The 72,089-nt window shown below is 38.2% G+C and overlaps 2 protein-coding genes across 7 annotated transcripts; both read right to left on the bottom strand.

Moving 5' to 3' along the window:
* Positions 1 to 10,964: 10,964 nt before the first annotated feature.
* LOC145634029 (protein FAR1-RELATED SEQUENCE 5-like) lies at positions 10,965 to 12,696 on the bottom strand. Its single transcript, XM_081685552.1, has 2 exons — positions 12,573 to 12,696; positions 10,965 to 11,977 (listed from the first exon to the last, which is right to left on the bottom strand). Exons 1-2 carry the CDS (start codon positions 12,694 to 12,696, stop codon positions 10,965 to 10,967), a joined length of 1,137 nt encoding a protein of 378 aa, XP_081541678.1.
* Positions 12,697 to 23,510: 10,814 nt separating this feature from the next.
* On the bottom strand, positions 23,511 to 55,432 carry LOC145594229 (chaperone protein dnaJ C76, chloroplastic-like). 6 transcript variants are annotated; one of them, XM_081650586.1, is made up of 7 exons: positions 55,106 to 55,432; positions 53,794 to 53,874; positions 53,198 to 53,235; positions 52,435 to 52,514; positions 51,385 to 51,465; positions 51,147 to 51,261; positions 23,511 to 23,984 (listed from the first exon to the last, which is right to left on the bottom strand). In XM_081650586.1, exons 1-7 carry the CDS (start codon positions 55,409 to 55,411, stop codon positions 23,843 to 23,845), a joined length of 843 nt encoding a protein of 280 aa, XP_081506712.1. In that variant the 5' UTR covers positions 55,412 to 55,432; the 3' UTR covers positions 23,511 to 23,842. The 6 variants fall into 6 exon arrangements, with proteins under 6 accessions (XP_081506712.1, XP_081506842.1, XP_081506760.1 ...); XM_081650716.1 differs by having other exon boundaries at positions 23,511 to 23,754; XM_081650634.1 differs by lacking the exon at positions 23,511 to 23,984 and adding an exon at positions 34,115 to 34,353.
* Positions 55,433 to 72,089: the final 16,657 nt, after the last annotated feature.

Raw genomic sequence — 72,089 nt, 5'->3', positions numbered from 1 at the left:
TTTGTTATTAGAAAGAGGTACGAGGCATCCAAGTAAATACTTTTATGGTTTTTATTGATGTTATTATATAGAGTTCATGCTTAGGTTGTTATTATGATTCCTAGTATCATGTCTAGGGTAACTTTAATATTAAGTATGATTAAAAGTATGATGCCTTCTATTTTCTTTCCTAATATTTATGATGTTAGTATCATGCTAGGCTTAAAGCTTTGATTTTTATTGCTTAGTGACATGCTAGGGTTTGTTATTAATCTTGTTAATGTCATGCCTAGGATCTTGCTATTATTATGCTTTAACATGATTATTTTAATTATTATGATTATTATTATTGTTGCTTGATATTTATTGTTATTGCTTGATCACGCCTTTTATGCATGGTTAAAGGGAATTGGTATTTGTAATCATGCTTAATAAGATAATTAATAATCTTGTTTAGGGTTAATTTGATTATAATTCAAGTGATCGCCAATAATAGATTTATTTGTGCATTAAATTCAACCAAAATAGATAAACAGGTTTAGGTTAATCCTATTGATTGCATGTTAGTCAGAAAGCGCACATGAATACGATCAGAATAAAGTAAAGGCCTATTATTAGGGCAGGTTCAATCTCTTTTAGGTTGGATTTGTACCTTCATCCCCGAACCCTATTTGGTTCAAGACCTTATGGAGTTAACGATCTCTTGGATCGTTAAGGGGTGTAACCTTCACCTCGTAAACGGTTTACAAGTTCCTAAAAAACTTGTTGGCGACTCTTTTGCTCTATCTTTCTTTCCCTTTGGATGCCACCGTACTTTAGTGTATGATCACAGTGGGGTTCAAGCTAGGGGGTTAACGCTTGAAATATTCTCTACAATTAAGCAAAAAAAAAAATAAAGAAAAAGAAAAAAAAAGTTGGGTAAGAGATTAGAACCCATTACCTTAGGTAGATAAGGTGATGTTTTAACCACCAGGCTAGTATTAAGTTTAGACACTATGATACACTTTGTATTCTATTTAAACAATTTTTTTTTATTTAAAAAAAAATCTGGTAGGGCACGTGCCCCACCAGGACCTATAGTGGCTCCGCCACTGTGTGTATTAATGGCTAGTTTACAAGCATAAAAAAGCACACGATACATGTGAAACTCTACTTACCTTTTCATGGTTGGTTCTTGTAGAGTTTGATTTTTGTTACCCTAATTTCCAGCTAACAAAAATCATGTGCACCATTTAGATAGACTTGTATTTTCAGTATTTAGGTGTTACTTTGTAATTGCGATCTCTACTTTTATAATCCTTGTAACATGTGGTTTCTGGTTTTGAGCAACTTTGATAACTCAGATCCTTGTTCATATGTGGAGCTTAATATAGAGTGCTTCTTATAACGTTGTGAAATTGGTTATTTCCAGCCAACTTGAATTATTGATGGAAGCATCACTCAACCTTTGTAGTCTTATATTAAGATAAAATGTAAAAATAAGTGATTTATTCAATTTTGTCAATTTTTAAAACTTCAAGTCTCTGAAAACAGTAAATTCACTAAATTGTGTGTGTTTTTTTTTTAAATCATTTATTTAGAAAAAGCAGTAATTGTTTGAATTTAATTATATATATATATATATATATATATATATATATATATATATATATATATATATATATATATATATGTATATATAGATTTGAGATCATGCGAGAACCAAGGTGAATAATGAGAACTAGGAACTAATCTGGATCGTCAATCGTGCTTCATCCAAAGGCTTATATTTCACCCGCCTCATTAAGGGTATTTTTGTAAATTCGCACGGAGAATGACCTCCGCCCTAACTTTGTCGCCGCTTCTTTTGTTTCTCTCTCTTCTTCTTACTTTCTCTCTCTATGTTCAAATTCTCTAAAAGGCGATTTTGCTCAGTTCGTTCATTGATTTCTTCAATTTATATTTGTAGATTTTCAAATTGTTCGATTCTTCCTATACGATCTTGTTTTTGTTGTTATTTGATCATTCTAGAGAGGTATTTTTCGAATTCTTTTGTTTTTTTTAATCTATTATTGATATTCCTATTTAATTAGGGTTTTTCCTCCATTTTTGGTTTTTTTTATAGTTTTATGATATTATAGCTTATTGTTGTTTACTCAATTTAATTACTAGTGTTTTGGTTCCGTTAGGGTTTTCGTTTTTTACTTGATTTCATTGATTTTTTAGTTGAGACGCTTAGCTTTGTATTATTGGATTTTTTTTTTTTCTGGATTATGTTTTGGTGCTTGTCTTTGAATTTTCACGAAAATTGTATTATGTGTGTCTTTTTATTATGTTTCAATTTTCTTGGTTTTTTTTTTAAATTCTTATTATTTACCTTTTATTTAATTTGCTTTACTTTTTATAATTGTTTATTTACTTTGTGGTTTGGCATTGTATGTATAAATTGTTCTGAAAGTTGGATTAAGCTATTTGCAAGCATTTCTATGTCTTTTTGTTGTATTTTGGAACTTAATGAGATTTTGATATCAATGTACTAAACATATTTAAGCGTTACTATGGTAGCTAGTATAGGTTTTATATTGCACTTTGATCCGTGCCATTTATGGCACCTTTAGGCTATGTTTTATTTATATTTCTATGCTCCTTTGTAGTCGTTTATGTCGTGTTTTTAGAGAATAATGCTCGATTCGCGTGTTTTTGTGTTAGTTTAGAGAAATGCATGCTTTTAATGGCTTTCTTATCATTTTATTCATTTCTCGGCTATTTCTCTTGCTTCTCCGTTTCTTTGTCTTGTTTTGTAGGTACGTCGCGGGATATATGCATGGGAATTGAAAATAGCACCCACTAGGATCAATATGCACTTTTCGGAATTGAATTTGAGTTTGAAACAAAGGAAAACGAAGGATTGCAAAGTATCAAATAGGACCTTTGTGCATTGTTTTAGTCATATCTCAAGTTATACAGATCGGATTAGGGTGATTCAAGTTGGGTTGGAAACTAGATTTAAAGAGCTTTCCAATGATAGGTTGCACTCCTTCATACGATTCTTAGATCGGAAGTTACAGCGTTCTGAAGTTGGCCCTGGAAAACTGCCGCAGGCGCGGGCTACAGTACCCGCGGGCGCGGGGTTGCTGCAGCTCCAAAACTGCCGTATTTGGGCAGTAAGCACCCGCGGTTGTCTCGAGGGCTCTCGAGGGCGCGGGCCTTGGCCCCGAGGGCGCGGGCTTGGGCCGCGGGCGCGGCTATCGGGGTTTCTGGGTCTTTTACGATTTTAAGCTTCTTTTCTCCTTTTGTTTATATAGTTTTTGGTTTCCTTTATTATTCATTCATGTAATTCTTTAGTTTCAGTTTTAGTTTTCTCTCTCTTAGGTTGAGAGCTTCTCTCTCTAGATTAGGCTAGATTAGGAGTAGTTTTAGAGAGAGAAAGTGAGGAATTTCAATGGTGATTGAGAGATTGAAGATGCAAGTGGGACAATTGTGTTGGAGATCTTCTTAATTATCAATGAGAATTTCTAAACTCTATCTCATTCAATTGCTTTGTTTAATTTGATGTTTGTTTGGTTTTATTTTGATATTTGATGTTTGATTAGAGTAATTGTTCTTGATATTTTGTTGATTCTTGTTCTCTATAGTTGATAGTTGATTTGATGATGTTGTTTGAGTAGTTGTTGGCTAGGAATTGGGTGAAACTTGTATGATTGATTAATTGTGATTAATTTTGGAATTGTGTTGATTAATTGTTGAGATTAAAGTGATTAGTGAAGGTTTGCATGTGTGTAATTTAATTTGGCCTTGAGAATTATGCTAGATTGCATTGTAATTGCTAATGACATGAACAATTGATTTAGGAATTGCAATTATCAATTGGTTTTGATTGTGATTCTCTTAGTTTGTTATTCATAGTGAACCCTAGCTTAACAATTAGGAGATAGCTCTTTGATTCCTATTGATTGCTCTTATCATTTAGTCCTCACAACCTTTGATTGGCATGCTCTTCCCAAGTTGTTGCAATTGACATGATTACTTGTTGATCCCCATTCCTAGTGTTTTATTTTCTTGGTTACTTGTTTTGTTAGTTGTTAGTATTCTCTCTTACCTTCGTCTTCGACCTAGCTTAGGCGCATAATTGAAAGTGCTTGAACATTACCGTTCCTTTGGGTTCGACCCTTGACTTGCCTCTATACTCGTATTTAGGTTTGTTAAGTGTTTATAAATTTAGTTTGACCGAGGGAAGATTAGATAACGACCTAGTTTTCCCCTCGTCACACTTATGGGTAGATGATGGCATACAATGTGGCGATCATTTATTTTATTTTTTATTCTGATTGTGATTTGGTGCCTGAGAATTTGTTCATTTATTCCTTGTTTCATTGAATAGACTATAAGTCTATAAAAAAATAATTTTCTAAAATTTTAGCTCTTACTAGTGTTGATAAGGCTCCTTTCCTCTCACTTCTGGTGTTTATTATTCACTTAGGTGCGGAGATGGGTGTCATCCCGCTTCACACTTCTATAAAAAGTAGACTGAGCTATACTACATACTGCTGCTCGTGTACAATATGTATTACATACTATATTACCAGCGAACTATATTGCTAGCGAGTTAAATAGTCTTATTTGATAAGACTGTATAAAGAGCAAATATAGGGAATTGCAGATTGAGCTATATTACAATAAAGTCTGCAGATACAGGGAATTGCATATGCGTAAATGAACTAAACAACTTAGCTATCTGAACAAGTAAGAACGATCTAAAACCCCCAGCGAGTGTACATACACTTTATTGATTATTGTGTTTACCTTTTAGATTATTTGGTTTACTTTTGAATAATTTTTATTTAATACATGCGGATGTTTTATTTACACACTCAATTCTTTATGTTGCCTTGATTTGCAAGACTCTTTTTTGTCACTAGCCTACTAGCTCAATTGGTAGGCTGCAGTTGCTGTTCTGGAGGCCATGCCAAGCCTGCAGCTGTTGCTCTACCAATGCTGCCAAGGTTGCTGCTACAGCTGCTACAGCTGCTGCAGCTGCTGCCCTGCCATGGCTTTCTACTACAGCTGCTACTTTTGCCCTGCCAAGGCTGCTGTTGCAACTGCTGCTTTGATTTTCATTTTTTTTATTTTATCTGCTTTTTCAATATGTCCCTTATCATTGTGGACATGGTCCATTCTGCATATATATTAGGATAGTAATTAAGCTTTTCTTATTTACTTTTGAGTATTTTTATTTACTTTTGTGATTTTTCAGTATATAGAAAATAAAGATGATCGATTGTGTCAACTAATTGTTCTTACTCTATAATAGTCTACTAGCTCAATAGGTAGAGCATTGTGCAAGTGAACAAAAGATGTGGGTTCGAATCCCACGTAGGTTCTTCTAACGCCTCGAACCATTGTAATGTAATTATTATTTTTATCTATTTTGAGTTTTTCTTATTTTCATTTGAGTAAATATTAACTACTTTAAAAGTGAAATTATTTACTTAAATGATATTTTGAGAAACTGTTTAGCATTTTTTAACTTACTTTAGAGTAATTACTATTTACTTTTGACATAATTTGCTTTAATTTTGATTTCTGACAAAATTATCTCCTAAACTAAGTACACACCAAACTCGCCTTTTTGCACAAACCAAAACTGCACCCTTTGAACCCCTCAAAACCACTCCAGCCTTGCACAAATTCTACTCACAAAATGAGCATCTGTATTCACCTTCACATACCCAACAGGAGGGCATTTCCACATGTTTATAGTCGGCTATGCTGTAGCACAAGGTGCATCACTAAATACTCTCTGCACATAGATTAAGTACGCCTCCACCATCTTTTATTTACATAACCCGCAGCCAAGGCAACAACATTAGGATTCGTATTCTCAAATTACGCCTTATTTCTACATGTCCATGCCGCCCACATCAAAGTAGCTGCTGTCCTTAACTCACCAAAGCTTAATTTCAAAGTAAGCCAAACCCATCTTTCTGTAAGAGGTAGAGGGTGTATCAGCAATCACAATAGCCGGAGGGTGATGCTGCCATATAGGAGCTGCCACCTTACAATAAAAAATGGAATGAATTATTGTCTCAGAGCTAGCACCACGAATTGGGCAGATCGCATCCCCTACTATATGACGCTTTTGAAGCCTTTCTTTGACTACCATACTGTCTTTACAGGCCCTCCACAAGAAGTGTCTTGGGTTTGGTGGACCTCGTAGCAACCAAATCCCACACCAAAGGTTCTCCTCCCCACCATTTATACCATCAGCAAACTAATCTTGATGATCCAATTTTGCAAGCCAATAACCAGATTTTATCGAGTATGCACCTTCTTTAGAGATATATTAATTTACTTTTACTGATTTTCTATTTACTTTTGAGATATTTTTTTACTTTAGTGTAATTTTTCCTTCATCATTAATCTATCACATTGAGTGACAGTAAAGAGAGCAGGTGTGTCCACTATAGGATCGAGTTAACCTCATGTTACACAGATCATAAAAAAACAACCTCTTTTGTTTGTATACCATAGAACTAATTTGATTTACTTTTGAGATGTTTTGTATTACTTTAGAGTGTCTAATATTTAGTTTTAGAGATAACCTATATAGGAATCGAGCCTACACCTCTAAGCATCCGCATAGTGCTCTACCATTTGAGCTAATAGGTTTACTTTAAAGTCTTTTTTGTGTACTTTAGATTAGATTAAATTTACTTTTAATTTAGAGATAACTGATGCAAGAATTACCTTATTCAACCTTACTCATTTTCTGTATTTTTATGTAGGATCATCTTTTAGAGCAAGATACATAGTTGTTATGTTACTACTTTTTTAGTTATTTTGAATAACTTTAGATTGTTTGATAGTATTTGATTTTAGAGATATAACCTATGTATGTAGGAATTGAACCTACATCTCTATGCATTCGCATAGTGCTCTACCACTTGAGATAATAGGTTTACTTCAAATTCATTTTTTATTTACTTTACATTCTTTTTTATCAACTTCAAATTAAAGTCTTATTCATTTAGACTTTTTTTAATTATTTAAAGGAATGATCTTGATCATAGATGAGAAAACCTCCTCCATATGATGAGGATAAATCTATACTAATGAAAATATAAATCTAAGGCCATATTTTACAAATTCAAAAGTTGAAATCAATCTCACCTCCTTCCTTTACACTATCAACCAGACAACCATTTCAGCAACTCCATACTACAATTGTTGATCCTTAAAAGATGCAACAGTAGCAATACCATCAATTATTTATTAGAGTACTACTAGTTTTATCATCTAGTTCTACATGTGCTTCATTTGGAGGCTTATTTTGCGTTGCTTCCACCCACGCTAAATTGTGAAGACCGAAAGCTAAATTGTAAAGTTTATCAATAGTCAAGATATTAACTCTATTCTTTATATATAATACACCATACCCTTCAGCATTTATCCCATTCTTTACCAATACATTATATTACTTTTAAAGAGATATATTTTACATTTGCTCAATTTTAGTTTACTAACACATTTTAGTCACCAAATTATACTAGTGTCATTCTAATTTACAAAGAACATAAACACCAGCACAATTATTTAAATATCAGTAAAAACATGAGCAAGTGGCACTCATTATGGTTGAAGATTATTGAAAAAGTCCTCACCCATAAACTATTTGATCATCTACTTTTGAAGCTATTCAGTATAATTTTAAAGACATCTAGTTTACTTTTACTAGAAATGTATTCAAGGCCACTTAAAGTAACTAGAATAAAAATTCAGCTTGCAAAACACTTAATAGTTGAAGGATTTCAGGGAAAAAAAACTTATTCTGTGATATACTTGTTTTTTTTTTTTTTTTTTTTTTAACTTTGAGAAAAATAAATTCATCATATCAATTAAAACCCTCACATCAAATCAAAAATAAACCACGTTTGATATCAAAGTCTCAAATAAGATCGCGAGGTGAACCAGCTCCAAAAGCAATTATAACATACTCTAAGCACCCATATACAACAAAAAGATTCACTAACAAAAAAGTAGAAATTAAGAGCATAAAAATCAAACACAAATAAGTTCCTAATAATAAAGTAACAACCAAAGAACCATGACATAGAAAGGAGGAAGTAATTGAGATATCATTTAGTCTTTCGATTTACTTAAAAATACTATTGATTTACTTTTACTTAGTTTCTATCTACATTTGAAATTGATAATATAATAGGATTCATTGGGGCATTTTGTCAAACATTTAGTGTGCATTCGCTTGATTTTGCTTAAATTTTGATGAAATGTAAACACAAATTATTGAATACAAATAACAAAATTTAGAAATTGAATAGAAGTGAATTCGCCAAAATTTCGAGCAAAACTTATCGGAATCGAGCCATAAATTTCCTTATAAAAAAATTGAGCCTTAGATTGACAAAATAAAAAATCCAAAGAGAATGAATTCAAAATTGTTGAATTGAAATCATACCTGTATTTGACTGAAAATTTGAGTCACAATTGGGAAACTTGGAGGTTGGATTTGTAGAGAAATTATGTTCTTGAGGAGAGAGAAAGTAGTATGAGTTTGTGAGAAGGGAAGAACGAGATTATCAATTTCCAACACAACACACGCAATTACATCTTAATCGTTAATTTTTCTCAGATCTAACGGTCTGTATTAGTTCCTATTATAGACTAGGTTCTCATTATAACCTGGTCATATATATATATATATATATATATATATATATATATATATATATATATATATATATATATATATATAGGGGGAGGTTCAAGTGAGAACCTCTCTTAAAATAAGAACTCAATTTAAAGTAGGAACTTTCAATACTAGCCATTGGATTAAAATGTACGGCCCAGATTGAAGGGTTTACCCCATATAAAAACTTAAAAAAAAATCAGCCCCTTCCCCTTCTACTTTCTCTCTCCTCTTGAGTTCTTCTTCCTGGTTTCTTCTTTCTCTCTTCTCTTGAGTTCTTCTTCCTGGTTGAGCTCTTCTTCATGTTCTTTTATTTCATGTTCAAAAACTTTGTTAAAGGTTCAATTTTTCTTTAATATACATGATTATAGATCTTCTACTCCATTTTCTCACAATATTATTCTAACCAAATGGCTCGACAATTTTAATTTCGTAGATCTAATTATAGCGAAATCGAGTAATGTGTATGAATGAAGAGCCGCAAACTCTCAGGTATTTTTAGATCTTTCAATTTCAATCTTATAATTTGGGGGTATGAATGTATGATATCATCATAACAATTTGTACAACATTGTTTTTGCGTCAACAATTTAGATGATTTTGTGCACTTTTTGTCATTATTAAAGGAGATTAGTAGAATGAGTTCTGAGTTCTTTTTGCACTTATTTCACAAACGTCAGTTTACCGCAAATGAAAATTGCTTACAAATTTAATTTGATTGTATAATCTGTATTTCAATCTCTTTAATTTATAAGCTATTAGCTCAGATGGTAGAGCAATGTGTGTTATTGTACACAAGTTGTGGGTTCAACTCCCACATAGCCTAATATTTGTGGTTATTATTATTGTATATCTTGGTTAGTTATTGATGGGTAAAGATAAAATTAGTTTAAAAGAGGTTCAAGTATTACTCAAATGATATGTAAAATCATTTAGACCATCAGACTTGTGATGATAAGTTAATAACATATGACATTAATTAATAGTTTTAAAAAAAATTATAATCATGTATTTGAATAACAAGAACAAGTCTAATACAAAGTGGACAAATGCATTAACATCTGCATAATAAGGCTCAAGAAAAAGCAGCAACATCTTCATCTTCAATGTAATGATGCGCCATTGACCAAAAACAGCAGCACAAGTCACATACTAGCACGAGCAAAATCACTAGAAACACAACATGAGCAAAAACAACAACATGAGCATATAAAACATAATAAGTAACAACATAACCAAATGAAAACAAGATAAGCAAATTTTAATACCTTACCTAAGATAATTGTTTGGTAGGGAAATTCCGACTATCATGGTAAGCTTGTTCTCCACATGTTTTGCAATGTCTTTTCTTTTTTGCTTGTTGTTCCATTGACACTTTCTTTCCTCCTCTAAATCTCTTACCACCTCCACTTCCACTTCCCTTGGTATTATCTTGTTTGGGTGGAAATATCTCTACTTCCTCCGGAGCAGACAATCCTATAAAAGACTCTAATTCATCTATCTTGCTTTCGGTTACATTACCCTTTAACTCTATTAATTGTGTCGAGATATTTTCAATTCCCTTTAACACAATAGTGAGTTGTTCTGGGTCCCTTCCTGCTATATCCATGCAATTTAAGAATTTGCACCAATTATCTGAAATTAATTTTTCTTCACTTTTTATTTGTGAATTCCCTTCTTCAACATCATCATCTAAATTAAAAATAGGCTTGCTTGCTGCCATTTTAGTCCATATGCTCAAAATATAGTAGCTTGGCACTTCGGGTAGACATTTTCCCTTTAAAACACACAAGATATGACGACATGGGATCCCTTCACATTCGAACATCTTACATGAACACTGAGCAATATGATTTAAAGGGTTATAAATTATCTTTCTTGTCTTGGAATTCTTGTAGCTTACATCTGCAATTATTATCAATTGCCCTTCATCTACATCTTTTTTTTCCTCAATTTCACAATCCATACAAGCTCCCCAAAACTCCTTTTGAAACTTGTAAAAATTTAAGAAGGTGTACATTTCCCTTGCATGCCTTTCTAAATCTCTATTTGTACTGTCCTCAACTCAGGCTTTGAAGAAGAGCATACATTTGTCCTCAATAATTAATTTCCAATACTCCTCAAATTCAATTGGAGTCTCTGAACTATACACACATGACTTGAATTGAGTATTAAAATCATCATCACTATTTAATGAACATCCCACCTTTTTAGAAAGTTTTCTCATTATATGCCAAATGCAAAATCTATGAATGGATGAGTCAAATACCTGTCTTATTGCTGCTTTCATAGCAGGATCCTAATTAGTGATGATAGAAACAGGCTTATGACCTCCCATAGCATCCAAAAACTTTTCAAACAACCATATGAATGAGTCGGTTTTTTCATCCGCAAGAAATGCAGCACCAAATGACACACAAAGTCTATGGTTATCCAACCCAGTGAAAGGAGCAAAAATCATCTTGTATCGATTAGTATCATATGTAGTATCAAATGTCACTACATCTCCATACAAAGCATAATTTTTCTTGCAAATGCCATTGGCCCAGAACACTCTTTTTAAATGCAAATCATCATCAACCTCATATGCAAAATAGAATGATGGATTAATTTTTTTCTTCCTGTTGAAATTTTGAATGAACATGTCTGAGTCCGCATCATTAATATAAACTTTCAGATCTCTTTGAAAATTTTTCAAATCTTGCTTATTACATCCTACATTCCTAAAACTACCTACTTGCTCCTTCATTAGACGATGTGCTTTACTAGCTCCAATATTAGCCCGAGTATATGACTTAAACAAGCATCTATGCACACTTGTAACTTCTCTATTTGACTTCAACATGTGACGCTTGCTAGGAGTGGCAAGGACATGGGTGTGACCTTCATAAAATTTATAAATCTCGTAGTTTCCTCTGATATTTTTTCTAAATCCCACCCAGGCATTACACCCTTCCCTGGTCAACTTTCTCTTCCTCAATTTTTTCTTCCCGTTCGTTGATGGTACTTTGAAACCCTCTTTATAGCAAACAGGCTTCTTATATTTGTTCTCACCATTATCTCCCTTTTTATTAGATGACTTACGGACGCTAAATCCAACATGATGAGCATAGTTTTTATAGAATTTCTCACCTTCCTTTAAACTTTCAAACTCCATGCCTATTTTTGGTTTCAATTCATCCTCACACATAGGCACCCATTCCTTGACAATTTCCATATGATTTTCTCCTCTGTTAGGAGTGGAATGCTCAATTTCTGTAGGCCCACTCCCAAATTCTTCACCATTGGAATATGAATGGTCCATGTTAAAATCTGAAAAATGGCATGTGGAACATAAGTTCAACTTAAACAATCAAATTAAATAAAAAGACATAATAAAACAATAAAACTAATAAACAAAGACAACTTATTAATTAATAAAAGGACCACTTTACAATTAAAAAATTGTTACAGTAGTAGGCAGACCCTACAATTCATGTTTAATTATCTAGCTAGTTTCGTAATTAATAAATTAGTGCCCATCATGTTCTATAACTTACCCAAATTCCAAATTCAAACCTGATAGGAAGATATTCAATGGAGATTGGTTGAATTGTTCATCATAAGCAGAACATTAATCAACAACGGGAAAAAGAAGAAACCATGAAGAAGAACTCAAGAGGAGAGAGAAAGTAGAAGGGGAAGGGGCTGATTTTTTATTTTTTTATATATATGGGGTCAACCCTTCAATCTGGGCCGTACAGTATTGAAAGTTCCTACTTTAAATTGAGTTCTTATATATATATATATATATATATATATATATATATATATATATATATATATATATATATATTTATGTTGTCTTACTAAGAATTAGGAATGTTTAGATCTAGGTACTCCCTCCGTGTTTTAATAAGTGTTACACCACTTCGAGAGCTCATAATCAACAACATCCCTGCAGTGTTTGATGGAGCTACTATTGATGAAGAACTCTGAGAGCCAGGGGTAGGATGGAAATGGGATAACTTTGCAAATTTACTCCCATCCATTGTCCTTAAACTTATAGCAGCTCACAAGGTAATGGAAAACTCTGATTTGGGTGATCTCCGTTAATGGAAAGGATCGAAAGCAGGGGGATTCTCGATTAAATATACTCTGACTATAATGAAAAATGATGAGCATGTTGAACAAGACCCCAAATGGGACTTGGCATGGACTGCCCCAGTTCAACAACAAATCAGAGTATTTCTTTGGCTTATCCTGCACAACAGGGTTCTCTGCAATGCTAATAAGCTTCTAAGACATCTCACTGATGATCCTAGATGCTTGAGATGTATGCATAACAAGGAGGAGATACTTCTGCACTTATTCCCTGACCGTCCTATAGCAAGAAATATCTGGAGAAGTGTTGGAGGGACTGCCTTTTATCCGTCCTTTTTCCAAGGAGACTTGCAAAGTTGGATCACTCGTAACCTCAAAGCTTATGGCTTAATTTTCTCTGAAAAATGGCCGACCACCTTTGCTGTATCTCTATGGTGGATATGGAAATGGCGAAACTTTGAAATTTTTGGTAAAAATACTGAAATTCCAATTGACACAGGTGGGTACTTAAGAGCCAAAATTGAAGAAACTTGGAAGGCATTTATGGGAGAATCTGAATCTGATGGACTTCACTCACACATGCCTACCAAAAGGGAGGTGCTTGTTTGCTGGACTGCCCCTCCTATAGGATGGATTGCTTTGAATACTGATGGTGCAGCACGGGGTTCCCCTAGCCTAGCTGGTGGAGGAGGAGAGACTGCAGAGGCCATTTCATTAAGGGATTTGCTGCAAATTTTGGTCGCGGCAATGCTTACAAAGCTGAGGTGTTAGCTTTTGAGTTGGGACTTCAACTAGCACAACAACAAGGCATTACCAAGATAATAATTCAAATGGACAACAAGGCTTGCATTGAAGCTCTCCTAAATTACCAACTTCTAGGTGGAGAATGTGTCCACTTGCTGAATGTTTGCAGAAACATCATCAGCTCCTTTGGTAGTAATATTAGTATTTTTCATTGTTATAGAGAGGGAAATAAAGTAGCCGATAGGTTGGCTAATGTAGGAATCGTCCGAATTTGGGGAACCATGTATTTCGATGCCCCCCAATCGAAATACGTGAGACTCTTAGGGAGGACTGTTTAGGAGTTATTACTCCTCGTTTTGTTATTTAATTTTGTTTGTACTAGGCTTGACCCTCCTTTGCATAAAAAAAAAACACTTTCTTTTTTGGCAAAAAGCTACATTAAAAGTATTATATATCCCTCCTCTCATGGTCCCCACCCAAACTCACTACTACTTTTTTATTATATCTTTTCTCTCACAATAATTACTTTTCAATAAACTATTAACCCCACTATCTTTCTTATACAATTTTTTAATACTCCAACTACTCTACTTACCTCTTATTTTAATTAAGTCAATTAAATTGTCTAAAACTATGTGACGGTCAAACTGTAATACTTAAAAAAACACAGAGGGAATATCTGGGTTTTCGAGTACCTGGATTTTCGGTTAGACCCGACTCGGTAAAGGGTACTTGATTTCACCGGGACGGGTCATAGGGTATCCGACTCTAGGCTAGATATCTGCTGCAAGTAAAAACCCTAATCAAAGAACTATAAGATGACTTTCTTTAAAAAAAAAATAAAAAAATAAAGCATAGCGCAACTCCAATCATGAATCAAGTTAATCAACTATAAGATGGCTTTGAGTAAAACTCACAATGAATCATCAAAAACACTTGACTAAACAAAAAAAAAAATTGAAATTATCCTGAGTAAATTAGTAATAATACTCAATGAAAAAACTCTTATCAGAGCTAAAATGTAGACAAAACTTAATATTTAATTAATTGATTAAGTTTTATGTATCATTCATCGTATTTTGAATATGATCCTGAATGTGCTTAAATACTTCGCCAATTCGGGTTTTTTTTTTTGGTAGATCTTTCCATTTTGAACCTATCAATGTAGAATGGCTCACCTTTGAGATAATGACTATCATTGGCAAGTGGCCTATGGCCCATGATGATAAATTGGTAAGTAAAGTTAGAGAAAAAAAAAACACTCACGAGTCATTGGGTACGTGTCAAGCATAAGGGATGGCCCATGACCCGACCCGATTCCAGAATGTTTAATCGGGTTGTTTATTTCTTAAAATAGCAAAATTAATACCTAGCTAAAATGAACTAAACAACAGGTCGGGTATTTTGGAACACCCCTACTAAGAATATTAGAATATAATGACAACTCATTGGAATCAAATTTGGAAATCAAATCAAGCCAAAAAAAAAAAAGAAAAAAAAAATTATTTTAACCTATCGGGTGAATTGAATATAATACAAATATTAAATAGTATAATTAACCTCTTTTCAATTCCTATTTATTAAATCTAAAGCCTACATATTTCGGTAATAACTTTGAGACTGAGATGGATACACAAGTGATTATGGTTAATAAGAAAACTTTGTATTGCTTGAGAGAGTGTTTACAAATTTGCTTATTAGATGATATTAAGAGCGAGACTTCGTATTTATAGTGCTCCATACAACTTGCAACATTACTCTCTAGAGTTTTCTTAATCTCTTTAAATGGTGGGTATTACACATATAATTTAAGTCCTAGATAATCACAGGCGACAAGTGTTTTTTTTTTTTTTTTTTTTTTTATAACCCTAGCTATCTAGCCAACAGAATTCATATGTGCACCAGTTAGACTCGTATTTCCTATAGTTATTCATTGTAATTACGATCTACACTCTGATCATTGTCATAAACATGTGATTTTAGGTGTTGAGCAACTTTGATATTTCAAATCCTTGTTCATATGTGGAGCTTAACTAGAGTGTTTTCCTATATTGTTGTTAGACTGGTAGGGTCGTCTCCGGCAATTTGGTGGGCCTGTTCTAATTATAAAAATTGGGCCCTTAAATTTTTAAAGGACTATTTATAAAAGGTTTAAAATATTATTATTATAAAATGATTTTTTTTTTTTGGTTTTTCACAACAATTTATATTTCACAGTCAATTCTTCAATTTTTTTTTGACGTTTTTCAAAACCAGAATCATATTTCCTAATTTTAGGAACCATAATTAAAAAAAACAACAATTTATATTTCAGAAATAAAAAAATTATGCATAAATTAAGATAAAAAATATATATATAGATAGATACAACCTGCTCTTTAATCAAGTAATCAACCTCTGCCCACTCCAGATCCACTGAACAAGAACAGTTCGCCAGAGTATTGAGTGCTTCCATTAACGTTTTTTCAATCTTTTGAATTGAGTTAAAATTGAAAGAAAACTGAATTGTGTGTATTGCTTGATCTAGAAATTAGTATATTTTGTGTGTATTGCTTGATCTAGAAATTAGTATAAATTAATAAAATTTTGACCGTTAATATCTATTGAATCGTCATAGATTTTGATAAGAGTATAAATTGTTCTTCAATTTTGCCAAAAAAAAAGAAAAAACTAAGTGAATTGGAGATAATTAGGCAAAATAGGTGTTTATGAGTGATAATTATGTTGGAAATAGGTTATGCAAACGGATTCTCGCGCCCGATCGGGCGGTGGTTCGCCCGACCGGGCGGAGGTGGCTAAGGAAAATAGGAGAACTCTCGCGCCCGATCGGGCGGCAGCTCGCCCGATCGGGCCCGCCTTTTTCCCTAGGTCGGTTTGCTTTGCGTGTTTCTTTTTCCGGAACTCGTATAAATACGAGTCTTGCTTTTTCATGTGATTATTTACTTTCTAGCCGAAAACACAAACCTACCTTTTGAGATCTGAACAGTTCTTGAGCAATTCCACTCTTCGAGTTCGGGTGCACAGATTACGAAGAGAGTTGCGTTAAACTTGGGGGGCGTGCGTCACTAGGAAACTTGTACCGGTGGTGGCGTATTTCGCTTCTAAGGCAGTGGATTTTGTTCCACGGCGCGACTGTGAGTTTGAGATCTTCAATCAAGTATTTTCCCTTTCATCTTCTCTATTTTGTTATTGGAATCAACAGGTATTTTACCAACAATTTAGAAGCAAAATAATATTAATTTATTATACTGTTGATTCCTGGATTATTCAATTATAACTAGTATGATCGGGATGAGAATTACGATTCGGATGATCAATATATTTTTTCGAAATTGATTTGGGATCGTTAAGTCAACGTCCATTATTATTCAATTTTCAAGAACCCTAATTTTTGGGGAAATTTATTTTATCCGTCAGTGTGCAATATTTGTGTACATTGTTGGAAGGATGAACTCAAGTTTAGAGAAAAGAAAATCCCGAAATTTCCATTGAAGTATGTCGGTGGAAGCAGTGCAATTGAGAAGTCTTTAATTTGGAATATTAATTAAAGTGGTAGATTATCAAAAGGTTGCTCCTTCTCTAGCGAAGACTCCAACAGGATTTGCAAGTAATGCAATCGGTTATGGAGTACAAGGATCGATGGGCAGCAATGGTGTCGACTGTCGAGTTATAACTCAATAAAATCTGTCTAGCGAGTGAGCCGAGATATGCAACAATAGTTGGTCAGACCATTGCTCGTAATCACATAAGTTATCCTTCTCAATTTATTTAAGTAATTTCTAACTCTACATAATATTTGTGTCTATTATTATGTGCCCCTGTTATATATGCATAATTTAATTATTATGAGCTATTGTTTAGCAATGTGGGGGTGTTATGAGTTAGATTTTTGTGACTAACTAGTAAGTTAGTTTGTACTCTTGTTGATGAGTGGTATTGAGGAGGAAGGTCTCCGAAAGTGACGTTTATCTATAGCTTTTGGCTTGTTGTTTGCAAGTAATTTATTTCTACTAATGTATGTTTCGTCCAATGGTAATTTATTTATGTTCATGGACTTTAATGTGATTTGTCCTAGTAGATTAGGGATGATATATAAATATGTTCTATCTTATGATAGTGTTTTTATTGTTATTTTTCCTAATCATGGACAATGTTTTGTTGAGCACGGAGTATGTGATAAGCTTATAAGTGTCTCTTTTTTAGATTAAAAAAAGGGGATTTAGAATTATTATTTCTTTTAATTCTTGTGATCTTAATCAGCTTTGTTCACGAACTTGAAATGTATGTAATTGGCTAGAGGTGTAGCAATTATTTTTCTTGTTGATGGTCTTGATGAGACCGGATTGTTTTCCGTGCTTATTAGCAGAGTTAAAAAAGGCTTGACTTAGAAAAGCTAGAATGGCCGTGCAAGTTTGAAGTGTAAGTGCCCCACATGAGGTAAGGATGGGAATTAACATTCTATATGTCTTTAAAAACTATTAATATTCTATGAATGTTAGTATTGTGGGGGTTGCAGATATGTATCAGTTGTTTATTTGTTTAGTAAGTATTTCACCCAAGAATTTGGTTGATACTCCCTAATTTGTTACCTGATTCATGATTATTTTCATGTGGTATATGTGATGTGGGGTTTTCCAATAATGAAGAATTGACTTCTATATATGTTTCACATAAAGCATGAAGGCTTGTGGGACTGTGGGTGATATGTATGCTGAATATCTGCTACGTTTATCATGTACGAGCTTGATATGTTAAATCCTTGAAGTGTCTCAAGTATATATTTTCCTATGACATGACATGTTAGTTTTGCTCGTTCATAGGATTTGTTCTTACTTCCTAAGCTTTTTTTCTGCCAGTAAAGTTGATGAGTTCATCATCTAAGGTGTATTGGATTAAAGCTTAAACTAGTGTTATATCATCGTGGTTTTACTTTCTTGATCGAAAGTTGTATGTAGATGTTTGTTGTCTGGTTTATATATTCATGTAGTGGTGAATGGAAAATTTCTGAACCATATGGATAAACCTAATTGACTAGTTGTGGAAAGAAGCATGTTAACGCGTGTTGTGCACTCTCTTTGAGTCTGATATGTTTGAGAAGAGTGTATCTTGCCTTGCTATTAGAAATCCATCTGTTGTAAGTATCTTTCAAGGCGAGTTGAAAGGTGGTTGATTGGAAATGGGCTAAAGGTAAGATACTATGTTGTTAGGATTTACTCTGTAAGTTTGGTGCCGACCAACTCTTATGACTCACCTGGTTTGTTCTAAGCTTGTCTGGTTTGCAGTAAGGTTGCTTAAGCTTTCTAGCATGATTGATTGTAAATCAAGGGTGTGTATTTTAAAACCGCATGCACAGGTGACAACTTAGAAGATGAGGTATTTTTCGCTCATGATGTTATATCCTTTGTGATATGTATGGTGAGTGGGGATTAGATTTGAGTACTCTAACTTGTTATGTTAAGTTTTTCTTGGCATGTGAGTTGAACTTCTTGATGCATGTGTGATGTTACTATGCTTCGAATTGATAGAGTTCATTTGCTAGAATGATCATAAGTTGTTAACTTCACATGCATGTTGTTAATTGAGATAAAGATGTATGTGTGTCTCTAAGCCAAGAGACAAGTACAAGATAATGTGATAAGCAGAATGGTTCTAGGCAGTATACCGATGAACTAACAAAGGTACGCATCAATCTCATTATTGTGATGTAGAGAAAGTGGTTTGGTAAATTATATTTATCATGTCTAAGACAGAGTTATTTTCATGATTTGGCCTTGATATTTGACTCAAATGTACTAATGATTTGCAATCTAAATGATGAACAAACTACTCTTGACGTGTAGTGGTTTTGTTGTAAACTATATTGTTCATTCTGTTTGTCAAGAGAGAATTACTCAATTATTGTTTGAGTTTCAGTTAGTACAGGGATGAAGGTTAAAGTGAGAAAGTTTCTCAAGTACCTATCCAGTAAATTATAAGAGACAATGATTGAATGAACAACGATGATTAGTTGAACCTCTTCAGTGTATGATTTTTACATGATGAAGGGTGGTGCTCTGTTTCGAGTGAGCTACAAAACAAATTGTTGTACACTATCCATTATGAAGCAAAGGTTCATTAGATTGGATGACGTGGTCAAGAAGATGATTGTTGCAAAAATCAATCTCTGGAAGTTTTTCCATTGTGGGGGTAAGTTGATCATCATGTTCTCTACATTATTTTTCACAAGTGTCTATGTATGTTGTCAGGAACTACAGATGTAGTGACAAAGTTAGACAGATCTTGTGGAGATGATACTCATGTTAGAGTACGTGAAAGCAAAGAAGAATCAAGCAGGTCCTTATACTAGGATGAAGCACAGGTAAGTGCTTGATTGTCTAAGAGAATATATTTAAGATCCTGTGGGGTATTTTAAATTATTCTAGTGACAAAGTTTAAAAAATTGAGTCTACGTCCTGAAGTGATCTGGCTTGATAACCCTCTAATTTATATGGTTATGAGATGCTTTGGTAGACTTGTTGCTTGATGTTTGCAGGTTGAGCTTTAAGTGCTCTTAATATGTCCATAACCCAGATTGGGTGGTCGATTGAGACAGCTTACATGGACACACCGAAGTATTTTAATTTATTGAACTTTTGTTCTGAATGGGTTTAGAACCTTGTTTTGGTTGACTCATTGTTGGATTTACACCACTTATGTTTATTGAATCTATAACCTTTTTCAGTGGTTTGTTGATCAGGTGGATTCAGTAAAGTTGAGCGTGGCTCTTAATGTCATTTGTCCAGTTATTCTTTGAGCAGGGATTGATAATGGTTCTTGAGTGGATTTAAGACCATTAGCCCAGTGGCTCTTAGAGTAGGATTGATAATGACACCGAAGGTGGAAGGTTGAGCATTGCTTGCTCTTAATACTACTAGTCCAGTTGCTTGAGATTAGGGAACAATAGTGATCCTTAAATGACTTAGAATCACTAGCCTAGTTACTACTCGAGTAGGGAACGATAGTGGTACCGAATGACTGAGGTTGGGAGTATCCCTTAATGCATCTAGCCTAAGAGCTCATTGAGTAGTGGATTGATAGATGCACCGTCGAGTTGATAGGGTTGAACTTTTCGTTCTTAATGTTCTTATTCCATTGCACAGAAAAATTGTGGGTTTGCAAGGTGCTTGAATGTGTTTTAATCCTGCAAGGAAAGACCCTAGATGTGCTGAGAATGTGTATTTTATACACAGACGGAACACCTACGCGAGTACGAGGGGTGGCCTCCTTCAAGGAAAAATTGTGGTGTAGTTTTCCTGAAGTACTCATGAGAGCCCAAGGTGTAGGCCAAGATTGGCGGAGTTGCTTAAGCTCTAAAGTCAAGGGATGTGTATTCAAGGTCCCTTCCTCGCTCTTAGGAGTTCAATTCTTAGGATACTCACTAGGGAAGTGTTGAAAACCTTGTGCACTAATGTGTTAGTTCAAACCTTTGGATACTAGCATTTAAGTACTAAGACTTTCATTTACTGTTCAGATTTCATGTTGAAGATCCGCTAGCATTAGTGGGGGATTGTTGGAAATAGGTAATGCAAACGGATTCTCGCGCCCGATCGGGCGGTGGTTCGCCCGACCGGGCGGAGGTGGCTAAGGAAAATAGGAGAACTCTCGCGCCCGATCGGGCGGCCCTCGCCCGACCGGGCGGCGGACTCGAGTTTTTGACGAGCCCGATCAGGCGGCTTCGCCCGATGGCTCGCCCGGGATGGGGTTTCTAGATCGCCCGACCGGGCGGTGTTCGCCCGATCGGGCGCGACACCAGGTCTGGAGAAACTTAATCTCGCGCCCGATCGGGCGGCAGCTCGCCCGATCGGGCCCGCCTTTTTTCCTAGGTCGGTTTGTTTTGCGTGTTTCTTTTTCCGGGACTCATATAAATACGAGTCTTGCTTTTTCATGTGATTATTCACTTTCTAGCCAAAAACACAAACCTACCTTTTGAGATCTGAACAGTTCTTGAGCAATTCCACTCTTCGAGTTCGGGTGCACGGATTACGGAGAGAGTTGCGTTAAACTTGGGGGGCGTGCATCACTAGGAAACTTGTACCGGTGGTGGCGTATTTCGCTTCTAAGGGAGTGGATTTTGTTCCACGGCGCGACTGTGAGTTTGAGATCTTCAATCAAGTATTTTCCCTTTCATCTTCTCTATTTTGTTATTGGAATCAACAGGTATTTTACCAACAAATTATTGAGTGAATTTAATTTTGTTTTGGAAGATTTTTTGGGTTTTGGTTTCAAAATGGAGGTTTTTATAAGGAAGAAGATGAATAGGTAAAGAAGATTTTTTTTTTTTTTAAGTCAATGATTTTTTTAAAAAAAATTGTGGGCCCTTGATTTTTGGGGACCCTGTTACGTGTGTGAGGAAAAACCTCCTTAAAGTCGGGCCTGCTGGTAGTTGGTTATTTCCAACATCTTGAATCATCAATGGAAGTATCACTCAACCTTTATAGTTGACTGTTAGGCATATTTTTTGGTAATATTGGAATTTATTCTTATATCAAAATATAATGTAGTCTTTGAATAGGTGATTAATTAAATTTTGTCATTTAAAAAAAAAAAAACTTAGTGATTGTTCTCTTTTTATATACAAGATTTTTAAAAGTAGGATTTTTTTTTTCGCGTATAAAAAGCAGTAAATGGTTTGAATTCGATTTTTTCTTCTTCTTTCTTATAATTTAAGGACTATATTTGTTAGAAAGTTCAATTACATATTAAAAATTTCCCATAGTTTATCAAATTTGGAAATCAATTCCAAAAAAAATAAAAATAAAAAATTACATAATACTTATATTAGTCTATCGGCTGAAGCGAATATATCATTAGTCTCTTGGATTAATGAAATCTTGGTTCTTGTCTTTATCAATGGTACACAAGCTACTATGTATTGAGATATGTGATTGATTTACAATTAATACGAATATTAAATAGTTTAATTAACCTATTTTCAACTCTCATTACTTAAACTTCAAAGCATATCCAATTTATAAATAATAAAAATTAGTAATAACAATGAGATTGAAATGGATGCACATATGAGTACAGTAGTTTGTGATTGTTTTCATTCCATTCGCATACTAAACTTATAGTAAAGGTAATATTTATCATTTCCCTTTGCCTTATTTATTTAAATCCTTTCCATTCCATCTACGATGTTTATATCAAACACCCCTCAAATTGTTTCCATTCCATTAGCATACCAAACATATAGTAAATGTAACTGTAAACCATAAAAATTCAAACCTGCAATGTATAATTAATGAGGTAGAAAATATACGGGAACAATTATTTCATTGATAATTTGTGGGGTTACAACTCTCGTAAATCTCTTGATTCCTCTCTCCAAAGGGCTAAGGTTTGATATTTGTTTATAGTACGAGGCCTTGTCGGCTTAATCCATACTATAGACCTACAATGTTTGGTAGTAGGGAGGAGATGGGGTCTTTGTGACTTATTCCATGTGAGCCTCCTTAAACCCTAGATTCGACCCTCTTTATATAGAGAGTCGTAGAGTAAAAGATAATAATCTATGAGATTCCGAAGATAAATATCTTATAATTTTTTATATTATCTCCTTATTTACAGATTTCTGACACCTAATAATTAACAAAATTTCGGTGTCAACAGTAACGTTTATCATTACCCTTTTTATTTAAATCCTAAAAGTTACTTAAGTCTAGAATACTAACTATAAATGGAGTTAGTGCAAATCAACATATGAAAATTTGGCAAAACAAGGCAAGAACAATTGTTTTGTTTGTTCTGAACTGTACAACCACACCACATGAGCAAGTTATATTATACTAGTAATGACAGTGATATGAATTTGTTCAATCTCAGCCAGCCAGCCTATTTTTCATTTACACTAAATTTGTTGAATATCCTCAAAAAGATCAATGAACAGAAAATTTATTGAAATGTACCTCCACACGAGATGAGCAATGTATGTATACATGACAAGCTGAAAGAGATGAAAAACATTCAGCTGTACATATTCATAAAATGTGATTGCTTATCCACCAGTACCAGGCTACCAGCCATTGATATATGAAATATTTACACAAATTTGTTACACTGGTCACAATGCTTATGACCTTTGTACAGACATGAATATATATGAGACATATGACCTGCTACATTCCGTCTATTCTTGCTACTAATTTGGTCTTTGGCATCTTCAGTACATTAACAACCGGATAGACCAGAACATCATTGAGCTTGTACTCCAATCCTCAGAGCTGTAAATACATTAAAAAAAAAAAAAAAGTATTCTGGTAGATATCATATTTATCAGCCGCTATTTAGGCATTACTTCTGAGAGCCCATTCAAAACCAGTCTACATGCTCAGTAGATGTTTTAGGCTGCTTCTTTGGTTTTTGGTATCTGTTATTCTCAAACTTAGCTTTTATAATAAGAGAATAAAGCAAGTCAGCTTCGGCAGAGGTATCGTATGGAGTATTCAGAATACTGACAAAACGAAACAAACAAGATGAGTACGTGGATGTCAGAGTCATACATCAGTGTCCGAAATATTAAATCAAGTTGCCTATTAGGCATAACTATGAAAAAACTTTGGTGTGCATAACAGGCATATGATACTGTTAACAGATTATCCTGCTTTTTCTCCGCATTCTAGATGATGCACACCAAAGTTGGAAGCAACAATTTTTCCATGTAGAAAATACGATGCTGGAAGTATAGAGAGATTAGTTTCATTTCACAGTGATAATAGTAGCTTGCTATTGGCTTCTTGTGTTACTTGTAACCACTACTATAAGAGCCCATGCAGTGAAATTCAATGGAGTGACTTGTGTGTTAAACAATCACGCTAACTAAATGCGAGTTCCACAACATTGTGAGTATCTCAAAACAATTAGAGTGTTTTTTATACTTATAATTGTCCACTTTGCAATAACGTGTGAAATTTGAAGTTTTGTTTACAATACCGATTTCCAGTCATATATGGTCCTAGGACAAATATATGGAACTTTCCCTAAACTATATTTAGGAATTTCTTAAGATCATTAATATGGGATCAAGCTACTGGGTTGACTGCAAATCTATACGTCACATATGACATTTTATATGGTTGATTTAGTAAACACTTAGGAGTCTTGGAGTCTTGCAGTAGTATTAGCTATCATATACTATTGGTCTGGGCATGATATATAGGGTGTTAATGGAAGTTTTGGTAAAACACAAACTCTTAAAAAGTAAAAGAAGTAAAAATCACAAAAAACCTGGTTCGTATTATGAATCACAATGGAAGCCAGTGCATTAGATCAACCATACAAGGATCTTGAAGAAGGCATGCTGGGACACCTCCACATCAGGCCTCCCCCCCCCCCCCCCCCTCTCTCTCTCTCTCTCTTACTTCATTCACCTTTGCAATAATTCGAGTATAAGAGGTGATCTAAAAAACAGGCTACAAAATTATAAATTGATGTTGGGTCTAAAATCAACCTTAGCAACTAAGAAAACATAAAGGATGAACTTGGCTTAGTCAACACCGGCTATGGATCCTACATTGGTGGGTACCATGGACACCTGTGGCCATGAGATGGTTGCTTTGGAAGGACCTTGGGATAGTCTAGCACTGATTACCTTAAGAGGACCATAGTAATAGGAATTCCTTGACAGTTAACTTAGTCATTGTGGGAAGCATATGCGGTTGCCTTGACTTTAGGATAGGGTGAGTAGTGGGATTCAAGTTGCCCCACTCTTCAAAAAATGGCAAAACGATTATGTTCAGTGGGCACGTGACTAAGTATGGATCTTAAGATATAGGTGTTTCGGGATGCAGATCCAAGGGTTCAAGCTTGCACGGGCTGGTTCGGTTGACGACCTGCGCAAGGCAACACACATAAACTACCCTCGGGGGTGGCTCGAGGAACCCCCCCTCTGATGTCTAAGTTAGAATGTGTTTAGAGAGAGAAAGTGTACTTAGAGAGATAGATGATGTAATAGAATTTGTGTCTAATCTCTTTTCAATTGTACTTTATCTCATATTTATAGGCGTGTGGTCTCCTTTAAGTGGAGTCCCACTAGCTTAGCCTACTGGCTGAATACTGTCGGGCTAAGGAGCGCCTCTAGGCGCTCCTCCAGCGGTGACTGTTCACCTCAAGAGTGAAGCCGGGAGCTCGATGATAGCTCAGTAGGAGCTATCCCGTACAACTAGCCCCTCAAGAGGTGATATGAGGTTACTTATGCTGACTCTTGTCTAGATGCTGATGTCCTCTCAAAACGGGTTCAGCTCAGAGGGAATAACTCAGCAGGAGCTATCCCGTACAACTAGCCCCTCAAGAGATGGTACGAGGTTACTCATGCCAGCTGTTTTGAATGTACACTTTTGTTAGTGCTGAATAGGTCGTCTGAGTCTTCCTAAACACCTCTAGCCCCTCAATTCTCAAGATTGCTCACACAATTTTGAGGCTTAAGGTGATGTTTAAAGTGCGGAGTTGGAGTGTATTTCCGTGAGATGACGATGCTTGACTTTGCTTAAGGGAGTTTTCCTTACTCCCGCTGAAGTCTAAGACATGAAAAGCTCGAGGAAGGAATTTCGATCACTCGCGCTAAAGTTTGAGAAACGACGGACTCTGCATGGAAGTCCCGCCGAAGTCAGAGAAATGACGAACTCGCAGGGAGGAATTTCGATCACTCCCGCTGAAATCTAAAAATTGACGAGCTGGTAGGGAGGAATTTCGATCACTCCTGCTGAAACTTGAGAAATGACATACTTAGCAGGGAGGAATTTCGATCACTTCCACTCAAGTCTCTCTAGTTTTTTTTTAGGCGGGAATAGTGTTTTGCATGAGTGGGACACGTGTAAACCATTAATGGGTCAGTTTATTTTTACTGAATGACATGGCGGTGTGGCTTTATTGCCTATCTAACCACCCGTTTTCTTTGTCATTTAATTCACTGTCCCCCCCTTTTTTTACTTTCTTCATTTTTCATCTTCCTCTTCATTTTTCAAATTTCCTGCTTTTCATCTTCCTCGCAGACACTCGTTGCTCCCCCATTATTGTTGTAAGTTTCTTTCTGTTTCGTTCTTTTACTTATTGTCTTTGTTTTTTTTTTGTTGTTTTGGTTGTTTATTTTCTCCCGCTCTTCGTTGTACCTTGAGATTATTTGCTCTTTTCACTGTAATTCAAAACCCTGTTCTAAGTACTACTTTTGATGTTTTATAAAGAGGGTTTAATCACCCATTAAAAAGGGAGATTATTAGGGGTTTTTATATAATTTTCAGATTTTTATTAGACTTTGAACTTGCTGTAATTTCATGTATAAGAGTGTATTTTAAGGTTTTTATGAAGAAAATTTAAAGAACTATATATAAGCCTTTAATTTTAACTAAAGGGAAGGTTTTAAAGTGTTGTTTGATTTGGATTTTGAAGGTTTTAAAGTAAGTTAGTATTGCTGTAAATTTGATTGATTGGGTATTGATTGAGATGTTTTTATTTGGTTTTAGGAGAGGAGTTTATTGAAGGTGATTTCTAGTTAGTAAAGTGGCATACCAATTCGTTTGCTCAAGGTACGTACAAGGATACAAAAACCTTGACTTTAGGAGCATGTTTAAGGACTTGAAAAACTTAGAATCATGTTAGGGACTTGTGGATTGGTTGAAATTGTATGGTAGTAATTGTGATTAATGTTTGATGTGACAGTTGGTTTTGATTCAAGTATGAGGATTGTGTATTAATTTAACTTGTAAGTATTATTTATGCATTAACTTTGCAAGATGCGCTGCTTAGAGGCAAAGGTATGTGAATATGTGGAATGATTTATTTATTACTCATTCATGTTTATTGAAATAGGACGAGTAACAGAAGAATTCAAGTCTTATAAGACGAGGTTAAGGTTTTGGGGTGCCTTATGCACTCAAGGTGTTTATACACCGAGGTAGTTAAAGGAATAAATAATAAATGTTGCTTGTCACTAATAAATCAAGAACTGAAATTGGAAAGTTGTTTTACTTGATTGAATTGATATTGGATTGATTGTATTGATTGCATATGAGTCATCACAAAGTCTAAACCTGTAAATCACGCAAAGTGCAAGATGGATGAGCAATAAAACTCTGGATTGGTGCACTTCTGGAGTAATGACAATCAGGGGTTGGGGTACACGGGGTATTAGCCGTGTACTTTTCTCGAGGCCGTCTGATCTACGAGTCTCTTATTTCAAATATATTCTTTTTAAAACTAGGAGTTAGGTGAGATCTCATACTAACTACGGTCACGGAGTCGCGCCCGTGGTCGTTGGATGTTTATTGATGTTTCCGAAAGGAGGCATGGGGTTTTTTTTTATTGATGTTCCAAATGGAGCATGGGTTGGACAACCTTGTCTATTGCGTAATCCAATGAATAAAAATAATGATATACCTATTATTAATTAATGGAGTCTTAGTAATATAAATAGTTGAGTCGTGTGTTGAGTCTATAATTTAATGATGCATGATGTTTGATTATTAATAACATGTTAGGGATTTCTTAATTTATTTCGCAGCTTATATGTACTCAGCTTTGCTGATTGCGTGCTTTTGTGTGTGTCTTTCTTTGGTCATGACCTTCGCCTTTCAATGACCCTGTAACGATCCAATTTTTACACTTGTAATATTGGGGAGCAGATTAATCACAGGTTTTAACATGTTCAGAACTTGCATCAAGGTTGTGGGATTTTGAGTAGAGAGTTGGTTATTATTCGCAGTTTATTTCTTTTCATAAGTTTGAATTTATTTAAACTCTAGTTTTATTTATTTACTACTTTTGTGGGGTTTTGAATAACGGCCTTAATGGTTCGAACTTGTAGCATTTAATTTGGTTTTGGTTATTGGTTTTGAAACTTATTTATAACTGATTTAGTTTTTCCGCTGCTAATACTTTGATAAAGCCTTAACGTTTTAACACGTGGCGGTAACATGCCAATGGTTCTCCTCTACTTTTATTTAAAGTAAGTGGTTTGGAAAAGGGAGAATTATTGGGGTGTTACAGGTTCATTGTTCGTGGATGTCGCATTCCGAACTTAAAGGAAGAACTAGATCCTACCGGATCTACTGATTTCGCCGCCGTTTTGATTGCACCTGACGTCGACCCAGTGAGGTACGTTTGTTTTCTGAGAGATACCGGATTTGGGTTTTTCGGTTGATCCTTTAGGATCGATGGATACTGACGCTGTATTTTGTTGTGTTTGATTGGTGTTAATATCCTTGGAGACTGGTTTTGTACAGCTTCCTCTCCGGCCATGGCAGTCTACCAACTAGTCCCTTGCTCGTGATCCTTCCCCTCCTTCTAGCGCCAATTGTTTCGGGGTGCGGATCCAAGGGTTCAAGCTGGCACGGGCTGGGTCTAGTTGACGACTTGCGCAAGGAAACACACGTAAACTGCCCTCGGGGGTGGCTCGAGGAACCCCCCTCCGATGCCTAAGTTAGAAAATGTTTAGAGAGAGAAAGTGTACTTAGAGAGATAGATGATGTAATAGAATGTGTGTCTAACCTCTTTTCAGTTGTACTTTATCCCATATTTATAGGCGTGTGGTCTCCTTTAGGAGGAGTCCCACTAACTTAGCCTACGGGCGTGCTGGAGAACCCTTCTGGGCGCTCCTCCCGCGGCGACTGCGCACCTCGAGAGTGAAGCTGGGAGCCCGATGATAGATTGCAGGAGCTACCCCGTACATGACCAGGATGTTAGTGGGTTGACTAACAATTATGTTGACCGGAAGTCAAATGGTAAAGTGGTTACGCCACTAACAAGGTAGTTCCTATAAAATAAAATCACCAAGTTAGTGGAGCATTTTCTTGGACGTGGCCAGTTTTTCTAAGAGAATGATGCCACGTATGTTACATGGAATTCGGTAGCCATGTCCAACACGAGTATGTGTCCAAGTGTCCAACTCGACTATTGGTGGAAAAAAATCCATGGTTTTAAACCAAAAGTGAAGTGTCCAAGTGCATACCAATGTATGAGTGTTAAGAGTCTGACACAAGTACTTGAGGTGAAATGAATAGTCCATGTAACATAGGATGCCACATCACCTCGAAGTTATGCCACTCGCTTAGTTTCTCCAAGAAAGTAGGAACACTAACGGGAAGTGGAATTGGTTGGGCAATTGGATGCCACATAAACACTATTGATGCATGACTCTGGTAAAGAAGGACCATGGCATAGTGGGGTGTGATAGTTACTTGGTCAAGCAAAACGTGGATAGCTTCCTCCTTGTACATAGACAAGGCTATCCAAGCTGTTATAAAAGTAGTGGGAAATTACTTAGATTGTGGGTGTAGTGGAGAGTTATCCTAACTGACTCGGTTGTTGTCGGTACCTATAAATAGCCAATCGGCATTTATTAGCTGGGGAGAGAGAATTCATAGAGCTCTGGAGAAAGAAACTCCTGGTTGTATTTGTGAGCCACGAATTAATAAAAGTGTTCTTTTTCTTACTTGTGCTTGTGTGCTTATCTTACTTGTGTGTCGTTTATACTTTGAGTGTTATTAGGCTGGTCTAGATGTGACACCATCACAATATATACCTCATTGCCAAGAAAAGTTAAATAACCACATTTTTAACTCCACATTAAGGATGAAGATACAACTCTCATTAGTAAAATTGGAGAAGTACATTTGGAGAGAAGCCTATCACGGTTCATGACATTGGCTCATTGCATCCTGTTCAAAAACTATAAAAGAAGCCCACATAGTGTATTTCAACAAAATGAGTTTTTAAGTTAAAAAAGGTCATTGAGTATGGCTTCCACATAATGATGTGCATACAAAGAGTGTGCGAGACATCCTAAGTGACTATTTTCATAAAATAGCATCGTGATTTCCAAACTTTTGAGAAGTTATAGTTTTAAAAATTCACTATCTACCCCTAAGGTTACTCAACTCCCTAAGATATAATATCTTTCACTTAAATTTAAGGAAAATTTGTTAATTAATACCTTAAAAAGAAGGCCTTTGTGAATTACTACCCCTAAAAAAATAGTTGTTAATTACTACCCCTAAAACTGATTAATTCTAGTAACTACTACCTTTTTTTCTAATCACCCTACATAAACTCTTAAAGACATCATTTTTCGTCTAAATTGTAATTAATAGCTTTTAAACCTTAATTAATTAGATAAACCCTTGCACCACCTATCCACCACCTCCGGTAGCCCCCTTTTACCACCCCCAGCAACTACCCACCACGAAATCTACCCCCCTCTTCAGCATCCACAACAAAACTCACCCTAACTCGTTCCCCCACCACGCGTTTTCCAACCCTTAAAATTTATTCCCTCCCCATTCCCCAACCCCGATTGCCGCCCCTCCCAATAGCCCAGCAATATGATGGGGCTGTGTTTGGTTCGTGTTGGGGAATAGGAAGAGGATGGGTTTCGTGGTGGGTGTAGGGGAAGGGGTGGGAATTGCGTCGGGGAAGCAAGAGGGTGTGGGAATCATGGTGGGGGAACGAGAGGGGGTGGATTTTGTGTTGGGGGAACGTGAGTGTAGACACCTAAAAATGTCTCCCCAAAACCAAACCCGATGATGAACAACCTTTTACCGCCATTATTGGTCGGGTTGAGTATTTAATCTTTGGAGTGCTTAAATCCATATTCAAATCCATATTTTCATTTCATAAACCAACCCAATTCCTAGCCCGTTTCCCCAAACCTTCACTTATTTTCCTCTTTTCGTGCCTTTAAACCCAAAATATTTCATTTCGTATCCTTTAAAATCATTCATTTCGTGTCCTTTTTATAAAAACGTTTGATCCAGTTTATTTTGGTCCATAATATGGGTCCAATGATTAAATAGTTGGATGGGGCTTTAAAAGAGCTTTCCAACGATATATTATAAGCCCAAATCCGAGTTATAACGAATAAGTTATGGCCAAAATATTAAACTGAGCCCAAACCGAACCTAAGGCCACCTTACCTACGACCCAATGATCATGTGGAGGGTCCAAATTATTTAATCCCATTCCTAAACCAATTAGGATTAATTAGAAACTTCTATAAGTTTCTAAAAGATCTTAATTATCCTTTTTGAAAAGATAAGATTAAAGAGTTTGAAATTGAATAAAACTCCTTTTTTGAAAATCCTAATTCTATCCGAATTGAAAGACATTCAAAGATAGACAGATATTATTTTCGTGCCTCATATTTTTTATCCAAATTTTATATGGTTGCATAGCCCTTGAAATTATCTTTCCAATGATATATTATAATATCAATTCCGAGCTATAACGGAAAAGATATGAATTAAATATCAAACTCTATCCAAAACTGACACCGTCTCACTATTTCGTCTATATCTTTTATTCTATAAAATATTTTAATCTGATTCTAATTGGGTTAGAAAGTAGACTTCAAGAGCTTTCCAACGATATCTTATTCATCTTATTACGATTTCTGGATCAAAAGATATGATAAAAACAAAAACCGCAAAAACTGCTGTCTATCGCAAGAGTTTTAATCCGATTCGAACTCGATCTTTTCTTGATTCTTCGACCCTCTTTTTTCCCTATAAATAGAGGTCATATCTCCCCTTTTTCAATCACCAATAATCATTCTCTCTCACCTTACACCAAAAATCATTCTCTTCTCCCTCTTTAACCTAATTTCTAGCCTCCTTATTCTTCCATAATAATTCCCCTAAGCACTCCAAGGAGTCAATACTTAACCCGAGGTTCCGTCCTTAAACCAAGGCGTGAAAGGTACAAATAACTGAGGGTTTGGACCAAATCAACTCTACTTTTTAATTTAATTTAATTTCCATTTTATTTAAATTTTTATTGAAGTTACTAACAATTTATTCATGACGTAACAATTTAAAGGAACGCGCGGAATGTGAGTAATTAATTAATTTAATTACTCTTATTTTATTTTCTTATTACTAGTATCATGATTAGGGTTATTTTATATTTGATTTGACTAACATTATTATTGTCAAATTGCTTTCAATATTAATGGTTATTCTATTATTTTTATTGATCACCATATTGCATGTTTAAAGGGAATATGTAATTGAAAATCACGCCTAATAAGATAATTTGGACAACCAGTTTAGGATCCTTTTTAATCTTATTGTTTAATCAAGTGATCACAAATATTTTAGAATTATATGTTGCATTAATATTAAACCAATTTAGCTTAATAATAGATTGTAGCAAATTGAATTCTTGTTTGTATGCCTTTGAGATCTCAGGAATCACTTTTCACTATAAGAATCGAGTAGAGGCCAATACGGGCGAATGTGACTCCATGACTCACTTCGTACCATCATCCCCGATCCTCCTTTCGTGGTTCCGAACCATATGGAGTTAGTAATCTCATGGATTATGAATGGGGTGTAACCTTCACGGGTCAATCGTTGTTGCCTATCGTTGTCCCTTATTCGTGGTTGCCTTTTATGATCCGTGAACGGTTTACAAGTTCCTTAAAAATTTGTTGGCGGCTCCCTACTTTCCTTGTCCCTAATCGTTGTCCCTAATGGTATATGTCAATTTCCACTTCCTATGAGTGCCAAGCATATTCACAACATGCTTTTTACGTAGGCGCACTTCGAGCGACGCCTACAATTTGGCGACTCCGCTGGGGAGGATTCTTGGTTATTTATCGATTTGAGTGATCAGTATTTAATTGAGATGAGTGGATGAGACTTGAAAGATTCTTGAATTGTATTCCTGCGATTTAATTGGCATTGTCACATATGCATATGCATTTTAGGTCACCTATTTTGCCACAATAGTACGTGTTCTACGTATGTGGCTAGCCCGGGGGATTTAAGCTCTATCAACCCGAAAACGTTCATGACAATAAGGGTTCATCCGAGTTTTTAAATCCACCCAAACCATGGAGTCGAGTTCGATTTCATCACGAACTCGCGAAGCCGCCCGTTGACATACACCCTCAAGGGAGGCTGCCTTGCTAACGCGTCCAAACTCTTAACCATGGTACCCTTTGACACCCAAAAGCTTGACCATAGTGGAACATAGATCTTGACTCTAGGTTGAGAACTTCCTATGAGTGTCAAGCATATTCACAACATGCTTTAACGCAGGCGCACTTCGAGCGACGCCTACAGGGAGGGGTAGGTTTCATGGTGGGGGATCGAGTGCGGGGAGTGGATTTCACAATGAGAGAGGTGGTGCAATGGTGGTGGGTAGGTGGTGCAAGGTTTTTATCTAATTAACTAAGGTTTAAAAGCTATTGATTATAATTTAGACGAATAATGATGTTATTAAGAGTTTAAGTAGGATGATTAGGAAATAAGGTAGTAGTTACTAGAATTAATCAGTTCTAGGGGCAGTAATTAACAACTTTTTTTAGGGGTAGTAATTAACAAATTAAATTTAAATTAAGAAATAAGAAATTTATGTACCTTCAATAATTAATTTTTTTCACGTAATAGGTAAAAGGGGTTTGGAGAAAAAAAAGAGTAGAGTGAATTACTTTTTATGGTAGCGAGTAAATATGTTCACTTTTGCATGTTTTAGAACTAAGTGTACCTCATTAACAATCAATCTAAAGTGTTATCTCATGAAAATTCACCTAAAATTTCTAGGCACCAACCATCACAACTCATTGTCTGGACATACAGCAAGAGGCGGCAGGTAGGGCGACAAGCCAATGAGTCACGATCTGGGAGTTTGGACACCGAAACGTGCAGCGCGCTCTAGCCTTTTGGCGGCAAGAACACTAGCCTTGAGCGGAAGAGGGGCATGTGAGCACTCACGTCTATTTGGGCGACGGAGTGCGGGTGGTCGGGGCTTGAGACGGCCGATACTTCGAGGCGGGCACAAGCGTGTCAGAACCACGAGTTCTTAGTGCATCAAGTTGGTTTGGAGGGGAGCTGTTATGTAAGTAAGACACAATATCTATAAAGTTCTAACAACAAACAAGCATAAAAGCAAGACAACACTTAGTAGAAGGCTTAAGATTTCATTAATCATTCACCCTCTAAAGAGCTTTAATTTGATTACAAGGAGAATCCCTAGTGAACACTTAATTGACAATAACACAATAATGGGACCTCAGGCTAAAGAAAAATAAAGTAAATTCTAGGAAAGCATCTAAAGGGAATCTAATACATCAAAAGGGGTTGGATCCTAACATCCTCCCCCACTTAAGTTGTCGATGACCTCGTTGACTTACAAGAGTTACAATAAAAGTTAGAGAATCCTTAACTATCTTGAGTCTCTGATGTGCCATGGATGCGGCTGACTTCTGGAATCTTGCTGACTCTGGTCCTGGATCTTCTTGGTTGACGAGGAGCTTGTCTCTGGGTGGCTCGGCTCGAACAACTTGTTGAGAGCTTCATCTCTAAATTTCCTCCTAAGAGTGGTGTTTGTAGAATTCTAGGGGAGAGCTGTGTTTAGGGTAATTTTACCCCGCCATGTGGTCCAATCAGAGGATGACACGTGTCAGCCTCAGGATGGCCCAAAGTGGACCAATCCTTGCTCGACACGTGTCATTCCTGATAATTAGGGAAAAAGGCGGCCTTCAGGCCCAAATCCCGAGAACGCCGAAAAACGGCGCAGCCCACCAATGATTAGGGTTCAGTGACCTAATCAGGGGCAATTCCCCAAGACCCTATAAATAGGGAGATGTCCCTCATTTTGAGGACACGTTTTACCATTTATTACAATTGCATTCTCTCACATCAGAGAAACACCTGAGCTTGGAATCCAAGCAGATACCCACCTAAATTTCCGTACTCTTTATTCCTTTTCAAGTTACTAACTTGACCGTCGGAGGCGGAGCACCACCCAACAGGTGTCTCCGTTTGCTTTGCAGGTACAGCTCATCCCGGATCAGTCTTCGTGTTGTAACTCTCCCGAGGGACAAAAAACACCCAAAACATTTGGCGCCGTCTGTGGGGAGAGTACCTCGAAGATGGTTCAAGAGTTTGTGCCACCTAACCGTCTGGGTGAAGACCCAGAAGTTTTTACAGACCATGAGGAGGATGAGGATCCTCATGTCGAAACCTCTACAGCCGAGGATGGCTCTCTCAGAGTCAAGCGCATCCGGCCCAGAGAGACTCTGGAGCGGGGCGCCTCCCAGGCGCGTCCGAGCAGACCCACTGGGCAGCCGGAAGGGGCAACCCAAACGGCAGCTGGATCAACCCCTGTCACCCGAGACGAACTCATGAGGTTCATGACTAGTTTCAAGGGTGAAATTACAGAGCTGATCACAAAAAGCCGGGCTGGCCCAAGTAAAGGTCAGTCGGCTAAGAAGACTCCTCTAGAGAAGGGGAAGTCAGTCAGAAACCGGCAGCCCATTCCTCATCCAAAGGAGAAGGCAGCCGGGACCATTGATTGGTCGAAGATTCTCCTTCCTGGGAGGAACACCAATAACACTCGCCGACCCAACAGCCGGTGAGAAGTAAAAAACCAACTTCTGATGCCCGGGAAATTATTAACCAGAAGAGAATCAATCGCTGTCTGAGTCGGCTTCAACGTCGAACTTTCCAGACAGCTTCAACAACGTTTCTGCAGGGAGTGCACCCTCCTTGCATGAGAGTCAGACAGGCGGTAATACCGTCCATTCTAGCCCTCATATGATTGGAGCTGTCCCGTATGTGCCTTCTCCGGCTTACGGGCAGTATCCTCCTCACTTCATGCAGCCAGCCTTCTTTGGGGGTTAGGCGGCATATCCAAATGTCCAGCCATTGGACTGGCAGCTTCGTCTGCTTCGCCTGGGTGAACAACCTTCTGCGTTCACTCGGGAGATAACCGAGGCGGCACAGCCGGCCAAGGTTAAGAATCTGTTGGTTGGTACCTATGATGGCATCACCAATCCGGAAGACCACCTCATGGCTTACACCAACCTCATGTATCTGCAGGGGTTGGACGATGCCGCCTGGTGTCGATGCTTCCCGGCTACATTGAAGGGCATTGCCCAACAATGGTTTGGCAACCTGCCAGCCGGGTCCATAGATTGCTTCAGGAAGCTTGCCTTCCTGTTTGCTTCCAACTTCTCAATGAACATCCCTGCTAAGAAAACAAGCCTTGATTTGAGCACTGTTAAGCAGGGAGAGAGAGAAGGGCTGCGCTCATATGTCAGGCGGTTCAATCTGATAAGAATTCAGATTCAAGGACTGTCTGACGAGGTAGCTTTTACAGACTTTTTCAAGGGTCTGAGAGACGGGTCGACCTTTAAGTTCGACCTCGTCAGAAAAGGGGCTTTTACCCTACAGGTGGCCCTGAGGGAGGCGGAAAGCTACATCCAAGCTACCGACCTCTGCTCGCCTGGTAGCCAGTCGGACTCTAAGAAGTCCGACAGACAGAAAGTCAGCCGGTCAGCTTAGCCGGCCAAAAACAAAGAAGAGAGCAAGAAAAGAAAAGAAGTCTGGGCGGTTACTGACTCTGACCAGCCGTCCCAGAAGAAAAAGAAAGAGTTTAAACCTTACGTCCCCAAGTACGAGTTTAACAAAGACTGCAACTCCATCCTCATGGAGGTAAAGGACCGGCTGTCCATTGAGAAACCGAATCCTATGAAGAGTTCCGTCCAGTCACGGAACAAGAATAAATTCTGTCAGTTCCATGAGGAGGTCGGCCATGACACCAACGACTGCTTCAGTCTTCAGCGTGCGTTGGACCGTTTGGCTGACAAAGGGCTGTTGAAATCCTACATTTCTAAGTCCCCAGCCGGGGCAAAAAAGAAAAACAAGGGTCAGTCCTCCAAGACTACCCCCCAGCCTGCTAGTAGTTCGGATACTGACAAGGAGCCGGTCTACACTATAGCAGGCGGGTTCTCATGTGGTGGCCCTACCATACGGGGCACCAAGAGCCATCTTCGAAAAATGGATAAAGATGATGATGAGCAGGCGGAAGCCAGCTCCTCCTTCCCAGACGTCTTGATCACTGAGAAGGACAGGGGCAGCATCCGCCGCCCGCATGATGACCCGGTGGTCATTGAATGTAAGGTTGCCAACTAGCTGGTTGGACGGATCCTTATAGACACCGGCAGCTCATCAGACATCATCAGCCTCCGGTGCCTGCAAAAGCTGAAATACAACGTCGGCAGCATGCATCCGGTCACCCACCCCTTGGTTGGTTTTGGGGGTGGGGTGGTCTACCCAGCCGGGAGAATTGACTTACCCATCCGGCTGGGAGAGAAAGGTCAGGGACGACATATGGTCGTCAGATTATTGGTCGTTGAGGAATTGACCGCCTATAACATCATCCTTGGCAGGCCAACCCTCAACATAGCCAAGTCAGTAATCATCCCGTCTCTCATGCTCATCAAGTATGAGAGGGATGACGGCTCTGTTGGTTCCTTGAATGGGGATCAGAAGACGGCCCGAGAGTGTTATCTCTCAGCCGTCCGAGATACAGTGACCCCAGGCGGCCAGGAACCAATAGACCTTGACAACGTCAAGGATGCCGACCCAGTTCACGCCCCATCAGCAGCCGGGAAGAAAAGAAAGGCTCCCTTGCCGGTGGAGGTGAAGAAAGAGAAAAAATAGCAATCACTGACCGGTGAACGGTCAGACGAGCTCCGTCCCCAACCGGCTGGTGAAAGCATTGATCTCGTTCTGGACGACAGCCGTCCAGAACGTACTGTTAAGGTTGGGACGGTAGCTCATGCTACCTTGGGTGCAAGTTTGCACCTTCTGCTGAAAGAATTCAGAGACATTTTTGCCTTTAAAGTGGAAGAGATGCCAGGCGTCAGCCCGGATCTTGATGTCCACAAGCTCGCCGTGGACCCCAAAAAGAAGCCCATCTGGTAAAAGAAAAGAAACCACGGGGAGGAAAGAAGTCAGGCGGCAGCTGCCGAAGTCAAAAAGATGCTAGACGCCAGGTTCATCCGGCCCTGTAATTTTCCCGACTGGGTGGCCAATGTGGTCCTTGTTAAGAAACCGAATGGGACCTGGCGCATGTGTGTTGACTACACAGACCTCAACAAGGCGTGACCAAAGGACAGTTACCCGCTTCCAAAGATCGACAATCTGGTCGATTCAACAGCCGGTCACGCCTTGATGAGCTTTATGGATGATTACTCCGGCTACCATCAGATACCCCTGTGGAAGAAAGATCAAGAGAAGATGGCCTTTGTCACTGATCAGGGGCTATTTTGTTATACTGTGATGCCGTTTGGCTTGAAAAATGCGCCTGCCACTTTCCAACGGATGATTAATACGGTCTTCATTAATCAGATTGGGAGGAATGTGGAGGCGTACATTGATGACATGATAGTCAAATCCAAGCTACAGACGGATCACCTTGCTGATCTCCGAGAAACATTCACCACCCTCAGGCGGCATAAGGTTATGTTAAATCCTAAGAAATGCGTCTTTGGTGTTGAGTCTGGGAAGTTTCTCGGATTCCTGATTGATCAAAGGGGGATAGAGGCTAACCCTGAAAAGATACAGGCGGTGATAGACATGAAGTCACCCCGTTCTGTCAAGGAAGTCCAGAGACTCACCGGTTGCCTTGCCGCCTTGGGGAGGTTCCTCAGCCGGTCAGGCGACAAATGCCTCTATTTCTTCCAAGCAATCAGGAAGAAGACCAGATTTGAGTGGGGGGATGATGCTGAGGCGGCGTTCCAGAGGTTGAAAGATCATTTGCACTCTCTGCCTAGGTTGGTCAGTCCTTTGCCTAGAGAGACGTTGTATATGTACCTAGCCGTCTCAGACCATGCCCTCAGTGCCGTTCTCCTTACTGAGAGAGACGGCGTACAGCTCCCGGTTTACTTCATTAGTCATGTTCTTAAAAATGCTGAACTCCGGTACCCCATGGTTGAGAAATTTGGCCTTGCTTTGTATATGGCATTCAAAAAATTGAAGCCTTACTTTTTGGCACATCCGGTGATGATCTACACGGACCAGCCACTCAAGCGGCCGATGTCTACCTTGGACTCATCCGGGAGAATGTTGAAATGGGCTATTGAAATGCAAAGTCTTGAAATCACTTACGAACCAAGAAAGGCAGTGAAAGGTCAGGCGTTTGCCGACTTAATTGTAGAAATGACTCGTCCGGTGGCTCCGGATAATCTTGATCAGGTTTGGAAAGTGTATGTAGACGGGAGCTCTACAAAGAACGGCTGTGGTGCAGGCGTAATTTATGAGTCTCCTGAAGGAGACAGATTTGAATATGCACTACGCTTCAAGTTTCAGGCCTCTAACAATGAGGCGGAATATGAAGCCCTGCTAGCCGGCATACGCATGTGTAAGGCGGCAGGGGCCATGAAAATTGACGCCTACTCTGATTCTCAATTGGTCGTTAGCCAGTATGAGGGAAGTTATGAGGCTACCCATCCGGCTATGATCAAATATCTTCAGGCAGTCAAAGAAGAGGCCGGGGCACTTGAGGAATTCCGACTGAATCAGGTGCCTAGGTCTGAAAACAACCAGGCGGATGCATTGTCAAAGCTGGCATCTTCCGCCTGCCATGATACGCCTCGGTCAGTCTTCTGGGAAGTTCTTGAAAAGAGAAGCATCTATGAGGATCCCGTTGGAATTCTGGACCGAAGCTCTACCTGGATGGATGGCATCCGGGCCTATCTTTCAGACGACACACTTCCTGATTCGCCACAGGAAGCAGCCGTCCTGAAAAAGCAAGCTGCAAGATTCGAGTTGAAAAATGGAGAACTCTTCAAGGCGGGGTTTCTGAAGCCTTTGTTGAAGTGTGTCACCCCAGAAAAGGGGAAAGAAGTTCTCGAAGACTTGCACTCAGGATTCTGCGCCTCTCACATAGGCGGCAGGTCCCTAGCCGTCAGAGCCAGACGACATTACTTTTGGCCCACTCTTGAGGCAGACGCCAAGGAATTGGTGAAAAAATGTGACAAGTGCCAAAAGTTTGGAAAACTTATTCACCGACCGGCTACTGATCTGACGGCCATCCACAGTCCAATCCCGTTTGCAAAGTGGGGCATGGACATTCTAGGTCCTTACACGCCTGCTCCAGGCGGAAAGCGCTATATCTTAGTGGCTGTGGATTATTTCACCAAGTGGGTTGAGGCTGAGGCGGTTAAAAACATCAAGACCTCAGACGTCATTTCCTTCATCTGGAAGAATGTTATCACCCGGTACCGGGTACCCATGTCTATGGTGTTTGATAATGGTCCTCAGTTTGAGACGCCTCAGCTAAAAACTTGGTTGGGAGATCAGGGGATCTCAAGTTATTTTGCATCTGTTGGCAGGCCCCAAGCAAACGGCCAAGTTGAAGCTTTCAACAAAATCATCTCAGACGGCATCAAAAAGAAAATAGAAAGAGCCGGTGGCTTATGGGCAGAAGAATTAATCCATGTCCTATGGGCCATCCGGACAACAGCGAAAGGGGCAACCGGTGAAACCCCATTTCTCATGGTTTACGGTGCTGAAGCCGTCTTGCCCATCGAACACTACGAGCCGACTCTCAGAATCATGCTGTATGATGAAGAGGCAAATTGGGAAGCAATGCGCCTGGCATTGGATTCAATCCCAGAACACCAGGGCAATGCCGCCTTGCGTCATGAGATTTATCGTCTGAGAATGACTAGAGCCTACAACAAAAAAGTACACAAGCGTCCTTTGAAAGTTGACGACTTAGTGTTACGAAAAATGGAGGCAACCGGTAGGGCTAATGAATTAGGAAAGCTAACTCCAAATTGGGAAGACCCCTACCGGATCTATGAAGAAGTAAGAGACGGCACCTACCGCCTGGAAACCCCAGACGGCAGGCGCCTGCCTAGAACTTGGAATGTAGACAATCTAAAAAAGTACTACTTCTGAGAATGTAATTCTTTGTAAACAATGAGTCAATTATTGAAGATTCAGCCTTTGTTTGCAAAATTGAGTAATCGTTTGATTATCCATCCGGGTAATATCCAGGCGGATTCCCCATCTACCTTATTAAGTTCGATACTTAGTGAAGGTTACATTTGTTTATCCGCCTGGGTAATGCTCAGATCCCTTGTTTACTTAAGTTGGATACTTTGTTTATTCAACTGCTTAACCATCCGCCTAGGTAATACTCAGACGGATTCTCCATTTTTCTAACTAAGTTTGATACTTAGCATGATCCGCCTGGGTAATACTCAGACGGATTCTCCATTTTTCTAAACTAAGTTTGATACTTAGCATGATCTGCCTGGGTAATACCCAGACAGACTCGTTTGATTAAAAAACTAAGTTCGATACTTAGTGTAAATTCAACACTGATTAAGAAACTAAGCACAAAAACGTTTAGTGGCTACACAACCGGTCTCAAACAAGACCAGAGGCTAAAATGGTCGGATGGTTGCTCTTTTTATAAAATCGCCTGTCCCAACATGGACAAAGGCGTCCGGCGACACCCCTCCGGGTGCAATCGTCGCAGAGAACAGATTATCTGTCGATTCTACGTATCCATGCAGACGACTAAAATTGAACGACCGAATTGGTCAACTCATAGCCGTCTGACCGAAATAACCTACGAAGAACGAATAAGTCCCTAAATACCGGATGCCCATAGGCATTAGTCGGTCAACGGCTGAAGTTCTCATTTAGGTTATCCATTCCAAAAATTGCACCTCACCCCAATTGGGGCAAGAGTTCAATGGCTATGAAATCTCTACCAAGACGGGCGTAACCCGTCTGGGTAGTGACCGAAACGCCTGTGGGTGTACGGCTGTGCACTTGGTTTGGGGCAATCACTACTGTGATTGATTGACTTACAAACATATCATGCTCTTCGCAGCATCAGACGTTTTCAAGTCAATCAACCAGCTCCAACTGAAACCAATCACACAGCCGTCCAGGGGCAAGGACAGCCAGACTATTGACTAGTTAGGCAAAGAATCGCCGCATGCTTTTCATAAGATAGGCAAAAATTAAAAATTCAAATGCAAAATAATCAAAACCGACTTAGTCGGTGCAATTCATAAAAGTCCATCCAACCAAACGGTTGTAATGGATAAAATGTTAACCGGACCTCGTCCGGGAGAAAGAAATTGTTAATTAACACGGCTCCACAGCCGGTAAATACAAGAATACTCGGCACACAGGCCGGAAAAAGCAAGTTTTGGCATACAGCCGCTGAATAAGAGAAAAAGACAAAAGCAAAGATTGGCATACTGCCGCTGAAAAGTCACTTCTGGCCTGCAGACGGAGCCTCCTTGTTCTCCCTCTTCTCCTCATCATCTGAGAGAATTTGATGTGCTTCGCCGGGACCAGGAAGCTCAGGCGCGGACGGCTCATTATTGCTGAGCCAGGCTTCAAAGGAGGCAGGCTCTGGCTCACCTTGCTCTCTCAAGTACACCACGTACTCTGCATAGCTGTGTGCCATTGTCCAGATGCTATAATCAGCGTCTGGATACAAGGCAGCCCAAGAAATTTTCATACGGGCGTCGTTGTCAGCATCACTTTCAGCAACAAGGCGGTTTTGCTCCGCCTCCAAGGTTGCTGCAAAGTTCTTCTGAGCTTGAGCAGCATCCTTCTCCAGCCTCTCAACCCTGGTTTTCAGTTTGCCAAGGTCCGCCTGGGCCTTCTTGAGCGCCTCTTCAGCCTGTTTGGCGCTCTCGTCTTCTTTCTTCTGGGCCTCCTCCGCCCCCTTCTTGGCCGTCTCAGCATCCGTTACCCGTTGGTCGGCCGCCTTCAGATCAAGCTCCAGCTGCTGGATTTTAGACGCCTGTGTCATAATTATTGCTTTAGTTTCAAGTTCATTTACGATAGTTGAGTGGAAAGCAATATTATCAGCATCTATGGCAGACTTCTTGGCCCTTTTTACCTCTTCCCGTTTGCGGGAATAAGGACGTTTGAGCCCGTCCACCCACAGCATGGCCTGCAAAAAAGCAGGCGGCATAAGAATTACAGGCGGGGTAATTACTTAAAAAATATTACATGGAATTGACAAGTTTCTTACCTCAGCCAGAAGGGATAGAATGCGTTCAAGATTGAACGTCTCTATCTCAGGGATATTGTCCTTATCCCTCTTCCGGACGGCGTCCAGCATGGCCTTGGCGTGATTCTGGACGTCTGGCCAGCGGGGAGATTGATCTGCACCACAATCAATACGTGATGAGTGCGAAACTAAGGCAGCACCTATCTGTTGCCGACCGTCTGAGGATGACGTCTGTTGGGAGTGGGATTTCACCCGTAAAGGCCACCCCAGCTCAAGCGGGGATTCAAAAGGGTTCTTACCTTCAGAGCCGGCCAAGCGGGAAACGCTTGCAGGCGTGGTGAACCCGGCGGCTGCTGAGGGGTTGGCAAGATCAAGGCACAGGCTGCCGCCTACTTTCTCGAGTCGCCCCGCTATCCGTATCGTCTTAGCCCCGGCTGAGGCGCCAGGAGTTGACGTAGAGGCGGACTTTTTTATTTTATTGAGAACGGCTGGGGCCTCCTCTCTAGCCCGTTTGAGATTCTTCTCAAACGATTTCCCAACTTCTCCCCCCTGTGAAAATAAACAAGTAAAGGTTAGTATCCGGGCAAGACAGTTTATAAAATAAACTTAAGAAAGGGTCAGGCGCTCAATACCTTGGCCCTGACCTCGGCCGCAGCTTTCTCCGCAAGCTCTTTGCGGATGGCCGCAGAAGACCGCTTGGGAGTTTTCTCCGTCTGCAGCATGTTCAATGCTTCTTCTGCAAAACGAAAGAAATTGGTCAACATCATAAATCAATACCGATAGAAAAATACTACAGACGGTATGAACTCAGGTGCATACGTTTATTAAACATGTGCCCTAGCCCGCAGGCGGCTAAGAAACATTCATCCCTGAACCAGGCGCTCTTGGGAATCCAGTTCTTAGGGACTTTTATTGTTTCCCCGGTTGACAGAGTTGCGTCTGTGAGGCCGAAAAAGTCTGCCTCAATTATTTTGTCAAAGTCTTCCTCTGGGATCCGGGGAAGAGCGCACTTCCTGCCCAACAAGTCAGGCTTCTTATTGTACAGACGGAATTCATAGTTTTCCCGTCTGGTTGGGGCTGACATCAGGTAGAACCTGTGTTTCCAGCCATCGAATTTGGAGACCTTGTCCAAGGTCATCATATATTGCGGCTGCGTGGTTAGAGTGTACCACGCCCTCCAGCCGCCTGGGCTCCTACTGAGGTAGTGCATGCTTGCAAAAGCCTCCCAGCCGGGGTTAAGCCCTTGGAACTCGCAGGCGGCAACGTACCCCAGAATGTTGGTCCAGGAGTTGGGGGTAAGTTGCCAGAGCCCCAGGCCGTAGCCTCTCAAAATTGCCTTCACCGCCTGGTGAAGGGGGAAGCGAAGGCCGGCTTTGAACGCCGCCTCATAACAGCCAAAATAGCTGTTGGCGTTCTCTTGATCATCCCCCCAAGCGATGGTGCCCAGCTCAGGCGGCACCCGGATCTTATACCCGTCTCCAAGCGGGTGCATTTTCTTAAAGTTCTCTAAGTTCTCCCCCATTTGGATCCGGTCTTTGGAGGAGACGTGGATGCTGAAGGGATCGTCCTTCTCACTCCACTTTTTCCTTTCTTCCTCCTCGCTATCCGGAAGAGGGGGCAAGTCATCGCTGCTCTCAGAGGTAGAGGCGGAGCTGTCACTCTCCGTCTCCCCCTCACTTTGGTCCATGGGGGCAGAGGCGGCCTCGTCGCCGCCTTGGTCACACTCTTCCAAGAAAGAGTCAGCAGGGGTTGAAGGGGCGCGCGGAGGGGATCTCTCCAGAGCCGTCTGGTCTCCCTGACCAGACGTTTCTCCCTCATGCGTTTGGCCGCCTGAGCCTTCGCTTCTGTAATTTGGATCAGTGGCCGTCTGCATTGTCCGAGCCATGGTATCCTGCACAGACACATAACTGGTCGGAATCCATGGCAAAGGGTGGTCCCAACACCCCGAGCCGGCACTCCCAGTCCTAGACTCAGCCGTCCCTGGTGACCGGCTGGACTCTAACCTAGGCTGTGCCGTGTGTGTTGGTGATGCATCCATTTATTGCAAGAAATATGTACAAGCGGTGAAAAAAGAAAAGAGCTGAGAGAGACAGAGACGGTACCTTTGGATTTGATATCTGAAGGAAGGCGGGTCCGGCTGGGTTGCGGAAGAACAAAGTTTCTTGCTCGCGCCTGACTCAAACGGATGACTTCTGCTCTCTCAAAGTTTTTCTCTCTAAAAAATTTTTGTAAACGTACAAAATTATGAGGGTAAAACGGCTATATATAGAGGGTTAATATGGGGGCATTTCCGTAATTTACCTGGAAGGTGAACGGTTACTCTGTAACGGTAAAATTACCGCCAACCGGAGCGTGACATGTGTCACAGGTGCCACGTCACATCTGTGAGGGGCAAATGTTTAGGGTAATTTTACCCCGCCATGTGGTCCAATCAGAGGATGACACGTGTCAGCCTCATGATGGCCCAAAGTGGACCAATCCCTGCTCGACACGTGTCATTCCAGATAATTAGGGAAAAAGGCGGCCTTCAGGCCCAAATCCCGAGAACGCCGAAAAACGGCGCAGCCCACCAATGATTAGGGTTCAGTGACCTAATCAGGGGCAATTCCCCAAGACCCTATAAATAGGGAGATGTCCCTCATTTTGAGGACACGTTTTACCATTTATTACAATTGCATTCTCTCACATCAGAGAAACACCTGAGCTTGGAATCCAAGCAGATACCCACCTAAATTTCCGTACTCTTTATTCCTTTTCAAGTTACTAACTTGACCGTCGGAGGCGGAGCACCACCCAACAGGTGTCTCAGTTTGCTTTGCAGGTAAAGCTCATCCCGGATCAGTCTTCGTGTTGTAACTCTCCCGAGGGACAAAAAACACCCAAAACAAGTTGCTTCCATGATAATCTGTTGGGGAACTGCTTCCTTGAGATTGGTGGTGAGCTTTAATGTGTGGTCGGTGCCTCTTGGGTTACCATTGTTTTTGTGATCCCCTACACGTGACCTTCGTTGTTTACTCGACCATTGTTTTCCCTCTCTTGGGAGGTTCTCCTCTGTGTCTCTCTGGTGTCTCTGGGCTCGTCGCTCTTTACTTCGAACCGAGTGGGTTTAGCGGGGGTGTATCTTGGATGTTGCCGACTCACTGGGCTTTATCTCCCGCTTCTGGGTGTCTCTGGTGCGAGCTTGTTTCTTTGATGTCGTCTTCTTCTCTGGATCCATCACTCGCATTGTCGGTAGGTATCGGACTTCTGGTTCTTCTGGGGCAATCATTCTCATGGAGCTCATCCTGTAGATCCCACCCATTCTTCGAACTGAATATTGTCTCTGCTAGTCTCTTTCTCATCTGGGGACTCTTACATGGACATGGATGACAATCTCTTTTGGATCTTGTCAAGCTCTTCTTTATGCTCGCACTCCCACCATTTGTGTGGGCCTCGACAAAGAATGCAGTTCGACAGCTTAGTATTTGCTGAGGACGTGCCGGCCTTAGAGTTTCCGGAGTTGTGGGAGGGGTTGATGTTGTTCTCTGCGCATCACCTCCCACCCACACTTCTTCTCTGATATGTATTGATAGTGTTAGACTATACTTGAGAGCCGTTCTCTGTACCCATTGGAGAGTTTGGAGTCGAGCTATTAGAGCGTGTTGACGTCCCACTTGAATCATTCTGGGACTGGCGGCCCTTCTAGACTGAGTAGTCCATCAATCTCTCAGCAGCACACATGGCAGCAGCGAGGGTATCAATTTTGTGTCTTAAAATCTCTCGTTGCGCCCATTCCTTTGACCCATCGACAAAGTTGAACACACGATCTTTCTCGTTCATGTTTGTGATGTCCAACATTATCGCCGAGTATTCCTTCACATAGTCGCGAAGAGAGCCCTTCTGGCGGCACTCCAACAACTTCATCCGAGCAACAAAGGTTGTGTTGTCGGGGTAGAATTGTTCTTTGAGTTCCTCTTTGAACTCCGCCCATGTATCAATATTGATTCTTCCTGCTTCGATGTCTGCGTGCTTGGTGCACCACCAAAGCTTGGCATCGTCGGACAAGTACATGATGGCAGCATCCACCTTCTGATCGTCACTCAATTAACATACTCGGAAGTACTGCTCCATGTCGAAGAGGAAGTTGTCTACTTCTTTGGCATCTCTGGCGCCGTTGTAGTCGCAAGGTTTGGGCGGCTTGATCTTTGCTGCACCGCGTCTCAGCCCACAGCGCGCATTAGGGGTAGCACATTTCTCAAGTGCTTCATCGGCTTGTCCTTGAACAAATTGCAATTGTTCACGAAAAGCATCTCTATCTTCTATCAATTTCACAATTTGCTCGGCTTGCTCGTGCACAACGACTTGCAGTTGGGACCATTCGTCCTCTTTCGTCTCGAGCCAACCGAGTCTTTCCTCTACGAATTCCATCTTCGGTGCCTACACGGGTTGCTGCGACGAGGTTTGAACTTGGCTCTGATACCAACTGTCACGATCCGGGAGTTTGGACCTCGAAACATGCGGCGCGCTCTAGCCTTTTGGTGGCATGAACGCTAGCCTTGGGCGGAAGAGGGGCTTTGATAAGTGATATTTATGTCACTCCTAGGGGTAGTGTTTAGGTTATTTTCGTGTTTATTTTCCCTTATTTTACCTTTTATTCTCTTGTTTTCTCTTTAATAAAGCTTCTAGTTTAATTTGGTTATTGTGGAGTGTTTTAGTTTATTTTCTTTATTTTATTAGTTTTAGTCTATTTTCCTATTTTATTTTATTTATTTCTATTTTATTTATTTTATTTTATTTGTCTTGGTTTTATTTTATTTCATCCTCTATTTATTTTCATTGTATTTTATTCTTATTCTTTTTCCAATTCCTTCCTCGGTTTTGTGTGTAGGGTCCCGGGTTTCATGTCAAGTGAGTTCGGAACTCGGGAACAAGTCGATGTGTGTGCAGTTCTTTGCTAGCTGCTGACTGTTGCCCACCTTAACCTTCACCCCACCATCTCCTATCCTCCACCACACCAACTAAACACCAATTCCCCTGCTCCATCTCCCCTGTTCTCACGCAAACCAGAAATCAAAACCCCCTGCTCCAATTCACACACCAGCAGCAACAATTCACACCCACCAACAATTCACAATCCTTTCCCAACAATTCACACTCACGCAACAACCCACAATCAATTACCAATTCACTCACCCGCGCCACCGTTCTCACTCACCAACCCCACAACCACCAACAACAGCAACGAACACAACCACCAGCAATCACTCACGCAACTATCACCAACTCACCTGCGAACAGCCACCACCATCACCAATCACCCCCGCAACAACCACCAATTACCACCAGCCACCGTCATCCACCATCTTTAACCTTCCCCTGCTCCTCACGCACTCAACAACAACAATAATCACAGCAGCAACCACGCACTCCAACCGTCAACCAACCCGCAACTCACAGCCGCAATTGAGCTGCTCCCTGCTACCACCGTTCCCTCGCATCACCACCAAGCAAAGCTGCCGCACACAGCAGCAGCCCCAAATCAGAGCAGCCCGCAACCCATAGCTCCAATTCATCTCAATTCGCAATACCCTTCAGAGCGGACGCTCACTCCTCTGAAGCGGCCGCTCCATTCTTGGTTCAATTTCACCAATTTGAGGCAGAAGATCAGAGCGGACGCTCCGATGAGTATGAGCGGCCGCTCCGAGTTTCGCGTGTGAGATTGTACGGATTAATGAATTTGAGCGGCTGCGATTCCTTCCATTAATCGAACGGTGGCGATTAAGTGATGATTGCTGATGATGATTGATGATGGACGGTGAAGATGATGGTTGATGATGCTCGATGGTTGGTGATTGAATTAGAGCAGCCACGAAAGGAGAAGGATGATGAAGGTCGTGGGTTTGATGGGATTTGGGTTTTATTTTCCCTTTTTATTTTTAGTTTTAATTATTTTAATTATTTTTATTTTCTTTGTTTTCTTTATTTTTTTTCTTTTCTTCTTAACTTGTATAAATACCCCTTTGGGGTTATTTCCTCTTAACTTTTGAATCATCCATCATTATTATTCTACTCTCTAATTAGTTTTTAGGAGAGCTTCTCTCTCTAGGTTTAGCTTAGGGTTAGGGTAGTTTAGAGAGAGAAAGTGAGGGTTTCACCATTGTTGAACTTGGATTTTGAAGAAGAAATTGATCATCTTTTCTATTGATTTACATCTTCAATCAATGAGAATCTCTAACTCTCTCTCCTCTATTTTTATTGCTTTATTTTTATTATTATTTTAGTTGTTGGTATTACTTGTTAATCATGTTGATTCTTGGTTATTTGTTAATTAATCTTGTTATTATCATGATTAGTGAGTAATTTCCCCATTAAAGGGATGGTTGTGGTGTAGTTGGATCTTGAGCATGTTCTAGGTTTAGAGTTGATTTATTTGTGATTAAAGTCTTCATATGCTTGATATTCTTTAATCTTCTTGCAAGTGCACATTGTTGGTTGATTAAAGGTGAATCTTTGCTAACAAGGAACGGAAGTTGACTTAGTTAAGGTTCATTATTATCGATAGTTATTTAATATTACCTCCTAGTATATGGTTCTAATGTGGAAACATAGAGGCTATGTTAGGAGAAGCCAATTGACCCCGGAAGGCGGCTAGATTGGACCCTTTATTTCGATATTTGAGCATGTTTAGTTCATAATTAATTCAATTTCTATGCCTTTGTTTATGTTCAAGTGAATGTTATACCTAAACCATTTCCCTTAATGTTTTATTTCTTGTTTTAGCATTTTTAGACTTTAGTTTATTTATCTCCTATTCCGGACTAGCTTAATTGTCGATAACATTTGGTGGTGTTTATCCGTTCTCTGTGGTTCGACCCCTATGCTTGCCTTATACTCGTATTAGGTTTGTTTAGGTTGTATAAATTGTATTTGATCTAGGGATAGTCGTTTGACGACGCGATTATTCCCTTGTCAGGCTTGTGAGCACAAAGCAACACAAGCGGGCAATAAAATCAAAGGAGGACTCACGTCTATTTGGGCGACAGAGTACGGGTGGTCGGGGCTTGAGACGGCCGATACTTCAAGGCGGGCACAAGCGGGTCCGAACCACGAGTTCTTTATGCATCAAGTTAGTTTGGAGGGGAGCTGTTATGCAAGTAAGACATAATATCTATAAAGGTCTAACAACAAACAAGCATAAAGCAAGGCAACACTTGGTAGAAGGCTTAAGATTTCATTAATCATTCACCTTCTAAAGAGCTTTAATTTGATTACAAGGAGAATCCCTAGTGAACACTGAACTGACAGTAACACAATAATGGGACCTCAAGTTAAGAAAACATAAAGTAAACTCTAGGAAAGCATCTAAAGGGAATCTAATACATCAAAAGGGGTTGGACTCTAACACAATGGCACTAAGCTAACACACCACAACAACCACAAGGAACAGTGCACTAAAGCAGTAGAAGAGAGTTCGGCTTATTAGCTGACTTTTTGAGTACCTATAGGAAGAAGACAACAACTAACAACGGTAACAATTAAGGCTTGATGCCACATCATGTTGATAGTAGAGTAATAAAAATAGCAGTGGAGCAGTAGTAGAGAATTATTCAGAAAATTATATTGGAAAAACTTGGAGTGTTATGGCCTAAAGCCATTATTTATGACTTGTTAACCTTTTGGCCACTTTTATTACAACCAATCCAACAATTGTCTTCCTTAATTCTTGTATTATTAGTTCTTGCGAGTGTAGTATATTGCTCAATGAGAAATCTGTTCACTTTGAAATATGTTTTATGCGTCATAACATGTGCAAGGAGAATGGAATATAGCAAGAAACATACAAACATCAAATGTGGATTACCAATCAAGAAGTTCCTCTAGTATGATTCTCTGTGAAGGTGTAACATAGTGAATGCAATTTCTAGGGCACTGACCCAGAGCTATCTGGACTCTGTAATCTTCACCATATCCTGTGCCTGTCAGCAATTATAGTTTCATATCAAAAACTCAAATATCCAACTAACTCTCCTCATTTGTCTTCTGATCCTCTGTACAATATTTCTGATAATAAATGGCATTTACTGAGCTGATTCACAAACCTTGATAAGTTGCACGGGCAGTTCCCAGTGAAGAAAAGGAAAAGGCATGAGGGGCCTGTTTGACACATGAATATGGGCATCCTACAAAAACTTCAACTTGTTCAGACAAGTGAAAGCCAATTTTTATACAATTCATTTCACAGCTAGCTGCCTGAAGGTTTCCACCTGTGGAGGGTCTAAAGTTCTGGTTTCAATAGCCTTTGTCTCTCCCAATGAGAGAAGCTGTGCATATTTGATTGCAGATTAAAAACACAACGAAGGTGCTTAATGACAAATAAAAAGGAAGCACATCACTTAGACAATATTAGATTTATTTCAGATTGAAACCTGTTACCTAAAGATAAAATAAACCTGGAATTATTTACACAATATAAATGCATGGATAGCAAAAAGTGAATCCAGGTTTCCTTTTCGGGTAACATGCAGGTGGAATAGATCAATTTTGGTTGGGAGGGGAAACATCAGAAAGTGCACTGGAGATGTGATGAGTCGAAATTATGCAACAATTTTAGCTTAGTTTTGATTCAATTCCCCTTCGTTTATTAATTTATATACATATTTGACCAAGTGGAATATCAAAGAAACATAATGGCAAAAAAGTAAAGAAATATAATACTGTAGTGAATTAAATATTTCCAATGAAAATTTGGCAAAAGTATACTTTTTCCGTTTTTATTTACTCACAAGTCACAACATTTTAATAGTGTTTATCTGTTTACTATTTACATACTCATCTTAAATTGCATTTTTTTTTTTTCGTTTATACTTAATGAAAAATATAGTCAGATGTGACCTTATTAGATCCATCTCAATGTCTTCTTTATTAAAATCTAATATGTATAGTTTTTTACAAATACATACATAATTGAAAAAATATACAATTGAAAGTTATGCATCGGTTGAGGCTCCCTAATTCAATGAGCATTTAAACTACCAATGATGCCTATGATATCAATTAAACAGGTGCTGAATTTTGTTCCACCAAGAATTAATCATGTTGAATTCTACTTCATATTGGAGTTCACAAGGAAATAGAGAAGATTTTAGTACCTTTGCCAGCACACACAACTTCATTGACAAAAATATTGAATGCTTCACATTCTGGATTGTCAAAAGGATCTAAACATTCACTGCAAACACGAGTGCAAGTAATAAGCATGCAGTAAAATCTTTTTAGGAAACAAATAATTAAGCAAAATACAGGACTCGTAGAATAATATATATATATATAGTATGTACTATAAATAGCTAAACTTATAGGAATAATTAACTACCATATGAAGAGAAATCTGTCAAAGATCATACTAAATATAAGAAATCCTGCAAAACTTATAGTCTTTTAGGACTGAAAACAAATCCCAGGATTCTTTTCAAAGAGGATAAGCCAATAAACCCTCAATTTGTTCAGATCGAGGACTCAGTATGCTGATGCAATCAAGTAAGGAAGACTTTCTGTTTAGAACACTGCTAAGTCAGCATATTATCTTTCTGAGCAAAGGTTTTCTTCGTTGGTGGAAATCACCAGCTCAGAGAAGGCAAGAAAGGAACAAGTACTGAAAACAATAAAATTCGTAGTCCAAACACTGCTCAATATATTTCTAACATTTCACAATTTGGAGACCGCAATATCAGAAAACAATTTTAGAGATTTGACAATGTAACAAGAAAGCGTGTGAAAGTAAACACAATAAAGACAGACGAAAACGTAAGAATTTTGTAGGCGATGAGAAAATTTAGATGCAACAACACAACGGTAGAGACCAATATGGCAATATGGTATATCCAAACATAAGATTATACAAGAAGATTCTACCTTTCAATTATATCTGACCTGCTGATATTTGAGAGAATCTGCATCATTATAAAGTTTTAATCGTCAGCAGTTAAATAGTACCGAGCAAGCAAGAAACGATGCAGAATTAGATTGAACAATATATATAAACATTAGCGCAGAAAATTGACTCCAAAAACCATGTATATGCAACCTTTACACTCTCATACATGCCTGATGCAAAAATATTTTTTCTTCTGTTCCCAAAAGTTCTTGATAGTTACTACTGTTTACATACAAATTAAGCAAAATGGAGAGAGAGTGGAGATGTGGTGAGTGAGTGTAAAAAAGGGTGGGAGGATTAAGAAAAAAAGAGTGTAAATGTGTAGATATTGTGGGGTAAGTGGAGTAAGGTAGTAATTGGGGTTTGTCACAAATAAAATAAAGCAAATTAAAGAGCTCTTAGGAAACTAAAATAGAAAAGCTTAATAGTTAAAGACCTTCACAAACAAAGGTAGTAGTTCACAAGGAGAACAAAAAGGAAGCAAACTTAATTCCCAATTTAGCACTATTTTTTCTATTATTCTCTCTTGTTTGAACATAATAAAAGCTCACTAAATAAATATAAGTTGGATTACCTCATATGCTTGAATCACACGGCGAATCATCAAATCAGAACTGTGTTGATTGCTCCTCACATCAGGGTGAAATTCCTTCACCTGTTCCAGATATTAATTGACCCTCAAATTATTTATAAAAGGTATTACTATCACTTATTAAAAGAACAGAAGAGAATTACTACAGACTAGTATTACATTGACATGTCTTACTTTACTTGCTTGATCTTTGAGCTCATGTTGCTGTTTACATGGTTTTTGAATATCCAAATAATCCACTACAATACAATTATCTTACAGTATTTACACTTGTATTCCAAAACATTCTCAATTTGATGGGTGACACTTGGGATTATTCATGTCAATTTTCCTGTAATAGTGGCAAGAATAATTCCAACTATAGCTGATTTGCTTACGATTACTTCAACTTCCCTTTCAGTGACTTAAGGAAACTTATTTAGAAGCATGAATGGGGAAAGAAGCTTTGGTTTACAGAGTGGTATGGGTTCGCAATCAAGAATGAAACCACAGTGAGTTGGGATTGAAACTTCTTATTTGGTTGTAGTTTGGAAATGAATTTTGTCTTTTATTTGATTTCTCTGGGGAGGGGGGTGATTGGTTTGCATACTTTTTGAATGAATTATGGTTTTACAATGAATGAAACTAATACCTCTTGTTTGTTTATGAAAATTTCAATTTCTAAACCCGTACTTCAAACCATCAAAGTACGGGGTCTAAAATCCAAGGGGGAGGTGGGTATGACTTATACCATACATTCAAAATGTCAATTTCCAAACAAAACCAAACACATGGCATTACGAATCAAGTTCCAGTCCTATGTCACTTTGGTTTCAATTCTAATTCCAAATTAATATCACCTACCGAAACAAACACTCCCTGATAGTTTGATATGTCATACCCACCTCCCATAGTCCCATATTTAGTGCATCTGAGGTGTCTTGAAATTTTCTTAAACAAACACTAGATATGGGTTGTACTCATTCCAAACGACCAAACCCATACCCCATACCAGAAAAAATTGCGAACCAAACACCCCCAAAGTTTCAATCTCTAATTGGCCAGTTCTTTTCCAACCTCTACCCAGTCTCTCCTCCCCCCTCCTCCCTTGCGCAGCCACTCCGCTCCCAATCCCAAGTCGAGCCACCCCGCCACTACCCAGCTTGCCAGCCTTCTTAACCACCTTAATACCTAATAACTCACAAGATCTCGAACCCATTTCCTAAACCCACATCATTTCAATTCAAATCTAACTAATTAATCAATTAAAACATTATATCATTTCAATTAAAATACAGAAGTAATGAACACTTACTTTAGCTCTGAAAGCAGCCTTGAGTTGGGCAGCAGAGCAGTGGGGTTCGACACCGAGGATGTCGTAAGCAGCAGCAGTGCTGGTGGGAGAATCATTATCATACCAGAATTGGTCTCTAACTCCACAGTTGAGTCTAGATGACAACGATGAAGAAAGACTATAAGGTTTGGATTGAAGAGGTGAGAAAATTGGCGCGTAAATTGGTTGTAGAAAGTAGTTATGACAGTTAAAACTGTTTGGGATGGATTTCAGAAAAGGGGAGAAGATGGGAGTTGGAGTTGCAGCTCCTCTTAGTATGTAAGCCATAGAGTCATCTAACTTCGTTTTTTCTCTATTTTGTACCGGTAGTGTAATCCCCCTATTTTTTAAATATTTTATAAATGAAAATTTATTTTAATTATAATATTTATTTGTTATTTTTCATAATTTAATTTCAAAAGTTTCAAATTATTAATTTGGGTCGAAATTTATTTGAACAAATTATTTTATGCACCTTTATTCTACAATTTATGTCCAATCACACAAGCCTACCCATTTGTAATCGACCCATTATTTTTATGAGGCCCAATCTTCTTATTTACCCTACAATTCTCTCCTATAAATACCCCATGAATCCCCAAAAAATTTCCCACACAAAAAGGTTAATCTTATTTTCTTTCTCCTTAGTTTTATTAATTTGTGTAATTATAATTATTGATTATGGGTTTTGATTTTATTGTTTGAAATTAATTTAATTAGTATCAAATTGTATTTTGATGATTAAACTTTATAATTTCAGATTTTATAAGTGTCATAATTTTCAGATTTTGTAAATTTTATAACCTAGGGTTTTTAATTATTGAAAATCATGATTTTAGGGTTTTTATGAACAATTGATTTAGGGCTTTTATAGTAATGATGTTTTGAAATTTTGGTGATTATAAGTACTAATTAGTTTAACTTAATTCCAGATTGTTTTGAACACTTAAATTCGTGTTTTAATTTTAAGATTTCCGTTCATTAATATTAATCCCGTTTTAATCCCGATCAGGTTCTGAACTCATCCGATTTTGATGAAAAAGTAGTGTTTTCCATGTGGAAACAACGTTTTAAAAAAAACTCACTACCTTTGGTAGTGAGTACCACCCTCTCGTGGCCAAATTCAGCCTCTAAATATGATTTTCGGGCAGTTTTTGATTTTAACGAAGTTTCTTTATACTTAAAATATTATCCTTGAGTTTGATTAATAAAATTAATTATGTTTAAAGTTAATTAAGCATAAATATATTTTTTTTATTGAAGTTTTAAGTGCTGGAAATAGTTCCTAAGTACTACTTTTGATGTTTTATAAAGAGGGTTTAATCACCCATTAAAAAGGGAGATTATTAGAGGTTTTTAAATAATTTTAAGATTTTTATTAAACTTTAAACTTGTTGTAATTTCATTTATAAGAGTGTATTTTAAGGTTTTTATGAAGAAAATTTAAAGAACTATATATAAGCCTTTAATTTTAACTAAAGGGAGGGTTTTAAAGTGTTGTTTGATTTGGATTTTGAAGGTTTTAAAGTAAGTTAGTGTTGCTGTAAATTTGATTGATTGGGTATTGATTGAGATGTTATTGTTTGGTTAAGGAGAGGAGTTTATTGAAGGTGATTTCTAGTTTTTAAGTGGCAAACCGAATTGTTTACACGAGGTACGTACATGTCTACTTCGTTGTAAGTAGTATCATGTTTAGGTACCAAAGAAAAGAACTTAGTTTCATGATTAGAGAACACTTGGATGAAAATTGTTTGGTTATACATTTAATTAATTCATGTGCTTATGTTTATGAGACATGTTTTGGTGAATTGATTATGTTTGTATGGAATTATGGATGCAAACATGTTGAATTATATTGGATTAATTGTTTGTATGGAATGTTGATACAAGCATAATTTTATTGGATTGGTTTGTTAACCACATTTGGATTATTAAAGGATTGGAATTGAATGGTTTAAGTGGAATGAATTTATTAATTATTCCACAAGGATGTTATTTATTTTATTTATTACTCAATCATGACTTGTTAGTATGTTGAGTAAAGGTGGATTAAGCCGAATGGATAGGTGAGTTAACTATGTTCAACAATTTTGGATAATTTGGAAGTTTAATGGAATTAAAGGTCAATTTGTTATGTGATCATCATTGTCCTAAACAAGATTAAAAGTGCATTGATATATGATTGTTACGTATGGTCTACTTGAATGAGTCGGCTATTAATTAAAATTGTAATCACGTAAAACATGGATGAGCAATAAAACTCTAGAAAGCGTGCACTTCTAGAGTATTGACAATTATGGGTTGGGGTACACGGTGGTAGCCCGTGGCTTTTCGAGGTTTGTTTGATCAACATGTCCTCTTCTCTTTTGGTATTTACATTTTATTTTATAATGAAAGTTAGATGGGATCCTAGACTAACTTTGTGAGAATGGAGTCGCGCTCATTCTTGCATCGCGCTAAACTTTTATTTTAAATGGTCATTTGGGACCAAAATGATTCGGTGGATTGGACAACCTCGTCTATTGCTTACTCCAAACTAAATTAATTAAATTAAGTATAAAGAGTCAAGTGTTTGGAATTTATTAGCAAGTATGTTGAGTCGTTTGAATTTTTTAAGTGTAGAGTCTTGATTAATGAATTCGAGTTGTATATTTATTTACTTTAACTAGTTGAGCATGCTAGATTTTGTGTGTTGTAGCTTGTATGTACTCAGCTTTGCTGATTGCGTGCTTTTGTGTGTTTTATTTTGGTCATGGCCTTCGCCTTTCAATGACCCTATGATGATCCAATTATTACACTTGTATTATTGGGGAGCAGTATTGCACATGTTAGCTTGATGATGTGAAGTTCAGGGATTTGACATACGCATTGTCAAGGGATTGGTGTGATTGAGAGTATTCGTTCTTTGTGTTAAACTTATTTATGTTTTACTATTCTAATTATGTTTTGGGATTTTGATTATTGGTTTTTAAATAAGGGTCTTTATGGTTCCAATTTGTAAGCTTTGACTTATTGATTTTCTAAATTATATTATTTTAAGATTTAAGTTGGATTTCCGCTGCAATACTTTGATAAAGCCTTAACGTTTTAACACGTGACGGTAACATGCCAATGGTTCTCCTCTATTTTTATTTAAAGTAAGTGGTTTAAAAAGGGAGAATTATTGGGGTGTTACAGGTAGGGACTAGGAAGGTCCATACCACCGTTGAAAAAAAAAAATTTGCTAAGTGTTGGAAAAAAGTTATTTCCTATTTTAATACTGTTATTTTAAGTTCTAGCCTGTTAAAATAAAATTTAATACTGTTATATGTTTCTTCAATATTGTTTTCGAGGTGTTATTTTGATCTTTTCAGTAGTACTTATATATTAAAAGAATAAGTATTTGTGTTAAAAATTAAGTATTATGTTTTACTACAGTTATTATACAAGTGAAATCTATTATTAAGGAAGACAATACAGTTATTATAAATTAGAAACAGTTAAGCTACGTGATTTGGTATCAGAGCCATACGGTTAAAAGATTAATTAAGTTGATTTAATAATTAGGTAAAACTGGAGAATACTAGACCTTCTACTGAGTGTAAGAAACCTGATTTTAAGCATTATTATCATATTCTTGAAAATACTAGTAATTTTGGCCCAGTCCTTAATTATATAGTAGATCAAATTGGTGAGTTAAGATCGGAAGTTGATAACATACATGCTCGTTGTATTAATATCGAGAATAAAATATCAATAACCACAACTGATATTAATAAAAAGGTAAGCGATCTAAACGAACAGGTTAAACAAGTTCAACTTGCTTTAACAAACGAAGTTAGACATCAATTTGGAAAAGAAGTATCGTCTAATAAAGAGAAAATTGTCCCATATAAATATAAATATCCTTATGAAAATCTAGATAAAAATAAAAAGTTTACTGTAACACTCCCTAAAAGACCAACTAGTAACCAAGAAAAGAATAAAGAGACTAAAGATGAACCCTCATCTTCAGAAGAAAACACTTAACGAATTACAAGTCCTATTTGATGAAGAATAAGACCCTAATAAGCTTAACGAAATCATGAACTTAATTGCTAACAAAGGGATTGCTTTTGATAATGAAATAAAGGAAAATTATTATGCTACTTTAGAGGAAGATTTATATCAACAAATGGGATTAATGAAGTTAAATGATCTAGGCTTTCTGCCCATAGAAGTTGTTCAACAAAAGATTGAAAACAAACTAGGAAAAAGAGTAATGGATAATAATGATGTTGGAGAGGAAATTATTAATGAAAACATTAACGTAAACAATGTCATCCAAAGACCTAGGTATCAAGGAGAAGGAAGTTGCACAAGACCAAGATACATACCAGGGAAGACTACCCGGTTTAGTGTCAAGGTTATGCCTAATCATATACCTAAACAAGAAGAAGTGACTCTTGAACCTATAAGTCAAATTGGTTATAAACTTAAGCGAGACGATGTAAGAGATAGACAAGATGTTTTAGATTAATGGAAGAAGAGTATGAGTAGTGTACTTAATTTAAACACTGACTGGACTTCAGAAAATTTCTTAACTATATCGAACATAGTCTTTATGGCTGTGTAGAAGACTGGTACGATGGAATAGAGGAAGAAGTCAAAACTGCATTAAGAGCTAGTGAATCACCTACTAGAATGTTCAGACAATTATGTCAATACATTGAGATAGAATTCATTGGTCCTAGAGCCAATCCTAATGAAAAACGAATGGAATATCAAAGGAAGTTAAGTAATTTTTCCATCTGTAATATGAAATATGTTGATGATTACATTATGGAATTTGAAACATACTATTATAAAATTGGTGAAAATGAAACAAATCTTGGAATGTTCTATGACAAATTACCCAGTCGTCTTAATGAAGAAATTAGTGAAAAATATCAAGAATGGAGAGAGAGATTTTTAGCTAGGGATTCCCTAGGTAACAAAATTGCTTTCCTTAGAAAATGGATTGAAACGAAATGTAGAGAGGTTGCAGGAACTCAACAAATGAAGAGACAATTTCTCACTTGTTGGGATTTCCCAAATAATTATGGATGTGAAAGAAAAAATTATAATAAAAGAAGGAACTATAAGAGAAATAAATTTGATCGATCAAGAGGAGAAACCTATAAGAAGAAGTATTATAAACATAGATATAGAAAGCCAAGTAGGTTTTTCAGAAAGGCAACATATTGTCCTGAGAAAAAGAAAACATGCAAGTGTTGGTCTTGTGGAGAACTAGGACATTATGCTAATGAATGTAAGAAATCTAATCATAAACTAATGGAAGCCTTAGGAAGTTGGGATTACATAGAAATACCAGAAGACAAGGCTTTAGAATTGGCTTTAAGTAACAATAAAGGAATAGTAGAGATCATAGAAGAGGAAAATGAGTATAATGAAGAACCTGAAGTTAGTGATGAGTTTGAAGATGAAAATTATGAAGAAATAAATAACATGATGGAAGGAGAAGAATTAGAAAATTCAGAATCAGATGACAATGAGGAAAATAAAAGCAAAATGAAAATAGGTCAACTAAAAAGAGCTGAGTATTCATTTGAAGATAATGACCTAGATCAAGTAAACAAAGAAAGCTGGAATTTTCCCCAAATTACTAAAGATAAAATATTTAAAACTTCTTTCTTTAAAACTAGAACTAAATATGTATGTGAAGAAATGGAAGGAAGCATAGTAATCGAAGATTGTGAACAAAAGGCAGCCGAAATTAATATCATTAACTGGAAAAGTATTAAAAAACATAAAGAAAATGGAAATTATAGCTATATTTGTATTGGTGCAGTACAAGTATACATAACCCCTTTGTAAGATTTTGGCAAGGATGTTAAATGCTTGAGTTTCATTTGTGATATTAGACATAAAGAATTTTATGATCAAATAATTAGTGGTATCACATGTAACTTAAGTCAAGGAACGGTAAGCTATATATGTGAACCTAGATATTATGTAAGCTTAGAGGATTCCTTTGCGTCAAAGTTCTTAGCTATCAAGCTATTAACAGAAGGAGTGAAAATGCATAAAGGAAGACGACCCATACAATTAAGATGGAAGGTGGTTTATACGTTGGTAAACACTATAGACTCATCATTTAAGAAACAAATAGTCAATGCTCAGAAATATGAGCAAGAAGGAGGTCCTAAGAAGAAAATTACACCTATAAAGGTAAATCTTAATGAAATTGAAATTGAAAAAACTTGGAAAGAATTCTTTATGAACCCTGCAGTTAGTAATAGATCAAGTAAGATGTTAATTGATGAATCAGGATTACTTCATATTGGAATGAATATAAAACCTAAAATACAGAGAAATCTGAGTCTTAGAATACCAAGTCTAAGTAGACAAAATTCAACAATAATAAGAATGAAAAAACAAGGTGATGAAAAACCAGAGGAGAATGAAGAAGAAATATTAGTTCTACTAAAGAAACTAAATGAAAAATATGAAAGTAAAAAAGCCTTAAAACAACCTGCAAGGCATAGCATTGATATGAGATCATGTTCTAATTTCGAGTTAAATGAAGATCTAAATAATCCTATTGATAAAAGGAAGGTAATTGGATATAAAACACAAACTGTGAGTGAACCAGTATATGAGGATGAAGTTAATATGCAAATGGAAGCTTGTAATGAAATATCCAGTACTAATCCTAATAGCATTTATATTCCATGTGATATATACATTGAGGATTATAATAAATATAGATTATGTGCATATATTGATAGTGGTTGTTCTACATGTTTTGGAAAGAGATCATTATTTCCAGAATTCTTGTGGAAAAAGGCCAAAAATCCTATGCAAGTTAGAATTGCTAATAATAGTGTCATGATGCATACAGAGATAATTGAAGATTTAAAAATAGAAATTGAAGGAGTTCAATGTGTCATTCCTATTTTATGGGCAACTGATCAACCTAGTCATGATGTGATAATAGGAAATAATTTTCAAAGGTTATACTCTCCATGCACTCAAACTATTGATCAGATAATCTTTACTATTAATGGTCATTTTGTTCCCATACAGAAAATAACAAAGGCTTATACTCATCAGACAATGGAATTTACGCACAGCCAGCGTGGTGATAGGGTTACTCCTACATAACGAGAGGTTGCACTTAGAATTTCTGAGTGTGATTCATCATTAATAAATCAGATAAATAAGCAACAAGAAAAAATATGCGAAAAACTATATTCAACAAATCATTTAGAACATTGGGAAAAGGATAAAGCATTTGCTAAGATAACTCTAACAAATCCTGATAAGATTATTAGAGTAAGACAAATGGTTTATACCTACCAAGATATTAGCAAAAGTCCTCATAATAGTCCAACATTCACGGTAAGAAATCATGCAGAAGAAAAGAGAGGTAAAGCTAGAATGGTCATTAATTATAAACAGCTAAATGACAATATTGTTTTTGATGGCTATTACATTCCTAATAGAATACAAGGAGCCACATGGTTTTCTAAAATGGATTGCAAAAGTGGATACTGGCAAATTAAAATGGAAGAGGAAAGCATTCCTTTAACTGCATTTAGTGCCCCTCAAGGGCATTATGAATGGCTAGTAATGCCTTTTGGATTAAAAAATGCTCCACAAATATTTCAGAGAAGAATGGATAATATTTTTAGAGAGCTTAATCATTGTTGTTTGGTTTATATAGATGATATCCTAATATTAAAAAAACATAAGAATGATCTTAAAGTAGTAACTCAAAAATGTGCAGAGCATGGTATAATCCTTGGAAAAGATAAATGTGTTTATGCTAAACCAGAAATTGAGTTTCTTGGATTAGAAATTAAAGCAGGTCAAATAATATTGCAAAAACATATTTTAGAAAAGATTGAAAAATTTCCTGATAAAATTGAAGATGGAAAGCAAATAGAAATATTTCTAGGATGTTTAACCTATGCTTCTGATTTCATAGAAAATCTTGCTCTATTAAGAAAACCATTACAGAAAAAACTCAAGAAAGAAATAACTTAGAACTGGAGGGAAAGTGATTCCAAAATTGTTCAAAATTTAAAAGCTATGTGTAAAGATCTTCCTGTACTAAGACTACCTACTAGTGAAGATGATTTAATCCTTGACACAGATGCTAGTAATGAGCACAGGAGTGCTGTGTTAAAAATAAAAGAAGGAGAAAGACTTTGCAGATATAGCAGTGGAAGTTTTAACGACATTAGAGGGATCGAGAAGTTTTTAATCTTCTTAGCCCCTAAACAGTTCTTAATAAGAACAGATTGCAAAGGCATACTCGGTTTTGTTAAAAAGAATTTGTCTAATATGCAAGCGCAAGGGAGAATCCTACGTTGGCAATTATGGCTTAACCAATTCTCTTTTACTGTTGAACATATACAGGGAACAAAGAATTCTTTGGCAGATAGCTTGACAAGAGAATTAGCTAATGTCGTCCAAGAAGCTTAAGAATACACAAAAACCTCCTGCATACCAACTTCAAAAGATGGATGTAGAGAGGAAAACTCTCATTGGTGAGACCGAAAAAGCAATGGAGCGGGTTTCACCCTCCATTTGGGCCTTAATGCAAGGCTTGATCATATCGGCAAAACAACGTTCGCGAGATGGTTTAATTAAGGGTTGCCATCGGGCAGTCCAAAGGTTATTGATGTTCGAAATAACAATTATGTTATTTCAGCTCATTCCTGATGTACGAGATACAATATTAAACAAAATAAGAGATAACGATTTTAGGACATGGTACGAGTTGGTGGTTATAAGGTCCAGTAAATTCTTTGATCTTCGGGATCTATGGGGAGAAAGAATAGAGTTTCCCAAAAACTCTAAAGTTGCATCATTGCGAATCTACCCATATCCTCTTGATAAAGACGCTCTATTCATTAGTATACATTACAAGGCTTGGGATTATGGAATGGTACATGATTTCTATGAATTCCCTACTCTTAATTACTTTTTCTTTCCAAAACTTACAAAGTTCCAGCAGTACGCATTCAACAAGGTTCGAAAATATTGTGATGACAAAAAGACGAATTTCAGTTAAGAGTAAAGGTACAATGTGCTAATATCGAAGTTAAAGAAGGAAAAGTTAGTCCCCCTCATTACTTGATAATATTTGGGGAAGTGAGGTATTGCAAAGATCCCATACTAATTCGTCAGAAGACTGTTAGAAATCCGACTGAAGCAAGAGCACTGGGATTTTTCTACATTTCACAATATCTTAACGATTTTATAAAAAGGAAAGAAATTCCTCTTATCATGTTTCATGTTGGTAACACAACAATTGTGGCGCCTAACGAGATGAAAGAATATTTAGTAGATGGCATAAACAACACCGAGTCAATCTACAAATATTTAGAAGATATCGAAAGTGGAAAGTTTCTGTAATTTGAAGGCTATGAGTATCTGTTTGAAGCATTCATGAGTTGGGATGAAGAGTATGCAGCCAAATGTGTTGCAGACCTTTGCAGAGAGAATCCTATGTACGAAGACAGTAAAGATAGTGAGGGAGGTCTACAAGAGATGATGATGGATGAAATTATGAATGCTTGAGCCCACGCCAGCAATAATTCAAGGCATCTTTACTGTAGCCACGTTTAATTAATTGTTTCTGTCTTAAAGTATCTTTGTAAAAAGCAATGGTGCAGAATTGCTTGCTGAGTCAGGATAAGGATCCTATGTAAGTTTGCTTCCCTATATAAAGGGACTTAGGCCAAGAAGTGAAGGCAGTGTTGGAAGAGTTAGCTAGAGAATTGCTCTGAAAGCATTAGAGAGTCCTCTAGAGAAAAATACTCACCTTAAGAGACAGATTGGTTCTCCATCTCTCTTAAAGTAGAGAAAACTCTAGTTCAGCTTATGTCTGTTTAAGCTTTCAGTTTGTGTGTTTGTTGTAATATATGAGTGTTGTAATCTTTTCAAATTAAATAAAAGTTTCTTTAAAGAAGGGAACGTTATCCCCTTGAACCTTATATATCAAATGAGTTATCTTTCTGTTTAAAAAGTTCCATCATAAACACAGTAATGATTGTCTAATTAGAGATTACGGTCTGAGGTAGGAAATGAATTAGATCTGTGCTGAGCCTCATCTAAGGAAGACAGTGTTGGGGTTAGCTACCTGGGTAAAGCCGGAAGCTCAGAACGCCGGAGGTTCCATTGTCGACTAAGTTCAGGTATTGGTCAAAACTCTCTAGTTAAATAACTATTATTGCGAAGCATGGTGGGCTTTTAAACTGTTAAAATAATTTATTTTGATGTATAAGTAGTAGAGTTGTGATAACTAGTACCGTTAAAAGTCATTTAAGTAATTATCAGATCGAATTATAGTAAAAATCAGTGTATTATTAAAAACTGTTATTTTAAATTAAGGTACCGTTATTATTTATCAAATACTGTTATTAAGTACTTAAGTACTGTTATTTATCCTAAAAAAAAAAAAAAAATTTGACGTCACTGCGGGGTATCCTATACCGGGTAGCAGTCCATCATTCCCCCTTTAAAATAAACAAATTTTGTGTTTTAACGTTAAAAAATCACGAATTGTTTTTTACCACCAAAACTTTTCAAAGTCTTAGGGTCTGTTTACTTCAGCTAAATTTCAGTTCAGTTCAGGTCCATATTTTCTTCTCTTATAAAAATATTCATTTCATCTTATTTTAGTTCACTTCAGTTCAGTTGATTGCCTAACATAACCTACAAATTGCCCAGCCACCACACCTTAGCTGATTCCCCAGCATCACCTACGAATTTTTCTCTCCCTTTAGAAATCTCTAGCCACTACCTTCGCCGGCAGCCCAAACCCTCTCCCACACGTCGTCACCGCCCATCTTGCTGAAAACACACCCACAACTCCTAAAACCTAACCACCCTTCCCAATTTTAGATATGAAAGTGAAGAATAACGAATGTATGGGGTAGTTGTGATACGGTGACTGTAGGGAATATATCAAGCATTACCCCAAACTTGAACCCCACTGTGATCATACACTTAAGCATGGTGGTGTCCAAAAGGAAAGAAGCTAGAGCAAAAGAGTCGCCAATAAGTTTTAGGAACTTGTAAACCGTTCACGAGGTGAAGGTTACAACCCCTTAACGATCCAAGAGATCGTTAACTCCAATAGTTCTAGATCCAAGACTGAAATTTCGGGGATGAAAGTACAAATTCAATCTAAAAAAGAAAGAACCTGCCCTAATAATAGGCCTCTGCTTTATTCTTCTCGTATTCATGTGCGCTTTCTGACTAACATGCAATCATTAAATTAACACTAAACATGTTTAATCTATGTTGGTGGAAAATTAATGCACAAACAAAACTATTATTGGCAATCACTTGAATTATATTCAAATTAATCCTAACAAGATTATTAATTATCTTATTAAGCGTGATTACAAGTACCAATTCCCTTTAAACAAGCATAAATGGCGTGATCAAGCAATAAAAATAAATATAATCATAATAATAAATCATGTTAAAGCATAATATTAGCAAGATCCTAGGCATGATACTAATAACAAGATTAATAACAAACTCTAGCATGTCACTAAACATATAAAGATCAAAGCTTTAGCCATAACATGATACTAACATGATATTAGGAAAGAAAATAGAAAGCATCATAATAATCATACTTGATATTAGAAATTTAATTATTACCCTAAACATGATACTAAGAAAAGCATCCTAACATCATACTAGGAATCAATCAAAACATCCTAACATGATACTAGGAATCGAAATAATAATCTAAACACGATTTCTATATCATAATATCAATTAAACAATTAAAGCACTTACTTGGATGCCTCGTATCTCTTAATAACAAAATACACACGTTAGTAACTTCAAGGAAAATAATAAAACAAACAATTAAATTAAATAATTGAAATAGAGATTTGGGACCAAACCCTCAGAAATATCAAACCTTTCACGTCTAGGGCGAAGGCAACTTTGAACTTGGCTAGGTGTGTCTAGTGCTAATGTATGAGGAATTGTGTTTGTAAAAGGCTAGGCTAGAAAGAGGGGGAGAGAGAGAGAGAGAGTAAGCTTTAGCTTAGAGAGAGAAAAATTAGAGAATTCTGGTTATTGAAAAATGGAGGTCCATGGACCCTATTTATAAGAAAATAGTTCGAAATTGATAGAAAAAAAATCAAAGTCCGAAAAGGAATAAAACACGCTTCTGTCGCCAACGACACGACGTGTCGCTTGGCGGCGAAATTGTCGCCGGGCGACAGGGTTTGTCGCTAGGCGACAAACCTGTCGTTTGGCGATGCAGAAGGTTTTCCACGCGTTTTCAACGCGAAATCCACTTTTTGATAAAATCAAGTAGTAAAGTCCATACGAAGGGTAAAATCATAATTGAGGTTATAATATATCGTTGAAAAGCTCTTTTCGAGCCCAATCCAACTACATCATCATTGGACCCTTATCATGGACCAAAGTAAACAGGATTAGCTATTTTCATAAAATAGAGCATGTTTTCAAAAATAGAAATTTTTAATAAAACTAACCACAACATTAGACTTCCCACACTTTCACTTCATTCGATTATGATTCGATGCGAAAGGTATTCATCACTGGGTTTGGTTTTGGGGAGACACAAATGGATGTTTATAGAAGCCCCCACTTTGACTGAGTTTCGAGAAACGCAAGTTTCGAAAACAAAAGTCAAAGTATCGATAGGGACGAAGAATGATTCAGAACGTTCTGCGATCCTAAATCATTCTTGTACCGCCGATACCTACAAACTAGCGTTAGTTAAACATATAAGAGAGTTAAGAAACGCGTATCTTGCACCGTCGAGCACACGTCTCTAGGAGTAACCGATTTGTGTTGCATTTGCGGTTGTGACAACCTTCCACAAGTTAAGGAATTCCATGATGCTGTTTTAATGTTCACTCATCTCTGAATAATGGAGATTATTTTTGATATGTCCACACGTCTCTGAACAAAGAGGTTTTTAATGATATGCCCACGCGTCTCTGAGCAAAGAGCTTTCCGTTTTGTTTGACGATCTTCCTAAAGTTAGGGGATACTGCCTGAAGACTGCTACGCCTATAACTGCCTCCAATTTCGGCTGTGATAGTCTTCTCCAAGGCAGAGAATCCTATCAATGATTGCTTCGCTAGAAACAATCTTCAGTTGCCTTGTGACCATCTTCCGCAAGCCAGGGAACATGATCAAAGATACCTTCGCTTGAAATCACCTCCAGTTGTTTGTGACAACCCTCCGCAGGCTTGGGAACGCCGTCGAAGATATCTTCGCTTGAAGTCATCCTTAGTTTGTTTGTGACAACCCTCCACAAGCTAGGGAACGCTGTCGAAGATACCTTGGCTTGAAGTCATCCTCAATTGTTGCGATAATATTCCGAAGAAAATTACCGAAGATCAACGCTGGTCGATCCTTTAAAGCTCTCTTGAACTTTGCTTCCTCTACGCTAGTACGTTGGCGCTTTTATTGCTTGTGACCATTATGTCGGTGCCTCCGCTGTTTATGAACCATTACGTCGGTGCCTTTGCAATGAACCAATGTTTAGGCTCTTTAAGCTAAGTGAAACGGTCATTTATCAGGTCGATCACTTAATGTGATTGTAATTGAGCCGATTACTAAATCATGTCAAATTTCTTAGAGGGGCTAACTGGCGTACCAAGGAACCTAAACTGCTGCATGAAGTCCACATAAGCATTTTACGGGGCCACACACTCTGTCGCTGCACCAGCGCCTGCTGGAAGGCCTTTTCGCCGCGAATTTTGCTTGTCTCCAGGCGAAAAATTTGTCGTCTGACGCTGCACTTGGGATTTTCAAATAAATCCCCTTCCTTCATTTCGCCGCTGCTGCTGTTATTTGTTCGCAAATCGCCTCAAACTTCAAATTACTCGTTCTCGCTCATTTCTCAACCAAATTTGCTCAAACTTTTTGTAATTCGAAGCTTAGTTCATCTAGTTTCCTGATTTATGTAAGTTTTCTTCAAACTCACTTGAATTTTGTTGAATTTTTGCATGTTTATTCACGAATTTTCTGAAAATTCGAAACTTACTTTGCTTAATTCGCTTTGTTTGTTGAATTTTATGCCATGAAATTGCTTGATTATGTTTGTATATTGCCTTGGGAGTGTTTTGAGACTTGTTTGACTCAATTTGGTGGAGAGACGAACGATTCACCATTGTTGAACCCCTCGAGGTCATGAGAACAATGCGACTTGTTCTTCGCGTTTTTGCTAGCTATTCTTGTACAATTTGTCACAATAATTATTATGGTATTGCAAGAAATTGTTTGATTGCTTGAAAATACTATATATGTTTGAATTGAATTCGTGCTCTATTTTAGTACTACGTACTCTGTTTTTTGCGAACATAGTATCATGCGGCTAGGCGAACATTAGATACTATAGAGCCTTAATTTTTGATATTCTGCATAATATAATATGGCTAGACAACGCGGTTCTGGCTCACGGTCTAGAGACACTCGACGGGAACGCGAGCCTGTTGGTGAGGGGGAGGAGCCATCCACCTCTTTAGGTCCCTTCCTTGAGTGGGATGAGCGTACTCTGTTCTTCGCGCCCGAGCACCACATCTCTGAGCAGGTACGTCGCGGGATCATCTGCAGGAGGACTCATAGCCACGCTCTGGCAACGAGACCATTGGCTATTTGTACGACAAGTATTTTTGTAACGACGAGGAGTTGCGACGGCTTTAGGAGTCTTGTGGGTTGACTGCCTTGTTTCGAGCCACTCTGGCCATGTACTCTTTCGACGCAAGCCACCACGTGGTTCGAGCTTTGGTGGAGTTCTTCTAGGACACTACCAACACCTTTCACTTCCCTTGGGGCGAGATGACTGTCACCCATGCTGACTTCAGTCTTATCTCGGGACTGGAGTTTCGCTCGGCTACACTACCATTTGACAGTAGGATTACTGTCGTTTCTCCGATAGTTGAGGAGCTGTTGGGTCCGATTACCATTCGGGCTCGTGCCGAGGTTGAGCCGTCACGACTTAGTGCTCAGTGTATCCTCCGGTCTACTCTGGAAATGGCTTTTGAGGATGATGCGACCACTAGTGAGCAGCGGGTGCACATCTTCGTTCTTATCTTGCTGTTAGGGACTTTTTCTCCTGACAAAGGTAGCCGAGTACTTCTCTACTACCTCCTTGCTCTCCGCGACCTTCAGCTTTTCGGGACCTATGACTGGGCCAGCTTGGCCTATGCTAATTTCTTGCTGGACTTGCGACGCTACTGTCAAATAGGAGATATCACACTCTCTAGCTTCTTGAGAATCGTAGAGGTATACTTTATCCTTTTTTAAAAGTTAGCTCTAGATTCTTATTAGCACTTGCTGATCTTCTTTTATTTTTGTAGATTTGGTTCTACGAGTATTTTCCGTCGCTATCGCCGGCGAGACCATCTCCTCGCAAGCTCCCTGTTGGCGGCTGTTGGGGAGGTCGCATTAGTGATCATACCACTATTGCCCATGTCTGAGAGTTGATCCTCTCGGTATGTTCTTTTTGGACGCTTGTCTCTTGTATCGCTTTTTAAATAGACTTTTATCTCACAGACATGTTTTGCTTGAGCCTGATGTAGTGTATCGGCCATAGGCCGATCTACCTATTCCTGCGCTGGCTGCGCAGTACATTACCAAACGTCGCTACTTTCAGGGGGCGTACGAGGCGATGGTGTACCTTGGTGACAGAGTGGCTGTCCATCACTCTTCGGAGATTTTTGTCATCCCTGCTCCTCCGCCTCGACATATGTTCCATGAGGCGATACTGATAATCCTGGCGGAGAGGTCGCCAGCTGGTACCCCTTAGCGATCTCATGCCCATTCGGGGCGGTGCTACGAGGAGGACTTGCTGCCACTGCTAGCTCCGGCCCCTGTCTTATCCGAGGAGGTAGCGATATGCTTTTTATCTTTTAGTTCTTTGCTAGATAGCCCCCAAGTGGACTTTAATCACTTAGATTTGCTTTTTTTTCCAAGCTGCGCCTGCTGAGTTCGTTCTTGCTCGGATGTCCATCACCTATCGGGGGACGTACGACCCCGTTGAGGAGATGATTCCTTCGGCTTCTGAGGAGCAGCGCTTCGTCGAGCAATCTATTCCTTGTCACCAAACTCGAGTGAGTTACCGGCTTACTGCTTGTTTGTTTTTTATCTTATATTGTTGCTGACTTTCTTTTTGACAGTTCTCGAGCAAGGTGGTGACAGCGATGGCGAGGTGCATAAACACCTTTTGGATCAGCTGGTGAGGATGAGGAACGTAGCTTTCTGTCGTCGTGGCGTTGTTGATGAGGAGGTATCTTTCTTCCTTTATTTTATATTGTTTATCCTCCTGTTTTATTTGCAACTGACTTGGTTTAAATATTGCAGGGATAACCTATTCCTTCACGTAATCGGACGACACCCGAGGCTAGGAGGGAGCCGTCCAGGTCTTGCTCGAGGCGTCGCCGCACTACTTCTGGTGGCCGATCTGACGCTGCTCGGAACGAGACATTGGAGGGTTCGGGTTCTTCCTCTATGGGTGCACAGATTGGGCCGATGGGCCAAGGAGGCGCGACATCGGCTCCTCCGGTAGGTGGTGGGACGTACGAGTTTAGCTCGTCGTCGCAGCAGCCACCATAGCCTCAGGCTTTGTCGATTCAGTACCAGGGTGAGCCTGGGTGGACTGGCCCTGAGTTGAGGTTCCCGTCTACTGGCGAGTCTGGAGCTGGTGAGGAGCATACTCCTCGATCTGCGATGTTCTTCGATATGATGAACATTCCTCCTCACTTGCGCCCTCCGGCACCCTAGTTGTACCTGTGCTTTTATTTATTTTGACTTTTGTAGGACTTTGCCGATTTGTTTTATATGACTCATATTTTAGACATATTTGTATATACAAACTATTATCTATTATGCTAGTTTTATTTTTCATTTTATGTGCATATGTGTGTGTGCAAAAAAAAATTGTGATTAATTTTGGGCAAAAATTTCCGTCATTTTTATTATT

The sequence above is a fragment of the Chenopodium album genome, chromosome 1, assembly GCF_948465745.1.
Source record: "Chenopodium album chromosome 1, dcCheAlbu1.1, whole genome shotgun sequence".
In the NCBI taxonomy this organism is placed as follows: Eukaryota; Viridiplantae; Streptophyta; class Magnoliopsida; order Caryophyllales; family Amaranthaceae; genus Chenopodium; species Chenopodium album.
Note: the sequence above shows the minus strand (reverse complement) of the source record. Positions and strands in the feature narration are given on the sequence as shown.

Bases quoted from the DNA above. Each gene is read 5' to 3' on its own strand.
- LOC145634029 (XM_081685552.1), bottom strand. From the start codon at position 12,696: ATGGATGGGAGTAAATTTGCAAAGTTATCCCATTTCCATCCTACCCCT. The intron at 11,978-12,572 runs GTGTAACACTTA...GCCATTTTTCAG, and splicing joins GATTATGAGCTCTCGAAGTG to ATTTTAACATGGACCATTCA.
- LOC145594229 (XM_081650586.1), bottom strand. From the start codon at position 55,411: ATGGCTTACATACTAAGAGGAGCTGCAACTCCAACTCCCATCTTCTCC. The intron at 53,875-55,105 runs GTAAGTGTTCAT...TATCTGGAACAG, and splicing joins AGGCTGCTTTCAGAGCTAAA to GTGAAGGAATTTCACCCTGA. The intron at 51,466-52,434 runs GTACTAAAATCT...AAGTTTTTGTAG, and splicing joins AGTTGTGTGTGCTGGCAAAG to GATGCCCATATTCATGTGTC.